A 72089-nucleotide genomic window follows, 5' to 3' on the forward strand; every position below is an offset into this window, starting at 1 on the left:
CATTCTAGGTGCTGCAGGTGGGTTCCTGCACCCTAGCTGAGTTAGTTGGTACAGAAGCCAGTTCCTTAATAGGTGGCAATAGAAATCAAACAAAATAAAACACGGAAAAGAAAATAAGATGATACCTTTTTTATTGGACATAACTTAATACATTTCTTGATTAGCTTTCGAAGGTTGCCCTTCTTCGTCAGATCGGAAATAAGCAAATGTGCTAGCTGACAGTGTATATAAGTGAAAACATTCAAGCATTACTATGACAGTCTGACAGGGTGGGAGGATGGGGGTGGGTAGGAGGTATGCATGGGGACATCAAAGCATATCATTGATATTCTAACAGGATGGGTGTGGATAGGTGAGGGGTGGGGTGATCAACAGAGAAATACAGCTTTATGGTTTATAATGGGCTAGGAACCCCAGATCCTTGTTAAGTCCTTTCTGTTGGGTGTTTAAAATATTCAATCATTCTGACTTCAAAGGTCTTACGTTCTTGTATGGTTTTAAAGTTACCTTTCAGGATTCTCACTGTGAAGTCACTGGTACAGTGTCCTGGTCCTGTAAAATGCTGACCAACAGGGGTGGGAGCCCTACTGGCACCAGTATTGTTCATGTGATGTCTATGTAAATTGAATCTTGTCTTAAGCATCTGGCCTTTTTCTCCAATATAGCATCCTTCGTTACATTTTTTACACTGAATGATATATACCACATTGGAAGATGAGCAAGTGAAAGATTAATAGGTGGCAGAAAGCTCTCCTTGGGATTGAGTTGATCTGAAGCACAGACTAAACTGTAGGAAACACATGACAAAGTACCACCAAGCTCTAACAGCAACCAAAAAACAATATTTTTCTCAATGCACTGTACAGGCTACCAATTCAACCAAACACCTGTTTAGCATAGTAAATAGCCTACTGCAACCCCCACAACAGAACCAGCCTGCCCAGTCAAAATTGAACTGCAATGATTTTGCTGCATACTTTGCCAACAAAATTAAAAGTCTCCACCAGGATTTATAGGCAGTCTCACCCAGTCAGCTAACCAGAAGAGCACAAACTTGCCCACTCCTGACACAGACATACGGGACTCTTTTAACCCAGTTTCAGAGGAGGGCCTTGACAAAATCCTAAGCAGCCTTCAACCAACTACCTGCTCCCTCAACCTCTGCCCATCCAAGACAGTGCAACAGGCAAGTGGGGGACACATAGGAGGTGCTTAAAAATTGTGAACTTCTCTCTTTCTAATGGGCAACTACCAACAGCATTAAAAAGAGCAGTAGTGCATCCTTTGCTAAAGAAGAACAACCTTGACCAGGACCAGCTTGAAAGTTACCGGCCAGTATCTAAAATCCCATTTCTAGGACAATTTTTGTTCAACTTTAGGACAATTCTTGTTCAACTCATAGAAACTAGCTAGTATGATGACCAGTCTGCCCTGATGATCCAAATAGCTACTTCAAACAAAACTGCAATCAAGCTAAGGAAGCCTTCAGTTCATTTGAGAGGACAAGAAAAAAAAACTGGCAAGCATTCTTTTCTGTCAACTATTTAAGCTTCAGAGTGCCAAGAGCCATTATGAGGGACCATGTCAAAAGCTTTGCTGAAATCCAAGTAGAGTACATATAGTGCACGTCCTCGATCCAATTCTCTGGTTGCCCAATCAAAGAATTCAATCAAATTCATTTAGCACAATTTACCTTTGGTAAAACCATGTTGCCTCGAATCTTATAACTCATTGGATTCCAGGAAATTCATTATCCTTTCCTTCATCAATGCTTCCATTACTTTTCCAATAACCCAAGTGAGGCTTCCTAGCCTGTAGTTTCCCATTTCTTTTCTGTCGCTACTTTTGTGAAGAGGGACCACTTCCTCTTCTCTAATCCCACGGAACCTCTCCTATCTCCAAGGATTTATTAAACAAATCTTTAAGAGGACCTACCAGAATCTCTCAAAGCTCCCTCAATATCCTGGGATGGATCTTATCCGGTCCCATGGCTTTGTCCACCTTCAATTTTTCAAGTTGTTCATGTGTGAGGAGTGCAAATGTTGGTGGCTAGAAGGGAGGCTGCTGACTTCTTCCCTACTAAGGTAGCACTCGGGCAGCTCCGACAGCGGATCTTATCCGCTGGCAGGGATTGGGCATCCCCATCAGCCAGTCAAAGGGTACTCCAGTTGTGGATGGGGTGCTGAGCCAAAAGTGGGGGGGGGGGGGGCAGGACCTCAAGACCCCTCCTCCCATGTCTACACCACTGCTACACACTATTCTAGTTGTTTGAAAATAGGACCTCAATAATGTCCAGTACTATATGATTTTACTATGTTCATAACAGATAAAGTATAAATCTGTGTAAAATTTTTAATGGTATTTGAAACATCGTTGAGAATGTGGGATAGAGATCAATCTGTCACTTTGCTTGTTTTGCCTCCACTGTCCTAGCTGATTTCCCTCCCTTTAGTGTATGGCTGAGAACTGTCTTTATTAAGAAATGATGTTCCTTTCTCCTGCTTTTAAAGTTTTAAATTTACTATTGTAAACCACTTTGATCAGTTTCTGTTTAGCAGTATATCAAATTTATGAATAAACATAAACATGTTTTAAAGTCCCATGAGGGAGTCTCCTATTGAGAATACCTAAGTTTTCAACAATTTCATGTGCTTCTGTTAAGCATTCATTTATAATTGATGAAATATTTTTGTACTTATATAATGAATGTGATTCACAAATGTTTATAGTGGGGGCATGGCAAGATGACAGATTGAGTGAAGCACGGTGACATACCTTTTCAGTGTCCTGCTAGAGATTTGGTTTCCTCACTGCTAGTTTTCCTCAAGCTATGCTGCATACCATAAGGAATGGGCTTGTAAGGCTTCAGCCGCTGCCAGCCTGCACTTCCTCCCCAACACAATCAATGCTGGAACGTTTTGCCGTGCACATTTCACACGACAGAGCCAGAGTTGGAGACCTCACGGTGAGTGCAGCTGGAGGAGCGCCTGCAGTCTTTGGGCTAACACTTCTCTTTCTTCTTCGTAAGTCATCTCCCTACCATGCCCTGCTGGTAGTCAGGCCGAAGTCGAACTCTCCATGAACATGGAAGGCATAGGTGTAGGCATCTATGTCAATGGTGTCAGGCCAGATGAGGCAATTGCCGAACCGCAGGAGCAGGGAGCGAAATCAGATCTAGCTCTCTTGGGAGAATCGACAGTGACCCTGGAAGGCATCTGGAGGACCCCACTGATGCTCTCTGAGACTGTGATGAAAACTTCTCAAGATACAGCCACATTGATGAGCAAAGTAGATGTTCTTTTTACTTCTTTGGAATCTAATAAGTAGGAATACATGAGATCAACTCAGCAGCCTGGAGATATCAAAGAGCTTAAAGAATCAGTTGCTTAGGGAAAGGGAAATGGGATTTGATATACTGCCTTTCTGGGGTTTTTTTGCAACTACATTCAAAGTGGTTTACATATTATATTCAGGTACTATTTGTACCAGGGGCAATGGAGGGTTAAGTGACTTGCCCAGAGTCACAAGGAGCTGTAGTGGGAATTGAACTCAGTTCCCCAGGATCAAAGTCCACTGCATTAACCACTAGGCTACTCCTTCAGTTAAGGATAACTTGTTTATCCATAGAAAATTGGAGCAAGTTGAGAATTTCAACAGAAGATTAAATCTTGAGATTTTTAATTTTTCAAGATCATAAGGACTGCCCCCTGTAAAATTCTTCACAAAGTACCTTATTGAAATTTTGAAATATTCCTCTTCTTCTAGTCCACCTTTGAATAAGGTATACTGTATTCCTGTTTTCTTGAGACAAATGGAGGACGCTCCTGTGGTTGCAGATCAACCTCACCAAGAAAGTGTGGATTTAAATAATTTGTCAGCTATACTGGAGTCCTCTCTCTCTTTCTGAGGTGACTGATCAAGGGACACGTTTGGCATCTTTTGTCTTTGAACAAGATCTAAACTCTGTATTATGGCTATATTTTTGGAACTCACAGGCTTTCTTCTGTGGGAAGAAAGTTTGGGTCTATCCAGATCAGGCCAAATTTACTCAAGATCGGAGAAAGTTATTTCTGGCAATGAGAACAGAGACCCGAATGTTCGGTGTCTCATTACTTCTAGCTTATCCTTGTAAATGTTTAATTCGCTATTTGGAGGTGAAATATGTTTTTTGGGAACCTCAACACCTGGGGGCCTTTCTGGATGTTAAAAGGTTTGCCAGTGGTAATGTACAGTCTGATGGCATTTAGATAGTGTGTATGTATCTCATTCTAGGGCCTTTGCCTTCAGTTTGTTTCCTTTATATATCTCCTAAGTATTTCAATTATGCTCCCCCCGTATTGTGGTCTAAGAAGGGGTTGATTGTTCTTTTTCCTTTGTTGTTTCTTCTTATTTTTATATACCTCCATGTTTCTTATGCAAGTGTAATGCTTGTGAATTATTGTTATAAATTTAATTAAAGAAAAAAATGTTTAAAATGAATGAGACAGAGGAATGATTACAGCAAAGGTTTACAGCATCCCATTTAGCTTCCAAATAACATTATTTCTCCTAAACTCCAAGCCACATTTAACATTGCCAAACTGAAGAGGGGAATAAAATGTGCTAATTAATGTGAGCAATGTGGGAGCTGTTTGTGCATTAAAACTGAAAACTTAAGAAGCTGCCAGAACAAGTGCATCCTCTTCACAACTTGATTTATCAGGTGTTTAATGCCTCTTATTCATCTGCTCATCAACACTTTCTCTGACAAAACAAACAAAAACATTTGCTTGCTTTCCCTCTGTCATCAAGCACTTCTGAGCATTTCCTGGGGAGGTTCTGTAACGATGCCACCCTCAGAGGGCAAGAGAAAATTACAGTTCTTTTCTGAGCTCCTGGCTTTCACCAGCTGCCTTTGATACCATAAGTTGGAGAATAATACATGTCTCCCAATGGAAGGTTTTTTTAATGCCAAAGATAAAACCTTTTGTGCTCCTTGTAATATAATTGGAGCAATGAGGCTTTTTCCTTCCATTTTTGGAATGCTACTGATGTGTAGCTAAAAGGTGAAGTGTATGGCCTCCTTTCACAAAGCGACGCTACTGACTAGCATGCACTGAATGCGAAAAGAGCATAGGAATTAACCACAGAATTCTATATATGGCACCTTAATTTCCATGTGGAAATCGAAGTGTATTCTATAACAATGAGCGTAACTTAATTGGTAAACTGCTAATCATAAATTTATTCATAAATCTTTCAGGTCTCTTTGGAAACTAAAAAGGATCAGACCCTATTTCTCATCAGAAACATTCAGACTATTGGTGAAATTATTAACATCATCCCAATTTGATTATTGTAAATGCCATATAAGATGGCTGTAAGGAGTACCTGTTGAAAAAACTCCAAACAGCTCAAAACACTGCAGCCACATTCAAATACAAAACCTCTTGTTTTGAAAGTGCTTCCCCTTTATTAATCAAATTACACTGGCTTCCCATCAAACTGAGAATCACCTTCAAATTATGTACCTTTATCTTTCAAATCCTAAATGGCACAGCTCCAGGCTATATGGTAATTAATAAACTTACCTCAAAAAAACGCTAAATGAGACAAGAAACTATCTCAGACTACACCTCCCAAATTGCAAAAAAGTAATCTACAAAACTGTCCACTCTGCAGACTTCACTTATCTAGGAACCAAATGGTGGAACTCCTTACCACCCAAAATAAGAAACATACAGGAATATACTAGATTCTGCAAAATCCTCGTTCCTATTTGAACAAACCCTCACAAAGAACAACCATATCTCAAACAACTATTACCTGAATTGGTTATTACTCCATTTACCATTAACCTCCTCTTTGCTTCATGTACAATTTCTCATTCATAATAGATTTTACAAATGTTAAGCATCCATAGTTATCCCAGTACGTTTATGATATAGTATTGTAAAATTGAATTCTTACAACAAATTACTTTCTTATGCATTATTCTTTGTTATGTATCCTATACTGTTTATTGTAAGCCACATTGAACTCAAACTTGTTTGGGATAATGTGGGATATAAATGACACAAATAAATCAGCGCTGTTAATTAGATGGTAAGCAAGTATCAGCACTAATTGCCATTAATTAAGATTTACACGCACAACTCACTAAGCGTATTCTGTAATGTGGTGCGCTTAAATTCTAAGTTATGTGGAGGGGCATAATCGAAAGAGACGCCCAAGTTTTGCTGAGGATGTCCTCGCAAAACGTCCCGATGGAGGGGCGGGGAAACCCATATTATCAAAACAAGATGGATGTTCTTCTTTTGTTTCGATAATACGGTCGGGGATGCCCAAATCCTGAAATTTAGCTCGTCCTTAGAGATGGTCATCCCTAGACTTGGTCGATTCTGATTTTTGGCGATAATGGAAACTAAGGACGCCCATCTCAGAAACGACCAAATGCAAGCCCTTTGGTCGTGGGAGGAGCCAGCATTCATATTGCACTGGTGCCCCTGACATGCCAGGACACCAACCGGGCATCCTAGGGGGCACTGCAGTGGACTTCAGAAATTGCTCCCAGGTACATAGCTCCCTTACCTTGTGTGCTGACCCCCCCCCCCCAAATCACCCCAAAACCCACTACTCACAACTGTAAACCACTACCATAGCCCTTATGGGTGAAGGGGCACCTAGATGTGGGTACAGTGGGTTTCTGGTGGGTTTTGGAGGGCTCACATTTACCACCATAAGTGTAACAGGTAGGGGGGGTGGGCCTGGGTCTGTCTGCCTGCCTGAAGTGCACTGCAGTACCCACTAAAACTGTTCCAGGGACCTGCATACTGCTGTGATGGACCCAAGTATGACATTTGAGGCTGGCATAGAGGGTGGGAGGGGGTTAGTGACCACTCGGGGAGTAAGGGGAGGTCATCCCCGATTCTCTCTGGTGGTCATCTGGTCAGTTCAGGCACCTTTTTGTGCCTTGGTCATAAGAAAAACAAGACCAGGTAAACTCGTCCAAGTGCTCATCAGGGACGCCCTTTCTTTTTCCATTATGGGTCGAGGACGTTCATGTGTTAGCCACGACCAAGTACCGCCTTCGCTACCCCTCCGACACACCCCCAGGAACTTTGATCATCCCTGCGATGGAAAGCAGTTGGGGACGCCCAAAATCGGCTTTCAATTATACCGATTAGGGCGACCCTGTGAGAAGGACACCCATCTTCCGATTTGTGTCGAAAGATGGGTGTCCTTCTCTTTCGAAAATGAGCATGATAGTTGAAAAGGAGGTGTGGCCATGGGAGGGGGATGGGCCTTTCTAAAATACATGCGCATTGTTATAGAATACACTCACTCTGCACCTAATTTAGGTGTTGGGATTTATGCCAAGTAAAACATGGCATAAATGGCCATGACTAAATTTGGTCATGAGAAAAGGCGCTCGGCATATTCTATATACTGTGCAGAAATTTAAACCTATTCTATAAAATATAGGGAAATGGGACTTGATTTACTGCCCTTCTGAGGTTTTTGCAACTACATTTGAAGCAGTTTACATATATTCAGGTACTTATTTTGTACCAGGGGCAATGGAGGGTTAAATGACTTGCCCAGAAACACAAGGTGCTGCAGTGGGAATCAAAATCAGTTCCCCAGGATCAAAGTCCACTGCACTAACCACCAGGCTACTCTTCCATTATATAGATTCTAACCCTAAATGGCCTTCTTTACATTCAGCATGCCGCTAATCAGTAGTGCACTTGTTTTTGTGATACACAAAGGTGTTGAACTCCATGTACCTTCTGATTTGAACTGTAGTTGACATTATAATTTATATATTTATCAAGATTTATTAACTAGTTTTATTCACCCATTAACAAATCTCCAATAAAACATTATTTTAAACATCTAGTAAACATACATACATCTTTCCTGTTAGAATCTGCTTATATATGGAGATTTTAAGTGCAATAAATTATTTTGTCTAAGTACTATAGTTATTATTCCAACTTTCAAAAACATATTTAGAGTACAAATTCAAATTTCTTTTTATATTTTGCAAACCAGGAAATGTCTTGAAGAGAGATATTTACCCAATATTTGACTAAAAAAAAAAGTCATTATTTGAAAAGAAGATACTCAGAGGAAGACGAAGAAGAAGGAGCTTCCATAGAAGTGCCAGTCTGCTAATAGACCTATCTATACATGTTCACCCAGAATAGCAGGGGCCCTTTTACTAAGCCACATAAGTATCTACATGTGCCCAAAGCATGCCAATTTGGAGTTACCGCCCAGCTACTGCATGGCTCTTGTGGTAATTTCATTTTTGGTGCGTGTCTGACACGTGCGTCCGCTACACGTGCCAAGTGACATTTGACATACATAGGTCATTACCGCCCAGTTAACACTTGAGACATTATCGCCAGCCATTGACTTAGCAGTACGGTCTCAGACCCAAAATGTGGATGTGGGCCAATTTTTATTTTGCTGCACATCCATATTCGGCAAAACTTTTACAAAGGCAGTTTTTGTAGGCGTGCTTAAAAATGGATCTGTGCATGTCCAAAACACGCGCCTACACTACCACAGGTCATTTTTCAGAGCATCTTATAAAAACACCCCATAATACATGTTTTACATGTGTACATGCACATGGTAGACTCTGGGCAGAGCATGGGTGCACATAGGACTAGATTCTGGAAATGGCGCCCAAATTCGGGCACTGAAAAAAATGAATGCTCAGCACTATTCTAAATGGCGCTCTGAGTTGGGCATTATTTATAGATCAGCGCATAGCACCAAGATCTACGCCCAAAGATTTACACCTACTGAAACCTGGTGTAAACCCTCATATGTAAATTAAGTACGGAACCCCTGAATTCTATGATAGTGCACACATCATTCATGAATGCCTGTGGCCCGCCCATGCTCCACCTACGGCTACACCCCCTTTTAAGTTGCACACTAGAAGGTTTACACACACATCTTTATAGAATAGCACTTAGTAAGATACACACGTAAATACAAATTGTTGCCAATTAAGCAGTGGCGTTCCTAGGGGGGCTGACACCCGGGGTGGATCGCCGATGCCCCCCGACCCCCGGGTGCAGTGCCCCCCCCCCGGAACAGCGCGATGCCCCCCCCCCCCCGGTGAAAGAACCCCCGATCCCCCGGCGAAAGAACCCCCCCCCGGGTGCACGCCGCTGGGGGGGGTGCCGTGCGCCTGCCGGCTCTTCGTTTTCATGCTCCCTCTGCCCTGGAACAGGAAGTAACCTGTTCCGGGGCAGAGGGAGCATGAAAACGAAGAGCCGACAGGCGCGCGGCACCCCCCAGCGGCGTGCACCCGGGGCAGACAGCCCCCACCGCCCTTGGTACGCCACTGCAATTAAGGCCAATAATTTATTGTTAGCACCCAATTATCAGTGCTAATTAGCTCGTTACTGAATTAAATTGTGCATGCAAATTGGGCACATGCACAAAAGTTTGAGCGCCATATACAGAATGCAAGGGATAATTTATAGAATACTATGTTGTACATGTATCACCTTCACTTAGGCTCAAACACATATGGCAGCTCTGACATAAGTGCTCACGCCTAAGTGCATATACGCTCTCTGGGCTCTCATATAAAGATGCAATGTTATAGAGTTACCTCCGTGCGGATTTTTCCTATATAGATTCTCTGCAGCAGGCTTATGCAGAGCAAATACACATATTTTCTGCTAATACATGCTTGAACTGAGTGAATAGGATCAAAGATTTGGGAAATATCTAGCATGTATGCGCATATACATGTATATGCTAGTATTCTGAATATTTATGCACTAGGGGGTCCTTTTATGAAGCTGCAGGCAAAGGTGGCCTGCGCTGGCGTTGGCACGAGTTTTTGACGTGCGCTGAGGCCCCCTTTTACCACAGCGGGTAAAATGTAGGTCTTGATTCTTTTTAAAGAAATGGCCATGTGGCAAGTGAAACACTTGTCGTGGGGGCCATTTCAGGGGGAGCACTTACCGCCACCCATTGAGGTTGCAGTAAGGGCTCCCGCGCTAACCCAGCACACTGCCCGATTATCACAGGGTGCACACTGGTGCTACAAAAATATAAATATTTTTGAAGTGACGGAAATGATGTATGATGGGGGTAAGAATTATCATGGGGCTACTGCGGTAGCCCAGCAGTACTTCCATTTTAGCGAGTGGTAAGCCCACGTTGCAGGGAAAGTCAATCACACCGACTGTGGCCAGAGTTTCGCTATTCTAAGTTGTTTCAAGGCATGTGTGACATTGGTAGTTTAAGCGCGGTCAGTCTTCTGTTCATCCTAAGAAGACTGACCGCGCTTAAACTACCGGTTTGAAATCTTAAGCTAAGTGTTTGTTTTTTCACTTTTCTTTGGATCCAACATTCCTATGGTGCTTTTAGCAAGAAAATAATTGAGATAAGGGTTTTTTTATGCCGATGAAGAAAGTGGACCCAGATATTTTCCTCCTTATCCCAGGAACTATAATATTGGGTGGAGGCTGGGCACAGATGCTTTTTCTCTTTCTCTTTAAGACCTTGCACTCCATAGGAATTTAGTATTTTTTGCAGTGTATTACAAGAGAGATTATTTAGTTGTGTTATTTGAATTACTGCCAAGTTTCCCAAAAGTAATGCTAATATGTATGCAAATGGTGAAAATAAAAATTGCAAATGGCCTCATTACGTATTAACACTGGATATATTTCATTTAGGGACTTTTTTTACTAAGGCACACTAAAAATCAGCTGACAGAAAATGCTGAGATGCCCATAGGAATTTAATGGGCATCTCACTGTTTAGCATGACCCTAGCACACCTTAATAAAAGGTTCCCTTAGTTAGTTAGTTGTTAGGATTTATTTACCTCCTTTTTGAAGAAATTCAGCCAAGAATTATCCAAACAGAGACAATAAACAATTACAGCAGAAGAAAATATTCAAATAACAGTACACATTTTAGCATGGTATACTACTGACAATGTCAACACAATACACAATAAAACAGCTTAATAGTACAGGGCAAGAGTGGAGGTGGAACATATAGACATAAGAACATAAGCATTTCCATACTGGGACAGACCGAAGGTCCATCAAGCCCAGTATCCTGTTTCCAACAGTGGCCAATCCAGGTCATAAATACCTGGCAAGATCCCAAAACATATATTTTATGCTGCTTATCCTAGAAATAAGCAGTGGATTTTCCCAAGTCCATATTAATAATGGCTTATGGACTTTTTTTTAGGAAGATAGCTTAGCAGGGTTTAAAAAAATGTTTGGCTAACTGCTTTTAACACATTCTCTAGCAACGAATTCCAGAGTTTAATTACATGTTGAGTGAAGAAATATTTTCTCCAATTTGTTTTAAATTTACTACTTTGTAGCTTCATTGAGTGCCCCCTAGCCCTAGTATTTTTTGGAAAAAGTAAACAAGCATGAATGTGAGAATAGAGAAACAACACCGTTTTGAGAGAGTGGATCTTTCATTGGTTGACCCAGTTACTCTACGCTGTTTCGGGGAGAAGCAGTCTAGAGCATGATTCCAATCCTTAACATTTTTTTTTAAATCTTTGGGACAGTTAGTGAGGGGTACCTGACATGCAATAAAATGACTGTGCTCTTTAACACATTGCCAAATTCTAAATTTCATTACTCTTATATATATCCGATATTAGCACTTGTTTTCCCACCAGCATTGAAACCAGCCTGACATTTTAAGCTACCATCACGATGGGGGGGGGGGGGGGTAGAGCTCATTCAAGATGGACGCCTGTTCAGTTGCTCCATGGAACGCTAAGCCTAAGGCTCAGTCTTCAATGATGAAAAGAAAGTCTAAGACCTGGGTTTTCCAGGAGGAATCTGGATTAGTTACTTCTCAGTCTGGATTGATGGAGTCTTTCGTGCTGCACCCAGGATCAGTTACTCTGGAGCAGAATTCGGGTGGCGGAGGCTGATCTTATCTCCCTCGAAGCAGTGACCTTGTGTCTAGAGATGCAGAGTCCTCCAGCACAGCTACACCCATTGACATACAGGAGAAGCCGTCGAGTTGAGCAGAAATGGGAGTTTGTGGCAGGATAAGAACCCTTTGGTATCTGGGTCGCAGGGGACATAGTAACATGGAGGGGCATAATCGAACGAAAACGTCTACCTCCATGGGCGTTTATCTCCGAGAACGGGTCCGTGAAGGGGCGGACCGAACCGTATTTTCGAAAAAAATAGACGTCCATGTTTTATTCGACAATTTGTGAGCTGGGCGTTTTTGTTTTTCAGCGATAATGGAAAATGAAAGCGCCCAGCTCAAAAACAAATAAATCCAAGGCATTTGTTCGTGGGAGGGGCCAGGATTCGTAGTGCACTGGTCCCCCTCACATGCCAGGACACCAACCAGGCACCCTAGGGGGCACTTTTACAAAAACAAAAAAAAAAGGTAAAAGAGCTCCCAGGTGCATAGCACCCTTCCCTTGTGTGTTGAGCCCCCCAAATCCCCCTCAAAACCCACTGCCCACAAGTCTACACCATTACTATAGCCCTAAGGGGTGAAGGGGGGCACCTACATGTGGGTACAGTGGGTTTGGGGGGGTTGGACGACTAAGCATTAAGCAGCACAATTGTAACAAGTAGGGGGGGATGGGCCTGGGTCCACCTGCCTGAAGTCCACTGCACCCCCTAACAACTGCTCCAGGGACCTGCATACTGCTGCCAGGGAGGTGACTATGACATTTGAGGGTGAAAATAAAAAGTTGTGAAACATCATTTTTTTGTGGTGGGAGGGGGTTAGTGACCACTGGGGGAGTCAAGGGAGGTCATCCCCGATTCCCTCTGGGGGTAATCTGGTCATTTAGAGCACTTTTTGGGGCCTTATTCGTGAAAAAACAGGGTCCGGGAAAAGTGCCCTAAATTCTAGCTACAAACGCATACTTTTTTTCCATTATCAGCGAAAGGCGCCCATCTCTGTTCGGGTGATAACCATGCCCCAGTCCCACCTTCACCACGCCTCCGACACGCCCCCGTCAACTTTGTACGCTTTCGCGATGGAGTGCAGTTGAAAACGTCCAAGTTTGGCTTTCGATTATACCGCATTATTCGTTTTTGTGAGATAAACGTCCATCTCCCGATTAAGGTCGGAACTTGGGCGTTTTTCTCGTTCGATTATAAGCAGGATAGTAACATAGTAGATGATGGCAGAAAAAGACCTGCATGGTCCATCCAGTCTGCCCAACAAGATAAACTCATATGTGTATACCTTACCTTGATTTGTACCTGCCTTTTTCAGGGCACAGACCGTACAAGTCTGCCCAGCAGTATTTCCTGTCTCCCAACCACCAGTCCCGCCTCCCATCACCGGCTCTGGCACAGACCGTATAAGTCTGCCCTCCACTATCCTCGCCTCCCAACCACCAACCTCTCTTCCCCCACCTGCTCCGCCACCCAATTTCGGCTAAGCTTCTGAGGATCCATTCCTACTGCATAGGATTCCTTTATGGATATCCCACGCATGTTTGAATTCCATTACCGTTTTCATCTCCACCACCTCCCGCGGGAGGGCATTCCAAGCATCCACCACCCTCTCCGTGAAAAAATACTTCCTGACATCTTTTTTGAGTCTGCCCCCCTTCAATCTCATTTCATGTCCTCTCGTTCTACCGCCTTCCCATCTCCGGAAAAGATTTTTTTGCGGATTAATACCTTTCAAGTATTTGAACGTCTGTATCATATCACCCCTGTTCTTCCTTTCCTCCAGGGTATACATGTTCAGGTCAGCAAGTCTCTGCTCATACGTCTTGGAATGCAAATCCCATACCATTCTCGTAGCTTTTCTTTGCACCGCTTCCATTTTTTTAACATCCTTCGCAAGGTACGGCCTCCAAAACTGAACACAATACTCCAGGTGGGGCCTCACCAACGACTTGTACAGAGGCATCAACACTTCCTTTCTTCTGCTGATCACACCTCTCTCTATACAGCCTAGTAACCTTCTCACTACGGCCACCGCCTTGTCACACTGTTTTGTCACCTTCAGATCCTCGGATACTATTACCCCAAGATCCCTCTCCCCCTCAGTACCTATCAGACTCTCACCGCCTAACACATAAGTCTCTTGTGGGTTTCTACTCCCTAAATGCATTACTTTGCATTTCTTCGCATTGAATTTTAATTGCCAAACCTTAGACCATTCTTCTAGCTTCCTCAGATCCCTTTTCATGCTTTCCACTCCCTCCCGGGTGTCCACTCTGTTGCAAATCTTAGTATCATCCGCAAATAGGCAAACCTTACCTTCTAACCCTTTGGCAATGTCACTCACAAATATATTGAACAGAATCAGCCCCAGCACCGATCCCTGAGGCACTCCACTACTCACTTTTCCCTCCGAGCGAACTCCATTTACCACCATCCTCTGTCATCTGCCCATCAACCAGTTCCTAATCCAGTTCACCACTTCGGGACCTATCTTCAGCCCATCTAGTTTATTTAAGAGCCTCCTGTGGGGAACCGTGTCAAAAGCTTTGCTAAAATCTAAGTAGATTACGTCTATAGCATATCGATGATTCAATTCTCCAGTTACCCAATCAAAGAATTCAATGAGATTCGTTTGGCACGATTTCCCTCTGGTAAAACCATGTTGTCTCGGATCTTGCAACTTATTGGCTTCCAGGAAATTCACTATCCTTTCCTTCAGCATCGCTTCCATTACTTTTCCAATAACCGAAGTGAGGCTTACCGGCCTGTAGTTTCCAGCTTCTTCCCTATCACCACTTTTGTGAAGAGGGACCACCTCCGCCGTTCTCCAGTCCTGAAAGTGGACCGGTTAAACAGGAGCTTTTGAGATCCTAGGAAGATCGGTTGCAAGAGGCAGTCTCCACTGGAGCCACAGGTATTCAGTCGGTTTTGGTGGGGCTTTGATCTGAAGTTACCCCATTGCAGAGACTACAGGTCTTTAATTTGGAATCTATATGGGTGCTCAGATACAAACTTTATTGTCACACTGTGGTTTAGTAGTATCTGAGCACAGGATCTGAGGAATAAAGTTACAATTTTGGAAAATAAAACTGAAAGTATGAAGACTAAGCTTCAAACTATGGGAATCTAGAGGTGACACCTGGATGAAGGACAGTATGACTATTTGTAACAAGATGGAGAACTTGGAAAATGCAGTTAGGCATCAGAATTTAAGGTTAATTAATTTTCCAAAAGTGTTTTCACTATCAGCTTCTGATATGTTTAAGAAATCATTATCTACAGTGCTGAAGATTCTAGAATCTTCATGCCCCCTGATTTCAAAATTTTATTACCTCTCTGTTGGAAAAAGGAAGGATTTCCCAAACCAGCAAGGTCTTTCTGTTTTGTTTATAAATTATAAAGTTCACATGTTTCCATCAAGAGCAACCCAGAAGAAGAGAAGGCAGTTTCTTTTATTGAGGCCACAGGTTCTGCAGTGGGGGCAACTTTTGTTCCTTGCTGCCCATTGCAAGGGGCACATTATGTTTTTCTTTTTACTCCTTGCAATTGTCTACTTTTTTGATTGGTAAAGTAATGGCTATCTCTAGCACCCTTCAAGGACCGACCTCCTAGATTCCGCATATTATGTATGCTGATGGCCAAGCGCCATCTTTAGTTTCCTTTTTTTTTTTTTTTTTTTTCCTTCTTCCTTCTTTACCTTATTCTACTTTTTCTTTGTTCCCCTCCCTATAGTGGTGGATTAATGACAGCTCATGTTTAAAGTGTTAAAGCTATGCTTTGGTAACATAGTGTTTATTTTTTCGTAGACTGTTAATTCCTAATTATATGTTAAATTGATTTTAAAAATATGTTATCGTCACAATTTTAATGTGACTCAGCAAATAGATGCTCCATGGGGCAATCTTTAAAAATAAGTTTGAGGCCCGTGCTCCAATAAAAATAGCAGAGAACTGGCATAGCACCAAGAAAGAACCAGCAAATTAAACCCCCTTTTACAAAGTCACGCTAGCAGCTGCCACACAGTAATGCCGACACAGCCCATTCACATTGAATGGGCTATGTGGGCATTACAATACCAGCAGCCATTAGCGCAGCTTTATAAAAGAGGGGGGGGGGGTAATAAACTGGATTACCTGTCCATTTACGGAAAAGCTGCCTCAACTAGGGCTGTTGCTCCAACTGAGGTGAGTGTTGATCCCCAAGAATAAGCTTCTCGAAGAGGAAAAACAACAGTCTCCCATTAAGATTAGAAGACAGAAAGAAAGAGTTCAGAGTCTTCAGGTACTGGATATTGTTCCAGCCAAGATCATTTTAATCAATGTAATAATATGCAGTTTTAAAATTAAGATAACATAGAATACTGGTTGAATTAACACATTTTCAGCTAAATTTCTCTGTGCACTACACGTGAGTGCATGTTTCTATAAAATGAAGATGAATGGGTTACCTAGAGGATAATGACAATATTAAGCTGCTGATCAATAGGTGATGATTTAGAGAATTTCTCAGATTGCACAGGAAAAGAAATCATTCATTTTTACCTTTGAAACATAACTGATTAACATTTTGCAGGATCATTCCCTTCCTCTGTATCCCCTTGAACAAATAATCATTCAGCTGTGAATAATTTTAAGACACTTGAACTAGTGAAGGTTCAATTGAAAGGTTGACTTCAGCCAAACTTTTACTGTTTATTTTCCTACCAATATGTTTTGCTGTTTTAATTTTTAAATCTCAGAAAATCTTCAGGTATACAACTAAATAATCCTTCCACCCACCACCCTTCAAAAGAATACAAATAATGCTAAGGAGGGTATTTCAGTATCTAGTTTGTCAAATTTGAAGGTATATGCATAATTATGAGAAAGAATGCATTTTCCATTTCATGTTTTGATGCTTTTGGGCTCCTTTTACAAAGCTGCGGTAGAAAGAGGGCTTAGCACGCCCTAACGCGGGTCTTTCCCATGCTTTAAGGCCATTTTTACCACAGCCAGAAAATGATATATTTTCCATTTTCTGATTTTAATGGCCATGTGCTAATGTTACAATTTAGCTGGAGGAAAAAGATCTCAGTGGTAGTTCAACTTCTCATAAACAGAGATAGAAATTATCTCACAAAATTTCAATCATTATTCACTAAATAGATGATACTTGTTTTATTGGACCAACAATACATTTTTGGATGAGCTTTCGAAGGTAACCCTTCTTCAGTTCAGAAATTCAGACATGATCAAATGATGACATATATCAGTATATATCTGGGAAACACAAGCATTCCAATGATAGTCTCATGGGGAAGGTTGGGTGGGGAGGGGGGTGAGAAACAGGGAGAGATGGATGCATGATCAGAGGATAACAAAGCAGTATAATAGTTTATAATGTGATAGGAAACACAGATCTTTGATAAATCCTGTCTGGTGGGTGCCAAAATATTTCATCATTTTAATCATTGGTCAAAAAACCTCTGTATTCAGTCCCATACAACAACAATTGACTCTTATAATAATTAACTTTAATTGTGCTATTAATAAATTCTCAGTACTTAATACATACTCTAACATGGATTATACTACCAAACATGAAGCAAGGAAATAGGGAACATATCTTTTTCAGGCTCAACGGAGCCGCCCATTTCACTATTTAAAGCTTCTTCAGGAGCAAGTTCCCAGTGAGAAATGCTTCATTCATATAGCACATTTTTTAATCTATAAAACAAAAGGATGTGACAATAATCAGCGGATGTCACTAAGCTATGTTAAAGACAGATTTTCCCCTCTCTAACCAAACAAAAAAATTACGCTGCCAAATGCTACACCAATCACACCAGAGAAAATTTAAAGGGGTCATTATTCAGAAAAACACACTCCAATCTATGCAGACATTTAGGGTTTGATTCTATGCATCATGACTATAAAATCGGCGCCCGCCCCCCCCCCAAAAAAAATATATGCCTAGGCATATTCTATAAACTATGCCTAAAGTTAGGGATGGTTTATAAAATATTCCCAAATCTAGGCATAGTTTATAGAATATTCGTAGCACCCATTTTCTGTGACTATATTTATTCACGAACATTTACGCCAATAAAAATCTGGTGTAAATGCTGATACCTAAATTACACACAGAACGGGCATATTCTATAACACTGTATGTAAATTCAAGGAATGTCCATGACCTGCCTATGACACTCCCATGGCCACACCCCCTTTTCAGATCCATGTCTTAGAATTTACATGCATCATCACATTATAGAATGCACTTATCAGTCCTTTTACAAAGGCGCATAAGGGCCTACATACATCCAGCATGTACCAAATCAGCATTACCACCTGGCTACCGCATGCCCTGGTGGTAAGTCTGAATTTGACGGGCACTGAAAACATGCGGTGGAAAATATTTTCTATTTTCTACCACGGGGCGCTTACCTGGCAGTAAATAACAATGGGTGTATACTGCATGCTTACTGCCCGGATAGCACATTAAACCTTACCGCTAAGTCAGTGGGTGGCGATAAGGTCTCAGGCCTAAAATTAGCATGCGCTTGTTTTCATTTTGCCACACGTCCGTTTTCCAGCACCTTAAAAAAAGGCCATTTTTCCATGACGCGGTAAAAAAAATAGCCCAGCGCGCACCCAAAAGACATGCTCACACTGCTGCAGGCCACTTTTTGCTGCAGCTTAGTAAAATGGCCCCTTAGAAAGATATGTACGTAAATTCTAATTAATGGCAATTAGTGTCAATAATTGCTTGTTCTGTGCAATTATTGGCACTGATTGGCTTGTTACGCTAATTAAGTTGCATGCGCAAATCCAGACATGACTGGATTTGCACATACAACTTAAGTCGTGCTATATAGACTCCAGGGGTTAACCCCTTAGGTTCAAGACTATAAAGTTTATGAATCCAATGCTGCTCTAATTGAAGCAAGTGTCTTGCCTGATCTCCACCTCTAATGTCTGCCAATTCGTGATCAATAATAAAACTGGTTAAAGAGACAAACATATATGATTGAGCCATACAATGCGACACTAATGGCACTTCCAACTTTTTCTGCTGCAAACAAGAACGATGTTCATTCATGCTAATTCTGAAAGGTGTAATATTCTTGCCCACATATAATTTCTGACAAGGGCATTTAATAATATACAACAAAATCACTATCACAATTAGTATTATATTTCAAATGGTATAATTTCAGAGAGTTCCACTGAAATTTCACAAGTCTTACATCGGCCACACCTAGGGTGTCCACCATTATATATAGTCTTAACAAGCTTAGCTCTTTTAAATTTCTCCCTTGTGAGAACGCTGTCCTCAAATCCACTTTAAACAAAAGACATACTCAGTGGCGTAGTCATTCAAGGTGTGTGTGTTGCGTTCATACCCTCTGTCAGAGCATCAGTTGATTACTATGGTGGAGGAGTAGCCTAGTGGTTAGAGCACCAGTCTTGACATCCAGAGGTGGCTGGTTCAAATCCCACTGCTATTCCTTGTGATCTTGGGCAAGTCACTTAACCCTCCATTGCCTCAGGTACAAAAAAAATTAGATTGTGAGCTCTCCTGGGACAGAGAAATATCCAGTGTATGAGCTACCACTGAAAAAGATGTGAGCAAAATACAAATTAATAAATAACTGATTAGCACAGAAATGCCCACTACCTCCATACATGTCCCCTCTACAGAAGATTACATTTTATTTTTTAGTGTGTGGTTTGTGCATACAGATTGCAAAATTACCATGGGACGCCCCAGCGTGTTCCACAGTAAGGCCTTGTAAACTGAAGTAAGCACATGCTATTGCTTATTGCAGCTTAGCAAAAGGAGCCTTTTGTCTCTTCTGTAGTCAGCAGCTGGCAAATAACTTAGGGCCCCTTTTACCAAATGGCAGTTAAAGGTGGCCCACAGTGGCTTTGTGTCACGACTGTGACCGTATTTCATGCTTACACTCACCTTGCCCCCGGTGACCGGGTTGCTGTGGACTGTCTTTTCCTGTTTCCCAGATATCTTCCAGATTCTATTCCGGTCCTGATGTTCCAGCACTCCAGACTCACCCCGGTGTTTCTGATGCCAAGCCTCACCTGTGACCTCATCTGTAATTGCCTTTATTAAGCTCCTGAGAATTGTCAGACTTGCCTTTGCAACAGAGGTCTTCAGATGTGCTTTCTTCGGAGTGCTTGTTGCTGTTCTAGCTCTGCTAGTTCTTGTCTTGTGTGTCTTTAGCTTTAGTTCCTTATTGTTTGTATCTACCTTGTTTGTCCTAGCTTCCTTACTGTTTGTATCTGCCTTGTGTGTCTTTAGCTTCAGTTCCTTATTGTGAGTCTCTGCCCTGTCTGTCTTCAGCTTTAGTTCCCTGCCTGCTTGTACCACCTGTTTGTCCTTAACTTCTGCCCTACCCTGCTTGTGTCTGCCTTGTCTGAAAATCCTGAATCCTGTTCAGCCAAGCCAAGTCTGTTCCAGCATTTGGTTCCAGTCCTGCCAAGCCAAGTCTGTTCCAGCAGTTTGGGTGGTTTTCCTGCTGTTGCCAGTCTCTGGCAGCAGCCCAAGGGCTCACTACTCCGGATCACCCGTAGCAGCATGACACTTTGGCTTGCGAGATCGCCACCGCTAAAAGGCATTTTCTTTTAGAGGGGACTGTAAATGGCCGTGCAGTAATTTAAAAATTGCTGCATGGCCATTTATTTATTTATGACATTTATATCCCACATTATCCCTAAAAGAAGCTCGAGTTCAATGTGGCTTACAGTCTAGATTAAAAATACAGAGTTTGAATTTCAACAATAGTGAAGTAGTATGATGAAGCGGCTGAGAGTAACAGATTAGCAAATATACTATGAATAGTGTACATACTGATAGATTCGTAATACAGAAAAGAGACACGATTATCAACTGGTTATTGTATCAACTAACGTAATGAATTCTGGAATGAATTGGTGAAGAAATGAGTTTTTATCAATTTTCAGAATTTAGGAGGTGGTGAGGGTTCTGACCATAATCCGGTGGTAACCAGGCAGTGTGCGGTGCTGCCCAATTGCCACCGGGCACGCCCCTCGCACTAGGAAATTTTTAAAAATTTCCTAGCACCGTAAACATCATACACCAGAAGTCTGAACTACCTCTGGGCTCTTCAGTGAGCCCGACAGTAAGGCCGATTTTCTGTGCAAAAAATCCAGCAGTACACATACCGCCAGGTAGTAAAAAGGCCCCTTCGTCTTACCTGCTTTTTTGTACATGGACATCTAACTGAGAAGCTCGCTTGGCACTGCTGAAATGACATTGTTTGAATCAAGCTCCATGGGCACAAAGCAGATAAATGCGTTTCGTTCTGATTTGATCGTCAGTGCCACTGTATCTTTGGTCATCATCACATACATGTGAACTCAGAGATGCAAAACATATATTATAGGATGTAATCCTGAACTAAAATAGATTCCAGCTCCATTTGATCAGTTGACTAGGTCAAAATAAAACCCACAGTTTGTCATAACAAACACCATACCAGCACTTGTGCTTCAAGGAGTTAACCTAGACGCTACTAAAACACCTAATGGAATCATATTAAGACTTTGAGGAGCTTTTAACCAAAGCAGATAGATCACTTGGACTAGTTGATGCAAAGCTTTTGTTTGTGCAAGTGTTAGTCAGTGGATATTGGATATCAAGTTGTGTACATGTTGTCTATGCCACTTTTTCCCAGTGACCACACATCCATTCTTTTAACAATATTTGGCCAGTCACTTACAAGTCAAAGTGTTTAAAAGGGCTAGGATAAGGATCCATTAGAAGCCAATTGCTGTGGCTTCATATTTCACTTTTGACAGTAAATGTATCACATTTGTTTGTGAGATTTTCTAGGGATTTTTTCCCCTGTAAAGGTCACCTCTAAAATTCACCTTTCACCAAGTTAAGGAGGAAGTGCTGTTTTAGCAATCCTGTGTTCTGTTTCCTTTTCAACTGTCGTCTTTTTGAGATCAGGCAATTCAAAACTAGGAAATCTTAAACAACTCAGTTGCACCTTTCATCAAGAAGCAGAAAAAAATACCACTGGCAACATCTATAACTATTAAATCAGTTGTTATAAACTGATTGAATCAGACATGCCAAAACCTGCTAGGTTTTAAGTTCTCTGTTGGTGTTGATACTGACTTAATAAGTTCATACATGTGTACTTGATTAGTTTTGTAATTGTTATTCAAATGCATAATAATCTGATTTACCTAAAAAAGCAAGCAATCTATTCTTCCAGGTGACATTCACGAAGTCGGTTCCCTGAAATGTTAATTCTTTATTCTTTGCATTTATTGTGATGGTTTGTTAGTTCTTTGCATGTATGGTGATGGTCACTATGCTGTGTACAGATCAAATACAGATGGATATTGCAAATCAAACAAAAAAATACTTACCAATGCAAGATTAATTTACCCATGTGGGGGATAAATTTATGAAGGTTTTTCCCACACGTAAGGTTTACACACCAAAAATCCTTTTATAAGACTTGCACGACACTGATTCTGAGAAGTATGTGTTTCACTTTTGAAATTGAATAGTGTGTAGAATTTTTTATTCCATTTTCCCTATATCTTATTTTTTTTATTATGCATAGATATCGATATACGTAGATGCATTTCACATCTGAAAATATACATGTGGAGGATAATTTTATAAGAGAGAGAGAGAGCCTAGTGAAAGCCAGTTTTCCGGCACTTTTTTATGTACTTGCTCGTTATAAAATGCTAAAAAAATATATATATAGACCAGTGTTATGCCTGATACCATCACACTTTTTAGCATTTTCTCAAGAGAGAGAGAGAGGAAAGCCTTCAGATTAATTTGCACTCAAACTGAGGCCTCCAGTACATGTCAAGGATGATGTTTTTACTTGTCTTCCAAAATAATAATTTCACACGGGTGCTACCTTGTGAGTTAGGTTTCAACAAATTTTACAAGGCAATATACTAAATCAATAAAAAGCATATAAATAACCACTTATCTTCATGTTATGCAATCAAAAGCCAGTCAAAGTAGCCAGTAGTTCTTCTCAGCAAACACCGGGTCCTCCTAACTTTTTTTTAAAAGCCCAACCACAGATTTCGTTTAAAGAATTTTCACAAAGTCTTAGATGGTGACTTTGGAGCTTGAGCTGTAATGCAACTTCAAAGCTCACAGCAAAGACTTGAGCACGCAGTGATATGTCCACTATGGCATAGCCTCCCTTCCACAGGATTATGGAAGGAGGGTGTCATAACATGGCCGAGCCACCACAAAAGAGAGATGAATTTTTGAAATTAATACAATACAACATATCCAAAAGATAAAAAGGCAGCACTCTGCTTACTAGAATAAATATGAACTAAAAAAGCAGAATGATGAAACAATGAAGTTTAATGAAAGACCCAAAGGTCAAAAAGCAAACAACAATACCCAACGTGGCCACGTTTTGCCCTCAGGCTGCATCAGGGGTAATATACTATAAGATAAAATCAAAACATACACAACATAACATTATACAAAATCAATTATATATATAAGAACAAAAAAAAATCAAAGCATATTTAGACACTCTATAAAATAAATACTAAATGATCTTACAATAGTTAAACCATATAAAAAAATTATTAAAATGATAATAGAATTCAATACAATTTGAACTTAATTCAATTAAAGTATAAAAAAATCATCATAATATAAACCTGATACAGTTACATACAAAATCAAAACATACATAAGGAGAGGTGGATAAAGTATTGTTCAAAAAATACAACATATGTAAGTCAAATGGTCTGGCATGCACTTGCTCAAGCGTGTTTAAATATATATATTTTTACAGATAGTAAAATACCCCCCCTTTTTTTAGGTATGTATATTTTAATTGCTGTCTCATACACGTAGCTAGACTGTCAGCTAAACCATAGTATAAACATCAATGTGAACACTCAGAACCCTTGAAACAAAACTTCTTTAATGCAAATCAAACAAATAAAATATCACTTACAGTTTGTAGTGATGCACAAGAGTCTCTGCCAGGAAATCTCAGCACTGTCTGATTAGTAATGCTGTCAATACTTTAAATGGTGAAAATTTGATGATGTTACAAGGCTTTTGAAAGGCTTAAAGCAGCAACCACAGTGTTAGATTCAGTCCATAAGAAGCATGCTGGAGACAGATTCCTATTACTCAACGGAGAGAGAATGTGCAGTCTACATGCCACACAGATAAGAAACCAGCCAATAGAAAAAGTCCCACAAGGCATAGGGAGCTGGGATATGTACTCAGGAAAAGCCTATTACAGAGCACTGCAGGAAGACTACTATTTGTAGTCCAAAGGCACTTCCTGCCTTTCTTAAATGCACAAGCAATGCAAGCTGTTACAGGCAACGGTAACCCCAAAATTAATGCTGGATCAAGAAGGGGCATTCCTACTATTTTTTTATTATTATTAATATTAGCATTTGTATAGCGCTACCAGATGCATGCAGCGCTGAACACCTAATACAAAGAGACAGTCCCTGCTCAAAAGAGCTTACAATCTAAATAATACAGACAGACAAGACAGTTACGGGTGAGGGAAGTAATGGGTGAGAAAGGAGGAAGGGATGAGGGGAGGGCAATTGTGGCAAGGTCATATTATTGCAGGTTATATGCTAACATTCAGATTAACGTGTGGTATCTGCTCTCGATTGACATGGGAACACAAGGTGGTAAGTAATCCCACAATAACTCTGTGTTAGGCGTTTAGCAAGTGGTAATTGCAGTGCTTTAACTGCCAAACATCTTCATGTGGTTTAACATATGGAAATAGGCAGTAGCGTACCGGGGGGGCGGTGGGGGCGGTCCGCCCCAGGTGCACGCCGCTGGGGGGGGTGCTGCGCGCACCTGTCCTTCGTTCGTTCCATGCTCCCTCTGCCCTGGAACAGGATCCACTGTTTCCTTTGCTTGCTCACATGTAGCATTCCCAGTGCATACTGGTGTTGAGACCAGTGGGTTCTAACGATTGTAAGCAATATATCCAACGGAGTTCTCTTTGTAAAAGGATCCTATTGATATCGCCTCCTCGTCTTGAAGGAATCACAGAATCTATTGACATGTACGTCAAATCCAAATTTATGCAAAAACTGACCCTACTCTCTGTTTATCTTTTAACCAGTTTTTAATCCACAATAGAACACTATCCCATGACTCTTCAGTTTCCTCTGGAATCTTTCATGAGGTACTTTGACAAATGCCTTTTGAAAATCCAGACACATAATATCCACCAGCTCACCTTTATCCAAATGTTTGTTTACCCTTTTAAAGAAGTGTGGTAGATTGGTGAGGCAAGATTTCCCTTCAATAAATCCAGTTGGCTTTTCTCATTAATCCATGCTTCTGACATCAGCCTCACTGATCTATAATTTCCCAGATCACCTCTGGAACCTTCTTTAAAAATCAACTTTACATTGACCACCCTCCAATCTGCCGATAATATGCTTGATTTTAAAGATAAATTACATATTACTAACAATAGTTCTGCAAGTTTATTTTCAATTCTATCAGTACACTGGAATGAATACCATCTGGTCCAGGAGATTTGCTACTTTTCAATTTGTCAACTTGCACCGTTACATCTGCCAGGATTATAGAAATTTCATTCAGTTTCTCTGACTCGTCAGCTTTGAATACCTTTTCTGGCACTGGTATCTCTCCTAAATCTTCCTCAGTGAAGACCAAAGCAAAGAATTAATTTAGTCTCTCTGCTATGGCTTTGTTCTCCCTGAGTGCCCCTTTTACCCTAAGTCATCTAGCTGTCCAATTGATTCTCTTGCCTGCTTCTTACTTTTAATATACCTACAAAAATATTTACTATATGTTTTTGCCTCCAACACAATCTGTTTTTCAAAATCTTTCTTTGCCTTCCATCAGTGCTTTGCATTTGACTTATCATTCCTTATGCTTTTTCTTATTATTTTCAGTCGGTTCCTTCTTCCTTTTTCTGAAGGATTTTCTTTTAGGTCTAATATCTTCCTTTACCTCACTTTTTAACCATGCTGCCCTTCCTTCTTCCTTTTTTAACACATGGAATTTAACTGGCCTGGGCTTCCAGGATAGTATTTTTAAACAGCATCCACACCTGATGTAAATTTTTGACCTTCACAGCTGCTCCTCTAAGTTTTTTTTTTTTCACTTTTCTTCTCATTTTATCATAGTCTCCTTTTTGAAAGTTAAATGCTAACATATTGATTTTCCTGTGTGTATTTGCTCCAGAGCCAATATCAAATCTGATCATATTATGATCACTGTTATCAAGCAGCCTCAGCACCATTACCTCCTGCACCAGATCATGCGCTCCACTAAGGACCAGGTGTAGAATGTTTCCTCTTCTTGTTGGCTCCTGTACCAGCTGCTCCACAGTTCTTGATTTCATCAAGGAATTTTACCTCCCTAGCCTGCCCTGATATTATATTTACCCAGTCAATATCGGGGTAATTGAAATCACCCATTATTATTGTGTTCCCCAGTTTGTTAGCCTCCCTAATTTCTGATAACATTTCTACGTCTGTCCATCCTGGCCAGGTGGATGGTAGTACAGACCTATCACAATCCTTTTCCCCTTTACACATGGAATTTCAATCCATAGGGATTCCAAGATGTATTTTGTTTCCTGAAGAATTTTCAATCTATTTGATTCAAGGCCCTCCTTAACATACAATGCTACCCCTTCACCAATTCGATCTACCCTATCACTACAATATAGTTTGCACCCTGGTATGACCGTGTCCCACTGGTTATCCTCCTTCTACTAGTTCTCAGAGATGCCTATTATATAATTTTTCATTTAGTGCAATATGTTCTAACTCTCCCATCTTATTTCTTAGGCTTCTGGCATTCATATATAGACATTTCAAACTATGTTTGTTGTTCCTATTTACATCTTGCTCAGCAGTTAACAATGATAATTTGCAATCTTTGTCTGCTTTTTATTTAAAGACACCTGCCAGGAGGTGTATTTTCAAAGCACTTAGACTTATAAACTTACATAGTAATCTATGGAACTTTGTAAGTCTAAGTGCTTTGATAATGAGCCCCCTGATCTACTATGGTCTCTATTGCAACCTCGCTCTCAGGATACCCTATCTTCCCTGTTTTGGTGATATCTTTGAAAGATGCTTTGTTCCAAACCATGCACTTCTGAACGACTGTCAGCCTTCCCCCAGTTTCCAGTTTAAAAGCTGCTCTATCTCCTTTTTAAATGCCAATAACAGCAGCCTAGTCCCACCCTGGTTACAGTGAAGCCCATCATTCCAGGATAGGCTCCCCTTTCCCCAGAGTGTTGCCCAGTTCCTTACAAATTTAAAACCTTTCTCCCTCCACCATCACCTCATCCATGCATTGAGACTCTGTGGCTCTACCTGTCTCGTGTTCTCCGCTTTTCTTCTCCTTAGTATCCAATAACCCACCCCAGCATCAGAAGGCTAAAACTGAAGGGTAGATAGCTGCTACAGGTGAAGGCCCCATCTGATCCTCCCCAGTACTGTGGTGCCCCATCCAGTGGAAGGTTAATCTGTGGACCCCCATCCACTCGCTGCTTCTGGTTCCACTTTACAGACAAAAAGTGTTACAACTGGCTTTTAGCCAGCTGCTCTAAACATTAGACTACTCCTTGTAATCTGTCAACAAGGAGCATGCATTGGTAGTATAAGAAGCAAAAGTGGGCAATAGAGGACTCTAGATTTCACTTATGTATCCCCGATTTTATCAACCAGCCACCCTGCCAAACAAGGTCATTTCACTCCATCTGTCTATTCAGAAATCCTCTCTAAGTTATCATCTTATCTCTGTGCCTCTTTTTTCTTTAGTCTTTTTGCTAGCTATTTACTCATCACTCAGCAGCCCCTCAAAAGAGATAATGTGTGAGTCAGAAGGTACTTGTGAGACATGACGTGCAAAATCATTTCTTATATTTTCATTCAGGGTAGGCTTTTATTAATCAGTTCTGCCCCTCCAGGCACTCTTTGTAATTTTTTAACCTGGTCTCTTCCTTACCTCTTTCTATATTTATAGTTGGATTTCCCTTCTCAGACTCTTGCAGCCTTGAAAGATTATGTAGTAACCAGAGGTTTCCTTAATTCATTTCCTGACATCTATGAAGGAACTCGAGCTCCAGTTTCAGGCAATGTTTTCAAACTACTGAATTACTACTCACTTAGAATTCAGTGTATGTCATCGCTCAGTCTGCTTTGCGGAAACTCTTTTCCTGGTAGATCTTCCCTGCCTCCTACCTCAACCAGTCACCGACCCAATTTCCTGTTAGTATAGGTTAATCCATGACTGGGAGTGGGAATTTCTGATGTGCCTGCTGTTTAGGCAAAACAGTCCCTGCTGTCACTTCTGATAGAGTTAGTATACCGGACATGCAGTACATTGATGGATGAGAGGAAGAGTGCCCCAAAAAACAACAAGGCAAACAATCTGCAAAATCCAATATGGGAAAAAAGGAAGAGTGCTGCATATAGTTTGTGGGGCTTCAGTTTACATAGTAATATAGTAAATGACGGCAGATAAAGACCTGAATGGTCCATCCAGTCTGCCCAACAAGATAAACTCATTTTATATGGTATGTGAGTGATACTTTATATGTGTATCCGAGTTTGATTTGTCCTTGCCATTCTCAGGCACAGACCGTAGAAGTCTGGCCAGCACTCTTCTTGTACTAAGTTCTGAAGCTAACGTTGAAGCCCCTTAAAATTTACACGCCAGCCCTATCTATTCAATCACGATCACAGCGTAGACCGTAGAAGTCTGCCCAGCACCGGTTTTGTTTTCCAATTACCGGCGACGCCACCTAATCTCTGCTAAGATTCCACGGATCCATTCCTTCAAAATAGGATCCATGTATGTTTGAATTCCATTACAGTTTTCATCTCCACCACCTCCCACGGGAGAGCATCCCACGTATCTACCACCCTTTCCATGAAAAAATACTTCCTGACATTAGTCCTGAGTCTGCCCCCCTTCAGCCTCAATTCATGTCTTCTAGTTCTACCACCTTCCCATCTCCGGAAAAGATTCATTTGCGGATTAATACCTTTCAAATATTTGAACGTCTGTATCATGTCACCCCTGTTTCTCCTTTCCTCCAAGATATACATGTTAAGGTCAGCAAGTCTCTCCTTGTACAGTTTGCAATGCAAATCCCATACCAATTTTGTAGCTTTTCTTTGCACCGCAGCGCTTCCAGTCTTTTTACGTCTTTAGCTTTGTGCAAAGTTCAATATTGTCCTACCTCTATTCAGTTCACTGGGTTAAAGAAGAAAATTGCTGAGCTTAGGACTCAGCTAGGAGGGGGAGGGGTTTAAAAGAACTTGGGGAGTGCTTTATCTAATACTGCTGGTACAGAGTCATCTGAAAAAAGAGGAGAGTATATCTTACTGTAACCTTACAAAAAACTTGGATTAAAGATGCTCCTCTTATCCTGTATCATGTCACCCCATCACATACCATGTATCACATACCATGTAAAAGTATCACATACCATGTAAAATGAGTTTATCTTGTTGGGCAGACTGGATGGACCGTACAGGTCTTTATCTGCCATCATTTACTATATTACTATGTTACTATCAGGCTCATTTTTGAAAGAGATGTACGTCCAAAAAGTGACATAAATCGGCATTTGGACGTCCATCTCACTGAAACGTCCAAATCAGTATAATTGAAACCTCATTTTGGATGTCTTTCTCCGAAGTCCGTCAGAAGGACGTCCAAATCTCAAGGAGGCAAATCAGGGGCATGTTTAAGGCGGGATTTGGGGGCATTCCTAAGACTTGGACGTCTTTGAGCCATATTGGAACAAAGCAAAAACGTCCAGCACTAAAACTTGGACGTTTTGAGCTAGGCCTGTTTTTCTTACGATTAAGGCCAAAAAGGTGCCCCAAATGACCAGATGAGCACTGGAGGGAATCAGGGATGACCTCCCCTTACTCCCCCAGTGGTCACTAACCCCCTCCCACCCCCACAAATTGTGTTGAAGAACATTACTTGGCAGCCTCTATGCCAGCCTCGGATGTCATACTCAGGTCCATGACAGCAGCATGCAAGTCCCTGGAGTAGTTTAGTGGACTTCAGACAGGAGGACCCAGGCCCATACCCCCACTACCTATTACACTTGTGCAGGAAATTGTGAGCCCTCCACAAACCACCAGAAACCCACTATACTCACATATAGGTGCCCCCTTCACCCGTAAGGGCTATGGTAGTGGTGTACATTGTAAAATTAGCTGAATAGGTCTGGCACTTAGCTACGTAGGAGCACTTGATGTTGAAAATGGTGAACCCTTTGCAATGAAGATGACAGATGAACTTCTGTGCTGTGTTCTGGGTGAGGTTTCTTGCTTGGCATAGACTGCACAGTAGCAGCTTGCTGAATTCTGTGCTTGGACAAGACCTCTGTGTTGATGGCTTAAATTCATCTGTGCCCAACATAATTGCATTTTAAGTGGAGATGCCTTTTTGAAAAGCTGTGTTGGGTTGGAAAAGGTCCAACATTATAACTTGGCCGCTGGACTCCTGTACAGTGGAGGTTCCACCAGCAGATGATCTACCTGAATGCCCAGAATCTAGACGCTTTATTTTCTATCTTTTTTCTAGGCAGACAGGAGCCTCTTCTCCTCAGTCCGCAGGGACATTTTTCTTCAATTCTTGCATTCAGCCTGGTTGTGCTCTGAACACAAACATATCAGACATCTGTTATTGATGCTGAGTTTGTGATCTTTCATCTTTCTTCCACACTCCAGGCATGGCCTTATACTAACTAATGGCAAAAAAACTAAAGTAACATGAGAAAGATTTTCCTTTGTCTTCTTTTTATTACATTTGATTAAAAACAAACAATAGTTTGTCTTCTTTGTATTAAATTTGATTTAAAAAAAAACAGAGCTTTGCTTTTGCATCTGTTTGGCAGAGATTTGTGTATGCCCAGAACTTTATATTAGTTGAGCTCTAGAATCAGAAAAAGCACAACATAACAGAGTAAACAAATGGGGATGAGGGATGCACACATTTGGGAAAGCCGAAAACCTGCTATGAGCTCCACTGTACTACCTCTTGCATTGATCCTGTCTGCACATGCAGCCACACCATGCAGGAAGGAAGTCCAGAGCAAGACTTGAGAGATTGGAGATTGTGAGAGTGACCTTCCTGCACTTGTGACAGAAGTCCCAGGGCTCCGATTTCTAGGTTTAGTGGAGCTCCAGAAACCCTCACTTTGACCCCGTCTGTAAGAGCTATTTAGTCCTGGCACTGTGCGATGACACTCACTTGTGTGCCTGACTATATCCTGCTTGTCAATGGAAAATGATGGGCACTTCCAAGAGACCCTACTGTCACACACAGGATGCCGAGTTTCATGAACCATTAGTCTGAGCAAGATACTGCTTACATTCTAAAGGCGACTGATGAAACTTATGAAGACACTGTTTTATGATATTGTGAAATTGTTAATATAGCACAGAGGTCAATAAACATTATTTAAAAAAATAAAATCTAGTTATAAAATAGGGGAGAAAACAAAGATGTCATAACTTCATTGCAATAAACCATATATAACTCAAAATTCCCACTTAAAAAAATATGCATTCCAGATCATGATCCATTCAAAATAAAGCCACATGGTTTAAGAAAAGCAGCATCAAGAAGGTCTTAGATAACTATTTTGCTAGACATCTTATTTTCTTTTTTGCTTCTCATGAAGAAATGTTAATATTCTCTGCATACTATTAACTAATTCATTTTTATACTTTTTTGCAATTCTATTCATGATTATGTAATGTTGATAACTAATGGAACCAAAATAGATCAGTATTTATGTGGTACTTAATATAATTTTAACGGGCTTGATATTTCAAAGGATGTATGCCTCAGGGATCACTTGCGGGATATCAAGTGCTGACAATAAATCAAATAAAACATTTAAAAATTGGCCTCTCTGAAACTTTACTAGGGCTGAATGCATAACTTTATATTCAAGATTTCTCTAAACTAAATTTAGGAGCATAAAAAGTGGGTGGCATCAGGGGTGGAATTAGGGCAGGGAAAGAAAGTTAAAGAGCTTAGCACTGATTTTCAGCACTAGGCTCACAAATCTAGGCAAATGAATGGCAGGCCTACCTTTATAAGCATACATTTTAAGCTCAAAAATTATAAATTTGACTAAAAATAGGGCACAAATTAGGAGATCTGCTTTTTTTGAATATCAGGCCAATCATGTTTTATTGATTTTTCTCACTTTTAAAGAAAATGAATAAAATATGGAAGTGTCTAAGAAATGAAATGGCTAATATGTAATAACCTAGCTCTCCTCAAGTACCTTCTCTCAACATTCATTTTCTCATGAGTTGGAATGTATGTACACCAGGAAGTATCTGTTCCTTCCTGTGCCTCTCTAACCCCTGCTGGCTCTATCAAGAGTGCACTTGTACCAGAAGCAACTCCCTGACAGCTCCCAGCAGGGGGTTATGGGTCAACCAAAAGTGCAAGATCCAGAACAACCCCCCCCCCCCCCCCCACAAGTACTGAGAAGATAACTTGCTGAACAGTTAATTTTATTTCCAGAGGTTGAATGGTATGTAACAGCACCATAGAGTGCAACCTCCTTCATTTTACATACAGTTTCCTACAGATTTCAATCAGACTCTATATGATATTTTAGCAAAGCACTGCAATCTCATACAAGGAGGTCAATTTAAAAAGTGGTTTCCATACATAAAGTGAAGATACTTACCTGTAGCAGGTATTCTCTGAGGATAGCAGGCTATATATTCTTACATGTGGGTAACACTGTACACAGCCCAATTTGCCCCAGTCCGGAACTTGTAACAAGCTTTCACAGAGCTCTTTGGAGAATGAGTCGCTCACCACCGTCCCTGCACGAGTGCCTTCCTGCCTACCACGAGAGCAAGGGACCAACAGATCTATACTATAGCATACTATAAAATAGAATTAACTCCAAGGTGGGAGGGTATGTGAGAATATATGTCCTCGGAGAATACTTGCTACAGGTAAGTATCTTCATTTTCTCCGAGGACAAGCAGGCTAATATTCTCACATGTGGGGAATCCCTAGCTACCAGGCTCACTGAAACCCACAGTTAATGACGAAGTACACCTCACCATGGTGAGGTCAGAACATAGATAAACCTGAATCCAGATACAAATTGTTGAACGTGTAGCCTGGGACCAAATAAAAATGGGACTAGGCAGGTGGAGTTAGATTCTAAAACCCAAACTAACTCTACAAGACCATCTTTTGAAATTGACTCTTACACCGGACATGCTGCTGAAAGCATGCACCTGTAGCAGTAAAGAGATGTGAATATGTGGAATGAAGATTTCATAGCAGTCTAACATAAACCCCCAATGGAGACTAACAACGGAGCCAAAGCTCAGACATCACGAACCATTAAAGAAGCCTCCTGGGCAGCCCAGTTTGGGCGTAAGGAGAAAAAATAAGTTGGCAGCCAATTAGAAATCGTGCTTCTCCCGTTGGCGACCTACATCCAGTCGGGATGAAAGGAAACAAAAAGTTTGGAAAAACTTCCCTTGGTGCTTAGGCCAGTAGAAGCAGAAAGACAAAGCTGTAGTCCAAGCTGTGCAGTGCATGCTTGTTAGGGGAATGAGACCGTGAGAAAGGATGTAAGCAAGACAGGCAGATGATAGAGATTTTAAAAACTCTGCACAACCTGAGGCAAGAATTGAGGGTGCATGCGGAGAAATACTCTATGGTGATGAAAATCAGGGTAAGGTGGACCCACCACCAGGGCCTGAAGCTCACTGACTCTGTGAACCAGGGGCGTATCTGCGTGGGGCCTCAGGGGCCTGGCCCCCGCAGATTTTGCCCTGGACCCCCCTACCGCCATCAACCCTCCCCCGCTGCCGTTCTTACTTTTGCTGGCGGGGGACCCCAAACCCCCGCCAGCCGCCCCGCGGTGTTTGAAATTCATCTTCGGCCTCCGTGGCCGTGCTGCTGTGATAGGCGCTGTTGAAATCCACTTCGGAGTCTGACGTCGTTGTACGTTGTACGTGCTGCGACGTCAGACTCCGAAGTGGATTTCAACAGCGCCTATCACAGCAGCACGGCCACGGAGGCCGAAGATGAATTTTAAACACCGCGGGGCGGCTGGCGGGGGTTTGGGGTCCCCCGCCGGCTGAAGAAGTTTTTGCGGCAGGTGGAAGCAGACCTCGGCTGGCGGGGGGTTGGGGTCCCCCACCAGCAAAAGTAAGAACGGCAGCGGGGGAGGGTTGGCTGCGGGAGGGGGGTAGAGAGAGTCATTGGTGGCGGTGGGGGCTCGGCGGCGGCGGCGGCGGGGGGGGGGGCTAAAATGTGCCCCCTCCCTCTGGCTCTGGCCCCCCCTACCGCCGGAGTCCAGATACGCCCCTGCTGTGAACTGCTATGGATTTACAGCCTGTCTCACTGACACAGACTACCCAATAAGTACCGTGGATTCTTTTGGATTCGTAATAAGTAAATGAGACTTTTATTAGGAAAGCTAAATTCTACAATGATTAAGATATATACAATTGATTAGCACATATACAATGATTAGCTCTATAAACACAATGGTTAGCTTTATAAACAATCATTACATCACTGGTCTCTACATCTAAGCAATGCAAAGAGTTCTTAGACCAGGAAAGAAACAATAATTTCACTATACATACAATCATCACTGGTCAGGAAGCTCAGGCTCTTATCTCATCAGCTGGGAGGTCCATTGCAGTGAAAGCTCAAAGTCTCATTGACCAGGAACAAACCTTCTGCACGAGTCTGCCCACAGATGAACCTCAGAGTTTCACTGCAAGGAGGGCCCCTTTTTATTAAGCTCTTAGCTCATGTTCAGAGCTATGGAAAATTACAGAATGATTACTGTGGGAACGTGGTCACATGCTTTCCAAAGTCCAGGTGGCCAAGCTGGGCCCGGAAAAACAAGTGCCATCCTCCCCTTCACTTACCAAATTAGTTAGAGCTGTGTCTTATCTTCTGCATTCCAACTTATTTTCACACAATCAAAGTTAAACAACCAATTTTAAACAGAATTACTTCTAATCAACAATACAGACCCTGAGTGCACTGGTTGGTCCAGACAGGGTTGAAAAACAATCTTTAAAATTCATTTCCATTACACTCTGCGAGCCAAAGGAACAGCCACTGGAAACAAGACTGTCCAGGTCAAGGACGTCAAGAGGCAGGAAAAACAAATGGGTCAAGAGGAGCTGTGACAAAAATCAGCCTCATAAATCAAACGACTAGAGACTGTCAAGAGATGGGAATATCCCTCACATGACAATAAAGCACTGAATATACAGTGGTGAACTCACCCAACTGAGGTTTCAGATGAAACTCAGAAAAAGAGAAGACGGTATGGGCATAGGGTTGTGCTGGACAAGAAAAAAGGGAGGAGGTGTAGGCCCCTCCGTTCCCCGAACAGTAACCAACATGCCTCAATCACTATAAAAAGGATCACCCCTTAGTGTAAGTTTTCAGAAAAACAGCAAGACTAAGGAGACACCCTCAGGAAAATGCAAGGAAGCTTACGCGAAATCCTGAACATCCAGTCTGTGAGGCCTAGAGACTGGAGAAGGGGATGTAGAAGAAAACTCTCATTTTGCATGATGAAGGTTGGAAAATATTCCAAGTTTTACATTCTTGGAAGGAAAGTGCAGAAGTAGAAGAAACTAGATATGCCGGGCCCAGTAAGGAACTACTAGAATCCTGGATTCGCAGTCCTGCCGGCACAGCAGTTGAAGCCTCCCTATAAGAGAGATGAGAGGATATGAATACAGAAAACAACTGTTCCCCAAGGAAGGAGGAAGGGAACTAATTGTAGGCTGTTGTGAGCCTAGAGCCTGGATCAGAAATGGCATGATTGATGTGATTCGTCAAGAGATCCAACGAAGGGGTACTGCAGAGAACACTCTTTTGAAAAAAACAATCATGTGGATGCATGGCTTTGCAGTTGACCAGGCTGTTGAATGTGGTTGCAACATGAGTGGCTCTGAGCAGCAGTTTCGAATGGACAGCCCCCTGCTATATCCGGATGGCCCTCTGAAAGAGAGGGTGCAGTCAGGTGTCCTTCTGCTTGTTAGGATAACACATGGCAACCTGAATGGTTGCGGGAATGAGTATAAAATGGTGTTTCAGACCTCTCAGAATTCCAAAAAGGGAAGTTGGAGAGCTGTATCCTAGGCTAACCAAACAGCTTGAGTGTGAAGCCTGTCAAAAGGAGCTTCCCAACTTAGATGGGATGCAGCCTTTGTCAGTTCCAGAATCCCAGTGGACCATAGATTTCAGCAAAGCAGAGAGTAACGAGCTGTGGGAACAGTCGGATGACATCAGCCAGGGTCTTCATGATCCAATACCACTAAGAAAGTAGGGTCCACTGGGCAGTTGTCATGTGAAAACAAAGCATGAGTGTTATATGGTGAAGTGCAACCTGTTGACAGGCTCGAACCTAATCAGAAAGAGCAAGAAGAGTGACCACCCCAGCACGGGAAGAAATGCTCGAGCCTAATGAGTATGCAGCAAAATTCCAAATTGGAATCACCAAATTGGATACAGGAAACAGATGAATTAAAGGTGTAGTAAAACAAACCCCAGTCAGTCCAAAAACCAAGGAGTTACCCATATGGACTGCCAACTAGTGATCATTGACGTGCACTGCAGCAGTCGATTGTCCAGATGAAAAACATGTAAGCATTGCACGCACCGCTAGACACTGAGTGAATACTCTGGGAACTGACGCGAGGCCATAAAGCAGCTCACAGTACTGGAACTGGAATGCCTTCAGTGAAAATCAAAGATATTTCTTGGGTATACACATCCAGTATGTCCAAAAAGTAAAGGAAATCATTGCCCTGAACCATAGAGAGTAGGATGGTCAGGGAAGCCATCTTGCAGTAAACTTTGACAAGAAAGTTGTGCAGGGCTGTTAGGCCCAGGAAAGAGCACTCCTGTCCTTTGTTGCTACCGAGAAGGACCTGGAACAGAAACCAAGCCTTCATCCCCCAGTGGTACAGATTCAACTGCATGGGCCTTTAGAAAGACGAGGAGCGTCTTCGCAAGGAGCTGCTTGAGGTGAGAAATGATGTGAGTCGCCATCAGCAGGCAAGTGATTGGCCACTAGCCTGATCCAAAACCCTGCAGCTTCCCCGCCGACTAGTAGGTCAACAGGAACAGGTATGGGAACAGCAGGTATGCTCCCCTGGAGCTAGTAGGAAAGTCACCCGTTGCTGTGACTGAAGAGGCATCTGGGTCTGAGACGCATACCATTGACAAGATAGGGCTCAGTCCATTGAGGCTAGCGAGAGAAGTGGCATACCCACATGCCTGTGCATAGCAGGAACTCTCTGTGACCTGCCGAAAAAATCTACTAGAGGCAGAAGAAGTTGCTGAAGACTTCCAGGAGGAGAGAGACATCTGTATATGTTTAGATGAGGGTAACAGCACCTCCATTTGCTCTCTAAAAGGGTTTGTTCGTGGTAGTACTAGTTCCCACTGAGCCTACAAGTCAGAGACATGCAACCACATTGTGGGTATATATCCTGGAAGTCACAGCAAAAGTGTCATGAGCACCTCTGGCCAAGAACATGTGACATACCCTCTGAAGCTCGACCATCCAGGAAAAGGGACTTGTTCTGCTGGGAGAGAAAACAGAACAAATACCAGGGCCTATAAGAATACAGTCATGGTGTCAAATTGTCTGCCCAAAGAAATGCAAAGGTCTGGCAGTCCTGCCAGGAAACGCTGAAACATAGTTACTAGAAGTCCTGGCTCTCCTGAGCATGCAGTGAAGCACCATGGAGTGATGAGGCAACTGAGGCCTATGAAAGCCAGAGGAGCTCCAAAATCGGTGCATGGAGGAGACACTCATGGGGAAAAGTGGAGCCAACAGAGTGGGCTTCCAATTCTGTTTTAGAACATCAGTAAGAGATGTGGAACAGGCATATCACAGCTCCTCAAGGAGGAGACTTGTAGTTCAAGGTCTCTAAAAGCTGAATCCTAGTTGAACAATCCACCTCTAGAGGAATTGGAATGGCAGCTACCAAGGCCTTGACAAAAAGAGGGAAGGAAAGGATCGCAGATGGAGATGTCCTCCATTCCTATGAAGGAGAGGGGCCAAATGGTATTGCCCAGAAGTTCGTCTTCAAGAAGTACCTAGGATCCTCAGGTGACTTCCATACACTCCTCATCGGTGTCAGCCAGAAACTCCACATGAGCAGGCTGAGACAGAGCCTGCCTTGACATTGAGGAACTATGATGCCGGGAGGGCATTGGGGAGTAGACTGCAGCCTCTCCAGGCACTGACATCGACCGACACAAGCGGCATCAGCGGCCTCACCACAGGATGAGGGCCATGCAGGACTGAGTCGAGAAGCATGGTAGGTGCAAGCAGCTCCGTCAGTAATGCACTCTCTAGCCAGAAGCTCAAGGAGCAAGACCTGGATGCATCTACATGAAGGATGACATCAGGAAAAACGAGGTAAAGAGACAAGCTGATACCGAGGCTGCCTGAACTATGATGCTGAGAGAGGCGCTGAGGAGTGGACTGCAGCCTCAACTCCAATGAAACTCTCTGTATCGACGCAGACAGACAAGGGTGTCGTTAACTGGTGCCACATTCAGCACCAGCATTGTAGGCCTCACCACAGCAAATGGTGCTGAAGCCTACTGCAAACCACACAACAGAATCCGCCTTCCCAATCACAACTAACAGCCATTATTTTGCCACATAATTTACCAACAAAATTAAAGGTCTCCATTAGGACCTACAGACAGTCCCATCAAAGCTCCCACCAGCTAACTCCCCCACCATGCTCAACCATCCAAGATTCAATCAATCAGGTCACTGAGGAAGTTCTTGAAAAAAATCCTGAAAGGTCTATAGCCTACAACCTGCCTTCTTGATTCCAGCCCAGCAAAGATAGATACAAGCATAAACCTCATTGAAGGGGCCACTAAAATTGTTAACTCCTCTCTTGTGGAAAGGCAGTTGCCCACAACACTTAAAACAGTTGTGATGCACCCCCTAATGAAACACAAATCTCTTGACCAGGACAAGCTCGAAAACTACTGACCAGTCTCTAACATGCCTTTCTTGGCAAAACTTATAGAACAGACAGTCTGCATTCAACTCAACGACTGGCTAAATGAAAGTAATTGGCTAGAGTCACATCAATCTAGCTTCAGGCCTGGGTACAGAAGAGAGACAGTTCTTGCATCCCTTCTTGATGATTTGCACAGAAACCGTGACAGGGGATTGCCATGATACTAGTGTTGCTGGATTTCTCAGCAGCCTTCAACACTGTGGATCATATGATATCATGCTTACAAGGCTGGCAGAAACAGATATCAGCAACACAGTTGCATTTTCCATCTCACAGATAGGCTGCAGAGAATACCTTCTCCTGCTTTAGACTTAGCCTGGCCTCAGAATGACATCCTATAGTATATCTCCTATCAAACTGAGCTCTCTTTTTCATCAAGCACTGCCATTTCCTCCCCTCACCCTCCCCACTGACAGTTTGAACTTCGTGGGTGTGGCTTGGATCTCTTTCAGGGAGAGAAAACTAACAACTTATAGCAGCAGCTTCAGAGAGCATTTTCCATCTCACAGATAGGCTGCAGAGAATACCTTCTCCTGCTTTAGACTTAGCCTGGCCTCAGAATGACATCCTATAGTATATCTCCTATCAAACTGAGCTCTCTTTTTCATCAAGCACTGCCATTTCCTCCCCTCACCCTCCCCACTGACAGTTTGAACTTCGTGGGTGTGGCTTGGATCTCTTTCAGGGAGAGAAAACTAACAACTTATAGCAGCAGCTTCAGAGAGCATTTTCCATCTCACAGATAGGCTGCAGAGAATACCTTCTCCTGCTTTAGACTTAGCCTGGCCTCAGAATGACATCCTATAGTATATCTCCTATCAAACTGAGCTCTCTTTTTCATCAAGCACTGCCATTTCCTCCCCTCACCCTCCCCACTGACAGTTTGAACTTCGTGGGTGTGGCTTGGATCTCTTTCAGGGAGAGAAAACTAACAACTTATAGCAGCAGCTTCAGAGAGCATTTTCCATCTCACAGATAGGCTGCAGAGAATACCTTCTCCTGCTTTAGACTTAGCCTGGCCTCAGAATGACATCCTATAGTATATCTCCTATCAAACTGAGCTCTCTTTTTCATCAAGCACTGCCATTTCCTCCCCTCACCCTCCCCACTGACAGTTTGAACTTCGTGGGTGTGGCTTGGATCTCTTTCAGGGAGAGAAAACTAACAACTTATAGCAGCAGCTTCAGAGAGCATTTTCCATCTCACAGATAGGCTGCAGAGAATACCTTCTCCTGCTTTAGACTTAGCCTGGCCTCAGAATGACATCCTATAGTATATCTCCTATCAAACTGAGCTCTCTTTTTCATCAAGCACTGCCATTTCCTCCCCTCACCCTCCCCACTGACAGTTTGAACTTCGTGGGTGTGGCTTGGATCTCTTTCAGGGAGAGAAAACTAACAACTTATAGCAGCAGCTTCAGAGAGCATTTTCCATCTCACAGATAGGCTGCAGAGAATACCTTCTCCTGCTTCCACCCACCCTACCCCTCTACCCACCCACCCCTAGAGTGACATGTCTTATATAACCTCCCTATCAACCCACTCATTACTTTACCTCACCCATTTCTATTCTTCTATCACCTTCTCCCACTACTCCAACCAGAGTTACACCTAATCACACTGACCACCCTTCAACATCTTCTGTCCTTCTGTGACTGTTCTCTTGTGCTTGACTGCTTAAATATTTTAAATTTAAATGCTTTACTTTTTGTCTATTAGATTGTAAGCTCTTTGAGCAGGGACTGTCTTTCTTCTGTGTTTGTACAGCGCTGCGTACACTTTGTAGCGCTCTAGAAATGTTAAATAGTAGTAGTATTTATATGGCTCAAATCCTAATTGTCAGACAGACAACAATTAGTTCTGTTCATCAACAGCCCATCATTACCTTGAGCACTGAACTGTGGCGTGCCACAGGGATTCATACTGTCTCTCATTTAATATCTACCTGAAGCCATATATTGAAAAGACGAGTCTGACCACAGTGGTCCATGCCATGATAACATCATGAGTTGACTACTGTAATGCCCTGTACACTGGTCAAAACATAAAGAGTTTGCATCAGCTCCAACTAATTCAGAATGCTGCAGCATGACCAAATATTCACTGCTGGTACCTATCCAGGTCCGGCACTCAATATCCAGGCCCTGGTCACCTTCTCAAAGTTAACCGGGTATCAGCAATATTCAGCTCTCTATCCAATTTGTCAATCCGGTAGCAGGCTCATCGACTTTTTATTTTCTATCCGATCTTCCTCCCACCCCCCACCCCCACCCCATATCCCACTCACAAGAGCATCTTCTCTCCCAAAAACCCCAAAAGAAAGCTTCCCCCACAAACTCCCCCCCCCCCCCCCCCAACAACTGAAATCCCCATCCCAACTTAAGGGTCCCTGGTGGTCTAGTTTAGGGAAGACAACAGCAATCCTCATTCGCTTCTACCTGTGCCTGCTCCAGGTTCAAAATGGCAACTGCAACATCTAGTGGCAGTGTCACAGTATTAGCAGTAGTATTATAAGACTGCCATTAGAGGTCACAGGAGCCACTATGAAACCACAACTGATATGGGCAGGAGAGGGTGGGGATCACTCCTGCCCGCCCTACAGTAGACCATGAACTCTTAAGATAGGCCCAGGGGGGTCTACAGGGGGTGGAGGGGGTCTGGCAGTGGGGAAGCTCATGGGGGAAACTCTTTTGGGAGGGTTGGGGGGGGGGAGTTTGGAGGAGGATAAGCAAGAAAATAAAAACCCAGCATGCATCCCTTACTCAGTTAGTTCTCTAAGTTACGACAATCTTTTTACAGTCCTAAGTTTACCTGGTTAGCTGACCAGATATCAGGCTAAATATCACCACTACCTAGTCAATTATTGGCTCTGCCTTGTCTCCACCCCTGGATCTCCTTGGTACAAACGGGATAGTGCTGTGGCATTATCCACTTAAACACCACTGAATATTGACAGGCAGTCAGCTCTGTATGGATTCACTAGGCAGGAGCCTCTCCTGCCTGGTTAAACCCTTTTGAATATTGGGCCAAATGCTTAGAATCCTTAGGGCCCAATATTTAAAATCATTTATCTGTGTAATACCACCTGCTACTTGAATAAATGCCCCTTACCAGGGTCATCTATAAATGTTCAGCTGCATTATCTGGATACCACTGCAAGTTATGCATTTTGAAACTGATTTTGTAAAATTAAATGAATATTGAGGCATTTAACTCACTAAGGGGCCCATTTACTAAGCTGCAGTAAGCTACTTAGTGCAGGTTAAAAATCACTACCACAGGCCGATCTAAGTACATAAGTATTGCCATACTGGAACAGACCAAAGGTCCATCAAGCCCAGCATCCTGTTTCCAACAGTGGCCAATCGAGGTCACAAATACCTGGCAAGATCCCAAAAAAGTACAAAATATTTTATGCTACTTATCCCAGAAATAAGCAATGGATTTTCCCCAACTGCATTTTAATAATGGTCTATGGACTTTTCCTTTAGGAAGCCATCCAAACCTTTTTTTAAAACCTGCTAAGCTAACCACATTTACCACATTCTCTGGCAATGAATGCCAGAGTTTAATTACACATTGAATGAAGAAATATTTTCTCCAATTCGTTTTAAATTTACTACTTTGTAGCTTCATTGAACGCCCCCTAGTCCTAGTATTTTTGGAAAGAGTAAACAGATGTTTCACGTTTACCCTTTCCACTCCACTCATTATTTTATAGACCTCTATCATATCTCCCCTTAGCCGTCTTTTCCCGAAGCTGAACTGAACTGAACACAATATTCAAGGTGCGGTCGCACCATGGAGCAATACAAAGGCATTATAACATCCTCATTTTTGTTTTCCATTCCTTTTCTAATAATACCTAACATTCTATTTGCTTTCTTAGCCGCCACAGCACACTGAGCAGAGGGTTTCAACGTATCATCAAGAACGACGCCTAGATCGCTTTCTTGGTCGGTGACTCCTAACATGGAACCTTGCATGACATATCTATAATTCGGGTTCCTCTTTCCCACTGTCTATAATTTTTAGCTATAAGCTATAAAGTTTTACTTCAGGTATACTGCACTATTTCCCATCCCCTATCTCTCTTTTGCAAGCCGGGCGAGGAGTGTGGTATCGGAGCGTTGGCTCAGCCAGTATGGCCGACGCTCCCCTTAACGGAGGCGGGGGCGAGTAGCTGGCAAGGCGCATAGCAGATGAGGAGCGCGACAGGTAGCAGGTCACTTTTCCGGTACCCTGATGGGCCCCCTGTCACCCTTCTTAGGAATATAACCCTGGTTTCTCAGCTTTCATCAATATGCAAATTCACTCTATACCAGATGCAAATCCTCTTTATTAGTCCCAGTCTTGTGGGGAACAAGTTCTTTCCAGCTTATCATTCAACTTGCTTCTTCTCCACTGAGCCCACTTATTTGGGAGACCTGGGTCTCAGTTTTAACAGCCTCCTCCCCTGGACAGGACTTTCCTCACTCACTTTAACTTTACAGTCCTGTCCTCTACCCCATGGCTGTTAGTCAACTTCACATAATACACAGTTCCATTACTACCAAAAGGCCTACCAGGTCAGTACCTTCTGGGCTTCTAGAGGGATCCTTCTCTCCCATCTTCCAGGAATCTCCTCCAACTGGCTTCAGGTCCCCATATCCACTCTCCCTTTCTCTTCTTAGAGGGTGCTCTTTATAGGGTGGCTAATTATCCTCCCCACCTCTTTAGGCCCCTCCCCCTGGTTCCAGAAAAATCCAGGACCAGAACTCTCTCTACCTTTCCATCTCCTATCGTGAGAGTTCCCCCTGGTAGCCTCTTCAGGGAAGGGCAGGTCCTATACCAAGAGCACCCCCTACCTGTCCCTTCCGATCACTACACTGGTGTACCCCCTTGGGCTCCCTCTAGTGACCAGATCAGGGCATTTTCCAGACTTTTCCTTGGACAGCGCCCTCTGGCGGCCTTCTCAGGGTAGGGCAGTCCTGTGTTTATCACAGCTTTTGAGCGGCTGTCGGCCTTCCCCAAGTTTCTAGTTTAAAAGCTGCTCTATCTCGTTTTTAAATGCCGATGTCAGCAGCCTGGTCCCACCCTGGTTAAGGTGGAGCCTATCCTTTCAGAATAGATTCCCTCTTCCCCAGAATGTTGCCCAGTGCCTAACAAATCTCTGCACCATCGTCTCATCCACACATTGAGACTCTGGAGCTCTGCCCGTCTCTTGGGCCCTGTGCATGGAACAGGTAGCACTTCATAAAATGCTACCCAAGAGGTTCTGGATTTGAGCTTTCTACTTAGAGCCTAAATTTGGCTTCCAGAACCTCTCTCCCACATTTTCCTATGTCATTGGTACCCACATGTACCAAGACAGCCAGCTCTTCCCCAGCACTATCTAAAATCCTATCTAGGTGACGCGTGAGGTCCGCCATCTTCGCACCAGGCAGGCAAGTCACCAGGTGATCCTCACGTCCACCAGCCACCCAGCTATCTATATGCCTAACGATTGAATCACCAACTACAACAGCTGTCCTAACCCTTCCCTCCTGGGCAGCTTGGGGACATATCCTCTGTGCAAGAGGATAGCACATCCCCTGGTGGACAGGCCTGGCTACAGGAGTACTTCCTACTTCACCAGGGTGATGCTCTCCTTCTAGGAGACCTCCCTCCTCCAAGGTAGCACAGGGACTACCAGACTGGAGGTGGGACCTCTCTACAACATCTCTGTAGGTCTCCTCCATGTACCTCTCTGTCTCCCTCAGCTGCACCAAGTCTGCTACTCTTGCCTCAAGAGAACGGATCTGTTCTCTGAGCGCTAGGAGCTCTTTGCATCAGGTACACACATATAACCGCTCACCAACTGGGAGATAATCATACATGTGACACTCAATGCAAAAGACTGGATAGCACCTCTCTCGCTGCTGGACTGCTGACTCCATCTTAGTATTTTTGAGTTTTTCAATAATTTAAAACTTGCTAAAGTATTAAGGATATTAGCCTATTATGAAAATGTCTTTCAGTTTATATGATATATTGTGTGATTTATTTAACGTTTCCTTCTTAGATGGTAATGAAATGTATTTACAACTCTGTAAGAGCATACCTTGCTTGCTATCCTAATTACAATATGCTAAGATGACTCACGGTAGTTTTGTCATCTGCACATGCTTTCCATGTGCTAAAAAATACTTTTTAGTTTTTAGCACTGGGGGTGTGTTTGAGGGCAGAGAGTAGGCATGCCCAGCATTAATCAGTTAATGCAACTGTGCCACTACGCCCATTTTTAAAAAAGGCTCCAGGGGAGATCCGGGAAATTATAGACCGGTGAGTCTGACGTCGGTGCCGGGGAAAATGGTAGAGGCTATTATTAAAAACAAAATTACAGAGCACATCCGAGGACATGGATTACTGAGACCGAGTCAGCATGCCTTTTGTGTGGGGAAATCTTGCCTGACCAATTTACTTCAATTCTTTGAAGGAGTAAACAAACATGTGGACAAAGGGGAGCCGGTTGATATTGTGTATCTGGATTTTCAAAAGGTGTTTGACAAGGTACCTCATGAAAGGCTACAGAGGAAATTGGAGGGTCATGGGATAGGAGGAAATGTCCTATTGTGGATTAAAAACTGGTTAAAGGATAGGAAACAGAGAGTGGGGTTAAATGGGCAGTATTCACAATGGAGAAGGGTAGTTAGTGGGGTTCCTCAGGGGTCTGTGCTAGGACCCCTGCTTTTTAATATATTTATAAATGATTTAGAGATGGGAGTAACTAGCAAGGTAATTAAATTTGCTGATGACACAAAGTTATTCAAAGTCGTTAACTCGCAACAGGATTGTGAAAAATTACAAGAGGACCTTACGAGACTGGGAGACTGGGCGGCTAAATGGCAGATGACGTTTAATGTGAGCAAGTGCAAGGTGATGCATGTGGGAAAAAAGAACCCGAATTATAGCTACGTCATGCAAGGTTCCACGTTAGGAGTTACGGACCAAGAAAGGGATCTGGGTGTCGTCGTTGATAACACACTGAAACCTTCTGCTCAGTGTGCTGCTGTGGCTAGGAAAGCGAATAGAATGCTGGGTATTATTAGGAAAGGTATGGAAAACAGGTGTGAGGATGTTATAATGCCTTTGTATCGCTCCATGGTGCGACCGCACCTTGAGTATTGTGTTCAATTCTGGTCGCCGCATCTCAAGAAAGATATAGTAGAATTGGAAAAGGTGCAGCGAAGGGCGACTAAAATGATAGCGGGGATGGGACGACTTCCCTATGAAGAAAGACTAAGGAGGCTAGGGCTATTCAGCTTGGAGAAGAGACGGCTGAGGGGAGACATGATAGAGGTATATAAAATAATGAGTGGAGTGGAACAGATGGATGTGAAGCGTCTGTTCACGCTTTCCAAAAATACTAGGACTAGGGGGCATGCGATTAAACTACAGTGTAGTAAATTTAAAACAAATCGTGGAAAATTTTTCTTCACCCAACGTGTAATTAAACTCTGGAATTCATTGCCGGAAAATGTGGTGAAGGCGGTTAGCTTAGCAGAGTTTAAAAAGGGGTTGGACGGTTTCCTAAAGGACAAGTCCATAAACCGCTACTAAACGGACTTGGAAAAATCCAAAATTCCAGGAATAACATGTATAGAATGTTTGTACGTTTGGGAAGCTTGCCAGGTGCCCTTGGCCTGGATTGGCCACTGTCGTGGACAAGATGCTGGGCTCGATGGACCCTTGGTCTTTTCCCAGTATGGCATTACTTATGTACTTATGTACTAAGCGATTAGAGTGTGGTTGGCGCAGGATCCTTTACCTCCTAGAAAGTGGATGCCAGTAAGGGATCCCGCACTAATATCCATGTGCTAATTGGTAAATTAGCACATGGCCATTAATGGGGGAAATAGTAAATGTGGCCATTTAACAGCCATGCTAAAAGTGGCCTCAGCATGTGGAAAATCCATGTGCTAATCATAGCATAGCCCACGTTTTAGCACAGCTTAGTGAAAGGGTACCTAAATGGCCAGATATCATTCATTTAATTTGGGACTAGATTGGGGAAAGTGCAAATGTGACACCACAAATTATCCATTTAGCAGTAATAGAAGACCTAAAGTAAACAAAAAATGCCACCAGAGTCACTGGTCAATACTATATTCAACACTGCTACCTTTATGGATAGCAGCATTGAATAACATATTTAAGCACCAGTGCCACCACTTAAATTCCTGTGGTGACCACAGTGCCTGAAAATGGATCTACATTATAAAATTAAAACCTGGACCGAAGTGAACTGATTTGGTTGAGTGTGTCTTGCTGAGAAGTGTGAGTGAGCTGTAATAGAGACACCAGAAGCTATACAGCACACATGGAAGTAGGGCCTTAAAGCTAGTGTTCCTCCATCCCTCAGGTATCACCAACAGGCAGTAAAGAGAGTTTTCCGCCTCCAACTCTGTAATTCTTGGAACTTCCAAAACACACAGGGCCTGATATTCAACCCTCATAAGTGCCACAATTGGCTCTGACCCCAGATATTCAATGCCAGGTTGTTTCCGGTGATCAGCATTGAAGATCTGGGGGGGGGGGGGGGGGGTTCCCCTTCTAAACTGTTAACTGGATATGTCAACATTCAGTGCTAACCAGTTAACCTTTTAGTGGTCAAAGATAAACCTACTATTTAAACAGTTTATTTTGATCAATCAACATAGGCACTGAATATCCATGCCTAACTGGCTATGTCATTCAATATAGTCGGTTTGCAGCTAGCCAGTAACCAGGATATTCAGTGGGAGATAACCAGTTATCTCCCGCTGAATATCCACGGTTAGGTGCTTAAATCCTATTTAACCAGCCAGGAGTCTTTCCTGGTCAGTTGAATATTGGAAGGACAGTTCACTGAAGGACCCACTACATTTACTTTTTCTGCCACTTCTTTGGAGAAGCATACAGGTTTTCTTTTCCTCTTACTTTTGTAACCGGACAGATCAGCAAGTAAATCAGGAGGCTGAGACGCTGACTTCCAAAGCAAGGTAACTTTTATTAGCTAGCTGACACAGTACTAAGTTCAGACTCAGGATACTGCGCCCCGAGCGTCACCTGACACTCGTTCTTATACATCATTAGTGATCATGCGCATAACACATGCCATACATCACACAAGCACATGCGCAGTACAAACACATGCGCAATACAGTAGTAGTTCTGTAGTTCTCACAGAGAAAGAATACGTCAATTTCACAGAAAATGTTACTTTGCAAGAAATGTTACTTATTGTATTGTTTCAGCACATCCACATAATATAGCCTCTGTGTATTGATCACGAGACTGCGCTGACAGAGCTAGCCGTCTCCCTTACAAACCTGAATTGCTGACTACTACAAATTGTTATCTAGCTGCTGGTTAACAAAGAGGTTTTACTATTAACAAGTTCAAGCTGTAAAGTTGTAGTTTAGGCTCATTAGAAAAATTCATTAGAAAAACTCTGATTACTCTGATTCTTTGGTTCAAACACAAAAGTATATGCAAAGTCCAAGTATAGAAAGTCCTTCTAGTTCAACTAGTGCAACCTCGCCCCCTACAATCCCCCCTTTGATACTTTATCAATTGTCCAAGTGAAAAGTATCACACCCAAGTCCAAGATGGTTAGTGTGGAGGAAGGGAAAGGATTGAAGTCCAGAGGTCCGAATGTCCCAAGAAACAGATAGTTGCGAGTGAGGGTTGTGGCCCTAAAACTCCTCCCTTGGCCGTTGAGGTCTTCACCGGGGTTGAGACGAAAGGGCCCCTATAGGACTCTCCCCCCTTTGTAGCCGGTCTTTGCCAGGAAAGGGGTAGTTGGCCCAGAGTCGGTAGACACAATCAAGGCAAGAGGTGCTCTGCTTGATCCCTGGATGGTTATGCGATGCACCTGTAATGAGACAGAGAGGTTAGCACTGGAAACTTAATTTACGGGTCATCCACATATGACTCTTGATCGAAATCTGCTGAAGGTAAGGGAGAATACATCTGTAAGGACATAATTTGTAGTGCTGCTCTTTGGTCTGCAATACGCCAGACGGTTTTGATATATGGCAGTTTGCATTTGGGTTTGTTGCTTAGCAATGAGTTCAAGAGCTTCAGCTGTATGATTAGTAATGACTTCTACTACTGCCTGTAACCATATGACATGATTCAACATATAAATAGGGGTTCGATACCCCCAGGACCCATCCTGGGCCCATGTTGCGGGTCCGTACATCTCTATGATCCGCTCTGGAGGCCACTCATCAGATCCCCACTTCTGCTCCCCTTCTATGGGAAAAGACCTACAGGAGTGATGACTCAAATCATCATACAATGGTGTACCTAAATCTGCAGCCGCAGAGTGAGGCAATAAGAAGAAGCCTGGATAGATTAACCCAATAGTGCAAGAGCCTGACCAGGTACCTGGCAATCGAGCATATGCATTGTACCCACATATCCAGAATAACCCATTGGGTGCTTGCCAATGTCGAGCACCCCGGAGACCTGGGTTATTCCAGCGTCCTCTCAACTGAGATACTCCTTGAAAAGGGTTAGTTCCAGAACAATTAAGGAGTTGTATAGTACTTGTAAAGTTATAAGGTGAACATGATTTGTTGGCTACAGAACTGGTGTACCAAGTGACAGCTGCCGGCCAGTATTGCACCTGGGAACCATTAACAGTAAGGATGGATATACAAGGAGTGTCTCCTACAGGGCTAGCGAAATTGCCATCAGGATATCGGGAAGTACATTCATGGTCTATCACCAGAGAGCTAAGAGTCCATTGTCCTGTCCGCTGCGCATATGAAGGGCATCTAGTCCAATTCCAGGCCGCTAATTGTTCAGGAGTCATTGGAGAACCTCGCCAGGGCCAGGATTCTCCCATCAGGGTTCCCCCACAAATCCAACAGTTGGTAACATTAAGTGCCTGACCTATTCGGGAAGTCAGATCAATAAACACATTTTTCCCTTGCTTAAAAACATCATCAAAATCAGAAGTGAGGTGGACGACAGATTCATATAAAGTGGTACTACTATTGGTTCCCTTAGGGAGAGGCAGGACAGGTCGGGTAACCCGCACAATAGCCTTCTTCACTAATAATTCCTGTACCATGTCCTGTTTCCCTACCCCGTCAGACAGGCCCCACTGTCCAGCATAAGTAGCACAAATCCTCTTTCTGCCTTTAGGACAGGTATGACACGCCCCTGAACACACTGAACCAAACCTATATGCGTGGGGCTTAAGATCACCCATCCAATATTTCTTGTTGTCCTCTATGCAGGAAGTAGGGGGGGCGAACCAACAGTCTTTGTGAAGGGAAGTATGGGCGACAAACATAATACCCCCTGTATGTGGTCCACTCCGAACTGGGGAAGTATAACTCTGACATGTCTGGGTGTGGACTACTGAAGGACAGGGGTAGCTATAGAGGAAGACCCCCCATATTAGGTATTGTGTGACTATCATCTGATGGCAGGGAAGAGATGGAGGGAAATGTTATTTAAAGGGTTACTCTCCTTATTCTAGAATCAGCCCTATACAGTGGCTGCTGTATTTCTGGACATCTGTGTGGAGCACAACTATCGACTCCTTTTTAGAGTCATCCACAGAGGGTGAGTCTGGTTCGAATGGGCAGTCCACTTTCCCTGTAGTGACGATGCAGCAGCAGGTTTCACTCTGGTCCAATGTATCCAGACAGGATTTCCTGCAATTTTAACAGCAGTGGGGTGGTTAGAATGATGAGAGAAGGCCCCCGCCATTTGGGTTTTAAACAATCAGCATCATCCCATTCCTTTACCCATACTTCATCCCCTACCTGAAACTGATGTACAGGGGTGGTCAAGACTAGTGGACTTACACTCTCAGTATACTGCTGAATTTCCTGCACTACCTCCCGTAACCCTTTCATTTGCCGCATAAGGGTACCCTCACCTTGGACTTGCAATGATATGGGACATGAGGGTATGGGCGGAGGTCTAGCATACATAATTTCATAAGGAGTGAGACCGGTGGCCCTGGGCAGACACCGGAGATGTAGCAAGGCTAGTGGCAAAAGATCAGGCCACTTGGCTTTAGCCTCCTGACAGAGCTTGGCTAACTGATTCTTCAGGGATCTATTTGCCCTCTCTACCACCCCACTACTCTGCGGTCTCCACGCGCAATGTAACTTCCAATCGAGGCCTAATCTCATGCTGAGTTGTTGAGTTACTTCGCTAGTAAAGGCAGGACCATTATCAGAGTTGATCTGCTTGGGGAACCGATATCGTGGAAGAAGATGATGGAGAAGTAAAGAGGTGACTTCTTTAGCCATTTCAGTCCATGTAGGTATGGCCTCTATCCATCCGGTATACGTACATACTGCTACAAGGATAGCTCTATATCCCTTGGCTGGGGGCATGTGTGTGAAATCAATTTGACAGACTTGGAAAGGACTGGTGCCCCGTAAGATGTTACCAGGAACTGGGCCTGGCCCCGACCATGGGTTATTCTGGGCACAAGTAACACATTGACTAGAAGCGTTCCTGGTCCAATGAAACAGGTTGTTGATGTAGTAGGTTTTTCCAAATAATCGTCCCAGGGCGTCTCGGCCGAAGTGGGTCTGGTCATGGGCTCCCTTGACCACAGTCCAAGCCAATGTCTCAGGTATCCATATTCGGCCATCTGGCAGCACCCACCATCCATTACGCAGTTCTAGTGCCTCCTTGTCGAGCCCATTCTTCCTCTGACGAAGCATAAGTTGGTGTCTCGGTTGGTAGATGGATTAGGAGTAGCATCCCAGAATCAGAAGAATAAGGAAGTTGGCTCGCCTTCTTTGCTGCATCATCTGCTCGCTGATTGCCCCTGGCAATGGGGTCCATTCTGCTGGTATGAGCTTTACAGTGCATCACCACCACTTTCTTTGGCTTCCATACCGCTTCAAGCAACCGACAGATTTCGGTAGCATGTGTAAGTCCCTTTCCTTCTGCAGTTAGGAATCCCCTTTCCTTATACAATGCCCCGTGTACCTGAAGGGTTAAGAAAGCATATTTGGAGTCCGTGTAAATGTTAACCACCTTCCCTTCTGTCCACTGGAGGGCTCTGATTAGGGCAATCAATTCAGTCTTCTGAGCAGAGGTTCCAGGTGGTAAGGCCATTGCCTCTATTATGTGGTCCTCTGACACAACAGCATATCCTGCTCGTCGAACCCCTGCTATCACCTGACTACTCCCGTCTGTAAATAGTGTAATTCCCCCTTGCCACGGTTGGTCTTTAAGGTCAGGTCTGCTGGAATGGACAGTGCCCATCACTTCTTCACAATCGTGTAGCCTGGGTTCGGGAGCTGGTAAGAGAGTGGCAGGGTTTAATTTGGTGGTGTCTTGAATCTGCACCTCTGGATTCTCACATAATAGGGCCTGATACTTGACTAACCGGGAGTTAGTCATCCAACGGGGTCCATGGCTTTCCAATAGGCCCAGGATGGTATGTGGGGCGGTTACGAGTAGCATTTGGCCAAAGGTGAGCTTATGGGCTTCTCTGATCAGAAAACAAGCAGCAGCTATGCTCCGTAGACAACCTTTTGCCACATTGTCCATGCCTTTAGAAAGGTATGCTACTGGTCGTTGCCAAGTACCGACTGTTTGCGTTAGTACTCCAAGTGCCAGGCCTTTCTTCTCATCTACAAACAGGTGGAAGGACTTCGTTACATCTGGGAGTCCGAGTGCTGGGGGGGATACAAGGGCCTTCTTCAAATCTGCTAGAGCCTTCAATTTGTGTTTTTCCCACTGGAACGGTTGGGCCTCGGGTTCAGGTCCTTTCAGTTTGGCATACAGGTCTTGGGTCAAAACAGCAAAATTGAGGATCCATATGCGGCAGTAACCTGCTGCTCCCAACAATGCCCGCAGTTCCTTCTTGTTTGTTGGTATGGGCTGGTTACAAATAGCTTGAGTACGAGGCGTACCGTGCCTCCGGGTACCTTCCCGGAGGCGAAATCCCAAGTACTCGACCTCGATTTCACACAGTTGCGCTTTTTTCCAACTAGCTCGGTATCCTTGCGCTTCCAGAGTTTTCAGAAGATTAAAGGTTGCCACTGCACAATCAGTGTATGTTTCCCTGGCTATCAGCAGATCGTCCACATACTGGACAACAGGCCCATACTCAGTCTGACACGTTTTCAAATCATGGGCGAGTTGTTCCCCGAACAGAGTGGGCGAATTCTTGAAACCTTGCGGTAATCGGGTCCAGGTAAATTGTTGTTTAGTTCCGGTCTGTAGGTCCTCCCATGTGAATGCAAAGAACTGCTGACTCTCCTCAGCAAGAGATATGGAGAAGAAAGCATCTTTAAGTCTATGACACTGTACCACCTGGTTTGGGCCGGCACTTGGGCTAGAATGGAGTAAGGGTTAGGTACAAGAGCAACTATATCCACAACTTAGTTATTGACTTTCCTCAGGTCCTGAACAGGTCGGTACTCAGGGGTCCCTGGCTTCTTGACTGGCAGTAATGGGGTATTCCAAGCTGATCTGGTAGGTTTCAAGACTCCCTGTTGGAGGAGTTTCTGCAAATGCGATTGCATACTATGTCGAGCAGCATAAGGTATACTATATTGGCCCTGGTTAACAATTTGAGCATTGGGTTTTAATTCGATCCAGATAGGGGTAGCGTTTACAGCCAGTCCTCCAGGATTCAACTCTGCCCAGACCCTGGGTACTCCCGCCATAAGAGTCCTCCTCTGCTGTGCAAAGGCAGTATCTTCTGTGTATCGACTGTCAGCAGCAGTAACAACCAGAGGGGCATGTAATCGCCACTCTTCCTGGACGGGGCAAATAAGGGATACTGGTTGTTCTTCAAAAGTAGCCTCAACTTCCCCTGTATAGTTTACGGCATTCATATTGCATGAAGGAAAGACCGTTGAAGTCCTTCCTTGCTTTTTCCTTTACATGCTATAACATAGTAACATAGTAGATGATGGCAGAAAAAGACCTGCACGGTCCATCCAGTCTGCCCAACAAGACAACTCATATGTGCTAATTTTTGTGTATATCCTACTTTGATTTGTACCTGTGCTCTTCAGGGCACAGACTGTATAAGTCTGCCCAGCACTATCCCCACCTCCCACCACCGGCTCTGGCACAGACTTTAAAGCATCACTACCTAATATGAACATATGATCCTTAAACAGTATGACGACATTCTGTTGAAGTTCGGGTCAGCCAATGGCCTTGAAGTTTGTCCAGTCCATTTGCCCACACTAGTCATAGAAGCTGGTGACTATCAAATTGTGCTTTGATCCTTTTTTTTAGCATGTACCACAGACAAAACATTTACACATGGTTATATACCAAACCAAATGCGGCATTTAGCCTCCTTAACTATGCTGTGTACTCAGGCCCTGGGTTAAAACAGCCAATGCTATGACTGAATAGCCGCCATGAATGTGCAAGTATTATGATCCACCTTTGAGAGGTGAGGCGTTCAATGGCTGCTGCTGATTCTTTGTCCCAGCACACTCCTTGGCATTGCCTCCCAGGGACTGGGAGACTGGGTGGCTAAATGGCAGATGATGTTTAATGTGAACAAGTGCAAGGTGATGCATGTGGGAAAAAAGAACCTGAATTATAGCTACGTCATGCAAGGTTCCGTGTTAGGAGTTACAGACCAAGAAAGGGATCTGGGGGTTGTCGTCAATAATACACTGAAACCTTCTGCTCAGTGTGCTGCTGCGGCTAGGAAAGCGAATAGAATGTTGGGTATTATTAGGAAAGTTATGGAGAACAGGTGTGAGGATGTTATAATGCCATTGTATTGCTCCATGGTGCGACCGCACCTTGAGTATTGTGTTCAATTCTGGTCGCCGCATCTCAAGAAAGATATAGTAGAACTGGAAAAGGTGCAGCGAAGGGCGACAAAAATGATAGCAGGGATGGGACGACTTCCCTATGAAGAAAGACTAAGGAGGCTAGGGCTTTTCAGCTTGGAGAAGAGACGGCTGAGGGGAGACATGATAGAGGTATATAAAATAATGAGTGGAGTGGAACAGGTGGATGTGAAGCATCTGTTCACGCTTTCCAAAAATAGTAGGACTAGGGGGCATGCGATGAAACTACAGTGTAGTAAATTTAAAACAAATAGGAGAAACTTTTTCTTCACCCAACGCATAATTAAACTCTGGAATTCGTGGCTGGAGAACGTAGTGAAGGCGGCTAGCTTGGAAGAGTTTAAAAAGGGGTTAGACGGTTTCCTAAAGGACAAGTCCATAGACCGCTACTAAATGGACTTGGAAAAATCCACAATTTCGGGAATAACATGTATAGAATGTTTGTACGTTTGGGTAGCTTGCCAGGTGCCCTTGACCTGGATTGGCCACTGTCAGGGACAGGATGCTGGGCTCAATGGACCTTTGGTCTTTTCCCACTATGGCATTACGTATGGACTGTCCCTGCAACTACCCCATTGGCTCAACTCCTGCTTCTTTTTTGTCTTTTGACCTCCTCCACTGATAAGTTAAGCTTTTCTTCAAATCCCTACCTCTCTCTTTTTTTTTTACTCCATCTGTCCATCTTTATTCCAATCCCCTTATGTCCATGCTTTCCTTTCACACTCTGCTCCCACCCTCACCCCTCCATCCCTACCTTTTCTCCCAGAGGCTGACCTATGGCTGGTTTGTGGATGGCAGCTACTTAATAAACGGCGTCCTTGAGTGTCTTTTCAATAAGTTTTTGGTTAGGACTTTGACTCAGCCAATCCAAAACACAAAATCTCTTCTTCTTCAGTCATTCTGTAGTAGATTTAGTTGAATGTGTTGAATGTGTAGGGTCATTGTCTTGCTGTATGACACGCTTTTGGCCTAATATTCTCATGTAGAATTTTCTGATAACAAAGCAAAATTTATGGTTCCCTCAATGAAGATAATCTGTCCAGGTCCTGATGCAGAAAAGCAATCCCATAACTGTGATACCTCTACCACCATGCTTGACAATCAGGATAGGATTCTTTGTTTGAAAGGCAATGTCTGATTTTTACCAAGCAGAACATCAAAAGGTCACATTTTTCACTCATCTGTCCAGGAAACATCATTCCAAAAGTTATCAGATGCTCTTTGGCTAATCTGAAGCTGGCAGCAATATTCTTTTTAGAGATCAGTGGTTTCTTCTTCCTAGCTATCCTCCCATGGACACCATTCTCATTCAGTTTATTTCCTGATGGTTGCCACATGAATTCTCACATCATCTGCAGTGGGAGGCCTGTAGATCTTTTTCTGCATAATGCACATAAGTGTTTTTAAATATTACCCTCAAAATGAATGCAAAGCTTTAGTACAAAGGCCCTTTGAGAATTAATGAGAAGGTTCTAGTAAAGAATTAGCCTGTATGCACATCTGTTTTTACCATCTTCTTGCACCTTTTACAGGTCAGTGGGGTAGATAAACAACTTCCTGCAGCTGCTGCTACATCTGACACTGGACTGTTTCAGAAAGTGTGCATTTGAAAGATAAACATGTCAGTCCTAACTCCTTGGTCTCTTACAGCTTTTGATGAGGCCTGAGACTGAACTTGACCCTACAATATCTTAGTAATTAATATCAGCACTGTTTTGACAGTAATGAATACAAATTGTAAAATGTTTCATAAGGTCTTCTGGGCACACAATTTTGGCTTTGGGGAAGTTGTTTGCTTTTATGCATTGAGACAAACTCACCAGCTTTAAAAAATCTAAGGGGTCAATATTCAAAGGGAAATACCTGTACGTACAGCCACAGCCAGTAAATATACAAGTTTCCTATCTGTGAATTTTCAGTGGCATTATATATAAACCCCTGGATTCTATATAGGTCGCCCAAAGCTTGGTGCATAATTGTGGTGCGGAACACAGATCAACATGTAAACTAATTGGCTAAATAGATGATAATCATTAGTGTTAGCAAGCGCTAATTGACTATCATTAGCTACATGTGGATCTGCCCTATGCCCCTATTCTATAACCTGCGTGCCTAATTTATCTCCCATGCAACTCCAAAGGGGGCATGGTGAGGGGAGGGGCATGGGCAAGGGAAAGGCATTCCCAGGATTTAAGCACGCATTATAGAATACTTGCATTTCCATGCCTTACAGTACTCGAGTGTGAGCATTTACACCAGCCCCCTAATTCTATAAAAGTTGCCAAAAATTGTGCACGCCCAATTTAATTGAATGAGCCAATTAGTGCCAATAACTGGCATTTTAACAAGCAATTATTGGCACTAATTAGATTTAATTGGAACACGCACCTAAATTTTATATGCGAGTAAAAAAATAAGAGGGTGCAGAAATAGGAGGGTCATGGATGAAATAGGATACATGCATCATCACTCAATAGCTTACACATATGCTCCAATATTTTAGACATAAGCACATAAGCACTGCCATGCTGGGAAAAGACCAAAGGTCCATCAAGCCCAGCACTCTGTCTCCGACAGCGGCCAATCCAGGCCCAAAGAACCTGGCAAAAACCCCCAAATTTAATAACGATCAATGGACTTTTCCTTCAGAAATCTGTCCAGACCCCCTTTAAACTCAGCAAGGCCAGCTGCCGTCACTACCTTCTCCGGCAATGAGTTCCAGAGTCTAACTATGCGCTGAGTAAAGAAAAACTTTCTCCGATTTGTGTTAAACCTACCACATTAGAATTTCATCTTGTGTCCCCTGGTTCTATTATTGTTAGAAAGTGTAAACAAACGCTTCACATCTGTCCGCTCTATCCCGCTCATTATTTTGTAAACCTCTATCATATCACCTCTCAGCCGCCTTCTCTCCAGGCTAAAGAGTCCTAGCCGTCTTAACCTCTCCTCATGGGGTAGTCGTCCCATCCCTTTTATCATTTTTGTCACCCTTCTCTGCACCTTCTCCAATTCCTTTATATCTTTTTTGAGATGAGGCGACCAGAAATGAACACAATACTCCAGGTGCGGTCGCACCATGGAACGCTATAACGGCATTATAACATCCTCATGCTTGGCTTCCACCCCTTTTCTAATAATACTCAACATTCTGTTCACCTTCTTAGCTGCCGCAGCACATTGAGCTGAAGATTTCAACGTCCTATCCACGATGACTCCCAGATCCCTTTCTTGGTCCGTAACTCCTAACGCGGAACCTTGCATGACATAGCTGTAATTCGTGTTCCTCCTTCCCACGTGCATCACTTTGCACTTGTCAACGTTGAACTTCATCTGCCATTTGGACGCCCAATCCCCCAGTCTCACGAGGTCTTCTTGTAATTTTTCACACTCCTCCCGCGACGAGACGACCCTGGATAATTTTGTGTCATCTGTGAATTTAATTACCTCACTAGTTACTCCCATCTCGAGGTCATTTATAAATATGTTAAAAAGCAGCGGTCCCAGAACAGACCCCTGAGGGACCCCACTAACCACGCTTCTCCATCGAAAATAATGGCCATTTAACCCTACTCTCTGCTTCCTATCCTTTAACCAGCTCTTAATCCATAATAATACACTGCCTCCAATCCCATGACTCTCCAGTTTCCTTTGGAGTCTTTCATGCGGCACTTTGTCAAACGCCTTCTGAAAATCTAGATATACAATATCCACTGGCTCCCCTTTGTCCACATGTTTGTTCACCCCCTCGAAAAAATGCAGTAGATTTGTGAGGCAAGACTTCCCTTCACTAAAACCGTGCTGACTTTGTCTCAGTAGCCCATGCTTTTGTATGACTACTTACAACAGCCACTGAACTGATGTAAATGCGTGCTCCCAGACTGATTTTAAAAATGCATGTAAATCATAGTATTCTATAATGTGACCACTCATGCTCTGCCTAGACTTCACCTATGTGTATGTCCACATTCTAATCTAATCGAATCTAATACACAACTTACATACCGCACATATCCCAACAGAAGGTTCCAGGCAGTTTACAAATGAAAAACACAACAAATGTTTAAAACAGCAAAAATATATAATAATAATAAACATGAAATCATCCTTAAAAGTATCAAATACAATGTAACACAACTAAACTAAGTAACGGACGGTACTCAATCTCTTGCCAAACGATCACACCCTTGCAACCCAGACAGGATGATCTGCACCAAATCTATAAATTGAACTATCCACTTTATATTTGTTCACACCGGAGTCTGTAACCACCTCTCCATAACTATGTAAGCCACGTTGAGCCTACAAATAGGTGGGAAAATCTGGGATACAAATTTAACAAATAAATAAATAAATAATTCCACATAGAAATGGTCTGAAAAGACAACATAGAACCAAGCTGACTCTTGAACCAAATATCCTTAAAAACCAGATATTTCAATTGTAAACTCCAATGATCTCGAACAGAATTGTAAAAACAGTTAGAAAAAAATTGAATTAAGAGTACAGATGTGTTCCTATATATTACATGAAAAACTAAGCATACAACCTTAGAGGTAATTCATACATGAACACAAAGCCAATGTAGTTCTTTCAAATGACTCGAAAAACTATCATATTTTCTCAATCGAAAAATTAGCCTTATTGCAGTACACCACATTTAGTTGCCTTATTATAGAATAGTGCAAAGCTGGAATATTGGCCCTTAAGTGCACATATGCATGGGTGGAGCACATAGTTATACAGGTCAAAATAAGAGGGCTGTGAAGAAATAAGTCCAGTGCTGGGCAAGCATGTATGGTCTGAGTCTCATACATGTTAATCCGGTTTAGGATGAGCTGGAGTGGGCTTCAATGGGAACTCCAGTAATTAGAAATGTGAGGACAGTGCCAAGCAGAGTTTTACAGTCCATGTCCCACAATTGACAAGATGGATTTGGATAGAATGGAGTGGGCTTCGACGGCAACTTCAGTAGTTGGAACCTAAGGACCCAGTCTGTGTCTCAGAAATGCCAAAGAGACAATGATCAAGTATTTTATATCACATTCAATGTTGGTTTAATCATGACTTGATAATGAGAGTGACTTCAGCAGTCTGGATAGACCATTCAGATGTTTATCTGCTGTCATTTATTATGTTACTATTGGGCTCATTTTCAAAAGAGAAGGACGTCCATCTTTCGACATAAATCGGAAGATGGACGTCTTTCTCCCAGGGACATACAAATCAGTATAATCGAAGCTCGATTTAGGATATCTTCAACTCCACTCTGTCACAAGGACGGCCAAAGTTCAAGGGGGTGTGTTGGAGGCGTAGCGAAGGCGGGACTTGGGCGTGTCTAACACTTGGACGTCCTTGACCCATAATCGAAAAAAACAAAGATGTCCCTGACGAGCACTTGGACGTTTTCACCCGGACCTGTTTTTCTTACGACTAAGGCACCAAAAGGCACCAAAAGGTGACCAGATGACCACTGGAGAGAATCGGGGATGACCTCCCCTTACTCCCCCAGTGGTCACCAACCCCCTCCCACCCTCAAAAAACATCTTTCAAAGTATTTTGTGCCAGCCTCAGATGTCATACTCAGGTCCATCACAGCAGTATGCAGGTCCCTGGAGCAGTTTTAGTGGGTGCAGTGCACTTCAGACAGGTGGACCCAGCTCCATCCCCCCCCACCTGTTACATTTGTGGAAGAAACAGCGAGCCCTCCAAATCCCACCACAAGCCCACTGTACCCACATCTAGGTGCCCCCTTCACCCGTAAGGGCTATGGTTGTGCTTTACAGTTGTGGGTAGTGGGGTTTGGGGGGCTCAACACACAAGGTAAGGGAGCTATGTTCCTGGGAGCAATTTATGAAATCCACTGCAGTGCTCCCTAGGATGCCCGGTTGGTGTCCTGGCATGTCAGGGGGACCAGGGCACTAGAAATGCTGGCTCCTCCCATGACCAAATGGCTTGTATTTGGTCGTTTTTGACATGGACGTCTTTGGTTTCGAAAATCGCCGAAAATCAGAAACTTCCATGTCTACGGATGTCCAAATCTAGGGACGGCAAAATTTAAGGATTTGGACGTCCCTGACGGTATTTTCAAAATGAAAGATGGACGTCCATCTTGTTTTGAAAATACAAGTTTCCCCGCCCCTGGATTTGGACGTTTTGCAAGGACGTCCAAATCGCAACTTGGACGTCCCTTTCGAAAATGCCCCTCTATATAGGTTTATTATAGAATACCTGTCGTTTCTTTCTTTACAACATCCGTAAAATCTGCCCCTTTCTTTCCGAGCACTCTACCAAAACCCTCATCCACACCCTTGTCACCTCTCGTTTAGACTACTGCAATCTGCTTCTTGCTGGCCTCCCACTTAGTCACCTCTCCCCTCTCCAGTCGGTTCAAAACTCTGCTGCCCGTCTCATCTTCCGCCAGGGTCGCTTTACTCATACTACCCCTCTCCTCAAGACCCTTCACTGGCTCCCTATCCGTTTTCGCATCCTGTTCAAACTTCTTCTACTAACCTATAAATGTATTCACTCTGCTGCTCCCCAGTATCTCTCCACACTCGTCCTTCCCTACACCCCTTCCCGTGCACTCCGCTCCATGGATAAATCCTTCTTATCTGTTCCCTTCTCCACTACTGCCAACTCCAGACTTCGCGCCTTCTGTCTCGCTGCACCCTACGCCTGGAATAAACTTCCTGAGCCCCTACGTCTTGCCCCATCCTTGGCCACCTTTAAATCTAGACTGAAAGCCCACCTCTTTAACATTGCTTTTGACTCGTAACCACTTGTAACCACTTGCCTCCACCTACCCTCCTCTCTTCCTTCCCGTTCACATTAATTGATTTGATTTGCTTACTTTATTTATTTTTTGTCTATTAGATTGTAAGCTCTTTGAGCAGGGACTGTCTTTCTTCTATGTTTGTGCAGCGCTGCGTATGCCTTGTAGCTCTATAGAAATGCTAAATAGTAGTAGTAGTAGTAGTAGAATACTATGATTTACATGTGTTCTTCAACAATCTAGGCATGATTATTTACACTAGCTCTTTGGTGTAAATGCTTGTAACTACTTTTTGCTATAGAATAGGCTTAAATAGGCACATTCATGGTGTCCTCTTATATAATTACACTTCAGGTCACCTTTGAATCACAGGTTTCTATGTTGAAAAAACAACTGCTTCCTCTATCTGAAGCTACTGTGTCATATCTGTCTGTTGCTTGAGCAGGATAACTTGGCTGCAATTCACCATGCTGCTATTATTGCACAGTTAGACCTTTACAATATTCTCAAATATTGTAAACCCAGCTATCAAAACAAAAAGTAACATACATAACATTTCTCGTACATTTCTCTCATTTCCCAAATGTACCTAGTCTGGTTGTTAAGATTGCCACAATGAATATGCATGAGATTAAGAACATAAGAACACTAGTAAAAAAGGCCCGTTTCTCTGAGCAATGAAACGGGCGCTAGCAAGGTTTACCTGCGGTAGCGTCAGGAGGGCGCAGGACGGCAGCGTGGGAAGGGTGCAGGTGGGTATTTTTTTTTTGGAGGGCGGCAGCTTCGGGGTCCCGGCGGATCAGGTGTTTGGACGGCACTCCTCCCCCTGCGTAGCTCGGTGTTTGTCGCTGTGCGTCGGGGGGGTGGAGGCCCTGCGTAGACCGCTGTTTCTCGCAGTGCATCAGGGGGGTAGCATCGGAGGGGGGTGGAACTGGTGATTGGCTGAGTGTCATAGCCCCGCCCTCCACATCATCACGTTGTGACACGAGGGCGGGGCAGACACTCATGGGATCTTGCAACTACAAATTTACATTTACAATGTTGGGGTTGTGAATTATGTGTGGATGGGGCGTGGCTGAGGGTCTATGAGTGAGAGTGAGAGTGAGTGGTGCTGACGGCCTAGAAGACTACAGGGCTTCAGTGTTTCCCTGCCACACAGTGAGGTTCAGAACGTTGGAGGTCAGAACGTTGGAGGTGAGAATTATTTATATAGATAAGCACCGCCATACTGGGAAAAGACCAATGGTCCATCAAGCCCAGCATCCTGTCTCCGACAGCGGCCAATCCAGGCTTCAAGAACCCGGCAACCCCCCCCCCCCCCCCCAAAAAAAAAAAAAATAAATTTTTAATAATGTTCAATGGACTTTTCCCTCAGGATTGATTTGCATATACTGCTTCTATTGTATGAAAATAGATCTTATGCATACTCATTGAGGAACTCTTGAAAACTCAACTGGGTTGTGGCCCTCGAGGGCCATGGTTGCCCACCCCTGGCTTAGAGAGAATAATGTCACACTCAGAAAAATGAACAAAGACTCGTTTATGTGACAATGCCTGCATTAATGTGCTAACTTTGATGCTAGTAAATAAAGGGTGCTAACATGAGCTAATTAATGCCACTGTTAATACACTGTAGAATATTGCACTCAGAGATTCAGCCCGTATACAGAGTTTTCAAGATCACCTCAGGAATTTGTAAATGAACAATGCTTATTACCCATGAAAAAAATATTCTTTGAGATACACAGTTCCACCAATGTTATCAAACATGAGCATGAAAGTCCAAGGACATGTTTTGATACTGATATTAGCAAAAGGTAGCTCATAATCAATGTTGTTTTTCATGTGAAGGACTCAACAACACGTAAGACTAAAGGGATTAGGTTAAATGCAAGTGGTGTGGATCCATCAACCTTATCACTCAGGAGAAATAATAACAATGTCATTAGCTGAAGTTCCCAAAATAACTAGATTTCCTGCCCTAAAATCAATCAATCAGAAACAGGTTAAGCTTTGCCTTTGTTATGACATTTTGGTAAAGTCATAAAGGCTTCTTTGCTCTTTCTCTGTCAACATTAGTGTGCTCATGGGAAACACTATCTCAAACTACTGAAGCACAAAGGAAACATCTGACTATTCAATCTTAAAGGTAACATAGTAACATAGAAAATGACAGCAGATAAAGACCTGAACAGTCCATCCAGTCTGCCCAACAGTCACACTCATTATCAAGCCATGATTAAACCTACAATGAATGTGGTATAAAATACTTGATCACTGTCTCTCTTTGGCATTTCTGGGATATAGACCATAGAAGTCCACCCGGCCTGGTCCTTAAGTTCCAACTACTGAAGTTGCCGTCTAAGCCAACTCTAGCCTACTCAAATCCATCTTGTCATTTGTGGGACACAGACCATAAAAGTCTGCCCAGCACTGTCCTCACATTCCAAATTACTGGAGTTTCCATCGAAGCCCTCTCCAGCCCATCCTAAACCGGATTGCCATATACGGAACCCCACTGGTCTTAGTTCTTCACAGCCGGAGTCACTATCTAAGCACCACTTGACATGAAAACACACATGCAACCATTTAACATTTGCCTTTTATACTATTTGTTTTCTAATTAGAGATCCTTTGTGTTCATGCCATGTCTTTTGTCACATTCGTGAGTCCTTGTGCCCAGACGGAGCACCAGGACAAAGACTCGCACCTGTGCTCTGTAGGGCAGCTGAGCAACCCCGAGGCTTCACCTGTAATGACCGACGTTCCCCAAGGGTTGAGCCCTCAGGTGCAGGCAGCCGACAGTACTTCAGGATACGAACGGGGGTCAGACGGCAACCAACAACAGGCAGAGAGAAAAGCTGGGTACAAGTAGCGAATCAAGGCAGGCGGAACTCAGCAGAGAGTAACCCAAGTGCAGGCAGTAGTCCGGTCAGGCCGCAAGCAGCAATTAGTCTGGGTTCCAGCAGAGGTCAGGTCAGGCAGCAAGCACAGAGTAGTCTGGATTCAAGCAGAGGTCAAGTCAGGCAGCAAGCAGAGAGTAGTCTGGATTCAAGCAGAGGTCAGGTCAGGCAGCAAGCAGAGAGTAGTCTGGATTCAAGCAGAGGTCAGGTCAGGCAGCAAGCGGAGAGTAGACTGGATTCAAGCAGAGGTCAGGTTAGGCAGCAAGCAGATCGCAACAAGAGAATAGATGCAGCTCAATCAATCACCTACCGAAGTAGAAGCCGAAGCGCTGAGAGAAGGAGTAAATAGCCCCGACCATCGGGAGCAACAGGAATCAGCTGGTTAGGGAGGCTCTGGATTGGCTAGCAGCTGGAGGGGGTGGAGCCAGGTTGCAGGAGTCCAATCCCAGCAGCCAGTGGCGGAACAAGACCTCCCGCACTCCCGGACCCTGCATCCGGAAGAGAAGCAGTCACCGGGGCGCAGTCACTGCCAAGATGGCCGGCGCTCCACTACAGGAACCAGGACCCCCCCCCCCCCCCCCCGGAGCGTGACCAGCATTTCCGGGCGAAGACAAAGTGCTTGGCTGCAGGAACGTCGGCCCAGCCACGAGGGCTGACGCCCAACGCTCCCCTCCATAGAGGTGAAGACGAGGAGCGGAGCAAGCGAGAAGCACAACACAGAGCGGGGCAGGTGAGGAATGTGACACCTTTTTGAATTCCGTCACCATTTTTTCTTCACCACCTTCCTCAGGAGGGTGTTCCAGGCATCAACCATCCTCTCCGTGAAAAAAAATGTCTTGACATTACTCCTAAGTCTACTACCCAAATGTTTCCCAAGTCCAATCTTGGAGTTACCCCCCCCCCCCCCCCCTTGCCAGTCAGGTTTTCAGGATTTCCACAATGAATATGCATGAAAGAGATTTGCATATTGTAGTGAGGGAAGGCAACATAGACATTTTGCAGATCCAGGGGATATAGAACTACCTTACCCATAATGCCAAGAGGGGAAGGGAAGAAAGAGCAACCTAGAAACCCTAACATGGAATCCTCCCCTAGAAAGGAAGGGCAGGACACAAGGAGAAAAACCGTTATATCAGAGGGTGGCCAGTAGAGAGAGCAGCAATGCTAAAACTCCGTTTCCATGGTTAAGAAATCAATATAGGATTCCATCCACCTGGGAGGAGGGAGAGAAAAGGTGCAGGCCAGCTGATGGGAGGGAGGAATCGAGTGTCATGAAGGGTGGAGAGGAGCCCTATTGGATGGAGGGCATAGAAAAGGGAGTGGATTTACCTGCAGTGGAGAACTGTTTAGAGGAGCAAATACCCATGGACTATGAGAATACTAATGACCAAAGTTTGCAAGTCTGAAGGAATGGCAGCGGGTGGACACAGAGTGAAGTAGCTGTGAAGCGGAAGGTGTGCTGCCCAGCCTGCAGTACTCTGAGAGAAAGGTATTCAGAGAGTAGGAGTTTTTGTTTCCTTTTTTCTTTGCTGTTTTGTATGGACTATGCTTAAAGAGACTTGAACTGTGTTTATAAAGAAAAGGTCTGAGAGTTTTCCCCTTCTCAAGGAGAACTCTAGAGTGAACTGTCAGCTATATTTTGGGACTGCTGAGAGGTTTATGTAAACTGTCTCCAAATTAAAGACTGTGGATTTTGAAGGAAATTTGGGTTGACTTTTGGATTGTGTGAAAGAGGGAAGCTCCAACCCAGGAGGCAGAGCTGAAAACGTTGTCTGCCCCACACTGAGGACCACGAGGGTTACAATATAGTGGAGGCAGTGTATGCAAATCAAGTTCGTGCATATTCATTGTGGATATCCTGAAAACCTGGCTGGCAAGGGGTACTTCACGACAGGACTTGGGAAACACTGTACTACCCCACAATCTTAATTCATGTACTCTAGTTTTACCATTCTCCCTTCTCTGGAAAATATTTGTTTCAATATTAATACCTTTCAAGTATTTAAAATTCTATATCATATGTCCCCTGTCTCTCCTCTCGAGCAATGTTTCCAAAGTCGGTCCTGGAGTATTTCCTTGCCAGTCAGGTTTTCAGGATATCCACAATGAATATACATTACTGCACTAGCTGGTGAGGATCCCCAAGCCCCACCAGCTGAAGATCTCCACAAAGGTGACAAAAACACCTATGCTGAGCTCAGCAGTCAACAGCAGCTTCCAGAGCCACTGCTGCTGGTGCTCTGCACATGCTCAATTTTTGTACATGCACAGAAACTGAGCATAAACAGGGTTGCTGACATCAGCAGCTTAGGAAGCAGCCGCTGACTGCTGTGCTGTGCATAGGTGTTTTTGGCATCTTCGGGGAGATCTTCAGTTGGCAGGGCTGGGGGATCCTCTGCCAAGCCAGGTGCTTATAATTTCTTTTAAACCTTGAATCTAGGGGGGGGAAGGGGTAGGAGTGGACAGCACATTTAGCGCCCACCCATTTTCCCCTTAGTCCCACCAAAAATCTGCTCTCTGGCTTCACTACTGATGCAGAATGACATGACCATGCAAATAAGAGTCACATCCATCCACCCAGAAGCCCCCTCCCGTGACTACATTATTTGGACAGATCCTCAAGTCTGATTAGACCAGTGTCTTCAGTGAACATAGAGGTGTGCCACAGAAGTCAGTGGCAGAGAAAGAACAGAACTATTTCACCAAAAATCCATAATGGGCCAGATTCTGTAAATGGCATCTAAAATCTAGACGCGTCCGATTAAAGTGCCTAGTGCTATTCTATTTAATGCCTAAAGTTAGGCACAGTGTACAGAATAGCTCATAGGACCAGGGAATGCACCTACATTTAGATGTGGCCATTTATGCCACTGAAAACCTGGTGTACATACCCATGCCTAAATGTAGGTGCGTTCCCCTGAATTCTATAACAACGCATGTAAATTCAAGTAATGCCCCCGACACACCCACACTCCTCCCATGCCCCTTTCTTAGCTATGCGCATTAGAATTTACAAATGCCTCTTTTAAGAATATGCTTAACAAGAAGTGCACGTAAGTTCCAATTATTTCCAATTTGTGATGATAATTGGTTATTAGCCAATCATCATTGCCAATTAGCTCGTTACTCAATTGAGTAGTGTGCATAAATTGGCCACATGCAAAATTTAACTTGCGCTAATCTCTGCACTTATATAGAATCTGGGGGTATATGTATCCCTTTTGTCTCTTTTTATCACCCTTTCATTGTAATAATTCATAATCTATAGTAATTGGTTTATAATTTGGTAGAATCAATTCCTGATGCCAGAGATGAACCAGACTGATGTGTTTTGTATAAGTGTTGTAGAAGGGCAATTCCCAAAGTTGTATCCCATTTTCTATAGGTCTCTATAACAAATTTCAATAAATCTTCAATTCCTATCTCTAATGTTTTCACAGTTTAACATTTATATTCCACTTAATCATTCGCTCAAAGTGGATCATAGATTGAAATACACAAAATATACAGTATTCAACATTACTGTGATAGGATATATAAGCTCTATAGAGCAGAAGATTGTCCATGACAGAGATCAGAGAAAAAACTACATTTCCTAGAAGCTTCACTAGGGAGGAAAATCAGCTGATACAGTCCTGATGTCCTGGGGGAGAAGGCTCTGAAAGAAGGGAGGGTGGAGGTCCCCAGCACACTTCAAAAGGGAGTGGTGTGTTGGATGGGAGGGTTTGGTTACAAGGAACTCTAATTCTTGTGAAGACACACTCTCCCAAAATTGAAAAGCCCTGGGATAAGAGGCAATGTTCTGTTGTGGATTGGGAACTGGGTGAAGATAGAAAACAGAGTAGAGTTAAACAGACAATTCTCTCGATGGAGAAAGGTAAATAGTAGAGTGTCACAAGAATCTGTACTGGGTCCTGTGTTTAACACATTTATAACTGATCTGAAAATGGAAACAATGAGTGAGGTGCTCAGATTTGCAGATGACATGAAACTATTCAAAGTTGTTAAACTGCATGCATGCTACATGAAATTGCAGGAGGTGCTTTGGATGCTGGAAGACAAGACATGCAAATGGCAGACAAAATTTAATGATAAGTGCAAAGTGATACACATTGGAAAGAATAACTCAAATTATAGCTACAGACTAGATTCCACAGGAGTCAACACCAAGGAAAAGGATTTAAGGGTCATTGTGGACAATACGTTGAAATCTTGTGCTCGGTATGCAGCAGCAGCCAAAAAAACCCCCAAAATGTTAAGAACTATTAGGAAAGAAACAAAGAATATAATAATACCTCTGTATTGCTTCATGGTAAGACCACATCTTGAGTATGTAAGCCGCATTGAGCCTGCCATGAGTGGGAAAGCGCGGGGTACAAATGTACCAAAACAAAAAAAAGTCTGGTCACTGCATCTCATTGAAACTGGAAAAAGTACAAAGAAGAATGACTAAAATGATTAAGAGGACAGAACAACTCTCATATGAGGAAAGGCTAAAGAAGAGATAGCTGAAGGGAAATCAAATGTTCTGTTCAACTGTGAGCCACATAGAATCTGAACTTGTTTGAGATAAGATAAAATTATGCCTTACCTGCTGATAATTTTCTGTCCTTTAGTAGCAGCAGATGAATCGAAGAACTGGGTTGTGTCCATCTACCTGCAGTTAGAGATAGAGATTACAAAGCTGAAGACAGTGATACCAGCTGGCCAGCTCCTCCTTCACTCAGTATATGTCCATCACAAAGCAGAATCAGACAAGAAAAATAGGGAGCTTTCCTCACCCACTTAATATAACCGAAACTCATCTCTCGATGAACCAAGAACAGGTTTATGCCTGGAACAGGCTTCCTGAGCCATTACATCTAGCTCCATCCCTGGCTGCCTTCAAATCCGGGCTAAAGGCCTACGTGATTGATGCTGCTTTCGACTCCTGACTTGTAACTTTTATCTTATCCTTATGTGTCCTTCTGTCTGTCCTATCCTTATCCTTTTTGGTCCTGTCTGTTTGTCCTGATTTAGATTGTAAGCTCTTTTGAGCAGGGACTGTCTTCTTCATGTTCAATTGTAAAGCGCTGCGTACGACTGGTAGTGCTATAGCAGTGATTTATAGTAGTAGTAGGTTTAAAGACCTTCTCTTCTGTTTTCCCCTTCAATGTGCCTTCTATTAAACATATTTTCTTCTTTTCTTTTTTTAATCAGGAGAAGACAGACACAGAGACTACAGAAACAAACCAACTAACAAAACCAACAGTGACAGACAAAGGGCGGGATCTTAGATTCATATGCTGCTCCTAAAGGAAAGAAAATTATCAGCAGGTAAGACATAATTTTACCTTCCTTAGCCTACGCAGCAGATGAATCCAAGAACTGATGGCATGTACCAAAGCACTCCCTAGACAGGGTGGGAAGCTGCAATTCCTCAAGACAGAACCGCCGCTAAATGTCATCCAGCGAAAAAGTACCCATTTTGGCCAATGAAGTCAACTCATGGAATGTGCCTTCAATCGATTCCTTAATCCACCGAGATATCATTGCCTTAGACACCTCATCTCCCCACCTAGGTCCAGTGAGCAGGACAAAGAGATGATCCAAACGCCGGAAATCATTCAACATCTACAAATAATGGAGGAGGACCCTCTGAACATCCAAAAGCTGAAGAACTGCGAACTCAACCAGATAATCCTCCTTCCAAAAAGATATAAGAAAGAAAGGTTGATTGAGATGACATGCCAAAACCACCTTCAGTAGAAAGGAAAGAACTGTATGCAAAGTCACACCTGAATCAGAGAACTGCAAGAAAGGATCCAAGCACGATAACAACTGAATTTCAGACACCCTGCGGGTAGACGAGATGGCTACCAGAAACACTGCTTTAAGGGTAAAGTCCTTGTCAGAAGCCGTCTGCAGTGGCTCAAAAGGAGCCCTCTGCAAAGCACTGAGAACAAGATTGAACTAGTTCCAGGGCAAACAATGCTGCCAAATCAGTGGATGAAGAGCTGCACCACATCAGGGTATGAAGCCAGAGAAGAGCCCGACACCCTTCCTCAGTAGCAAGCCAAAGCAGCCATCTGCACTTGAAGAGAATTATAAGCAAGGCCCCCCTTCCTGCAAAAAGGCCAACAGCTGAGACACAAAAGCCTGGAACAGTGACCAAGTATGGGCCGCACACCATGCCTCAAATGTCCTCCACACCCAAGCATAAGCGATCGATATGGACCACTTATGGGCTCACAGCAAGATGGTAATCACTGCATCCGAATAGCCCTTCTTCCTCAAACATGACCACTCAAGAGCCAGGCTGTAAGACTAAAGCAGGAGGGGTCCTCCAATTCCACTGGACCCTAGTGGAGGAGACCAGGACTGACCAGAAGGCGAAACAGCGGTACCACCAGCAGCGACACCAGATCCACATACCAGGGTCACCGCAGCAGATGTGGAGTGACCAGAATGACCTGGCCCCTGTGGTGCACAATCCTGAAGATTACACAGCCAATCAGTGGCCAGGGAGGAAAGATGTACAGGAGAACCGCCTCTGGCCAAGATTACAGCAGGGCATCCAGCCCTGTGAAGCCATCCTCCCTCTGATGACTGAAGAATGTGGAAACCTTGGAGTTCAAGTGGGATGCCATGAGATCCACCTCTGGAGTGCCCCACCTGAGACAAATCTGATGAAACACCGATGAATCCAGCTCCTACTCAGCCAAGTGCAGGAGATGAAGACTGAGAAAGTCTGCTTGCATGTTGCAACGACCTGCGATGTGAGCTGCCAACAGACCGAGGATGTGAAGCTTTGCCCAATCCATGAGGTGCCCTGCCTCAGCTACCAGGGCCTGACCGAGTACCTCCCTGATGGTTGGTATACATGTTGTTGTGTTGTCCGATAGAACCCAGACCACCCTGTCTCTCAACAAGTCCTGAAAAGCTCGTAAGGCATTCAGCACCACCCGGAGCTCTAGCTGGTTGATCGGCCACACCGCTTCCACCTCCATCTACTGCCCCTGGCCTTGAAGGTGGCAACAATGGGCTCCCCAGCCTGACAGGCTGGCATCTGTGACCACCACTATCCACTGTGGAGGTGCCACGGGCACCCCCTTCCTCGACAGAATTACAAAGCCACCAGCTCATGCTCTGTACCTTGGGCAGCCATGGAAGACATCGCAGATACTCCTAGGAAACTGGAAGAAGAGAGAGCTGTAGTGGTCACATGTGTGCTCTGCCCATGGCACCACCTCCAAGCTTGACTCTCCTGTCCTTGGGCAAAAACACCCAATCTAGCGACGCGTCGACTCGGACACCGAGGTAATCCAGGAGGCTCCACTGAAGGTTGACCCACCCAGCCCAAGGATTCCAGGAGTAAGATGACCCAAGAAGTAACCTTACAACTTTCTTCTGCTGAGTCCATGCGGATCAGCCAGTCGTCAAGATAAGGCATCCTATTTCTGGAGATATGCTGCCACAGCTGCCATGACCTTGGAAAAGGTGTGGGGAGCAGTAGAAAGGCCAAACAGCAAAGCCC

This window comes from Microcaecilia unicolor, chromosome 2 (assembly GCF_901765095.1).
Source record: "Microcaecilia unicolor chromosome 2, aMicUni1.1, whole genome shotgun sequence".
Classification (NCBI taxonomy): domain Eukaryota; kingdom Metazoa; phylum Chordata; class Amphibia; order Gymnophiona; family Siphonopidae; genus Microcaecilia; species Microcaecilia unicolor.